General features: G+C 52.4%; 4 protein-coding genes across 5 annotated transcripts in view; 3 read left to right on the top strand and 1 right to left on the bottom strand.

Moving 5' to 3' along the window:
- Positions 1-269, top strand: part of LIPT2 (lipoyl(octanoyl) transferase 2) — a 2,349-nt gene extending 2,080 nt beyond the window's left edge. Inside the window, exon 2 of the mRNA XM_082278783.1 lies at positions 1-269. This exon is cut by the window's left edge and continues 529 nt beyond it. The gene's annotated coding sequence lies outside the window, so the exon portion shown is untranslated.
- Positions 270-2,282: 2,013 nt separating this feature from the next.
- KCNE3 (potassium voltage-gated channel subfamily E regulatory subunit 3) lies at positions 2,283-2,594 on the top strand (the record flags this gene model as incomplete). Its single annotated transcript, XM_082278219.1, has 1 exon — positions 2,283-2,594. The coding sequence occupies one exon, from the start codon at positions 2,283-2,285 to the stop codon at positions 2,592-2,594; it is 312 nt and encodes a 103-aa protein (XP_082134345.1).
- A 9,259-nt stretch (positions 2,595-11,853) lies between these two features.
- Positions 11,854-38,661, top strand: PGM2L1 (phosphoglucomutase 2 like 1). 2 transcript variants are annotated; one of them, XM_082278536.1, is made up of 14 exons: positions 11,854-12,145; positions 19,085-19,252; positions 23,506-23,612; positions 25,679-25,763; positions 26,431-26,514; positions 28,317-28,510; positions 29,165-29,354; positions 29,557-29,654; positions 30,473-30,650; positions 32,172-32,265; positions 32,648-32,777; positions 33,189-33,378; positions 33,662-33,795; positions 34,671-38,661. In XM_082278536.1, the coding sequence occupies exons 1-14, from the start codon at positions 12,035-12,037 to the stop codon at positions 34,771-34,773; spliced, it is 1,866 nt and encodes a 621-aa protein (XP_082134662.1). In that variant the 5' UTR covers positions 11,854-12,034; the 3' UTR covers positions 34,774-38,661. The 2 variants fall into 2 exon arrangements, with proteins under 2 accessions (XP_082134662.1, XP_082134661.1); XM_082278535.1 differs by lacking the exons at positions 11,854-12,145; positions 19,085-19,252 and adding an exon at positions 24,879-25,001 and having other exon boundaries at positions 23,532-23,612.
- A 5,498-nt stretch (positions 38,662-44,159) lies between these two features.
- Positions 44,160-45,295, bottom strand: TPBGL (trophoblast glycoprotein like; the record flags this gene model as incomplete). The annotated part of the gene is made up of 1 exon (XM_082277754.1): positions 44,160-45,295. One exon carries the CDS (start codon positions 45,293-45,295, stop codon positions 44,231-44,233), a length of 1,065 nt encoding a protein of 354 aa, XP_082133880.1. The 3' UTR covers positions 44,160-44,230.
- Between the last annotated feature and the right edge of the window lie 23,229 nt (positions 45,296-68,524).

Here is a 68,524-nt window from a genome sequence, read left to right as displayed (position 1 = left end):
CCGGTCGATACGCTGGAAGGGCTGCAGGCTGGGAACAGTTTGCTCAGCTTTTAATGGTTGGCACGGGTACCACATCCCCACGTCACTTGCTGGGGAAGTACCCAAACAGGTGCTTTTTTGGGTTTTTTTCTGCTTTTTGCCCCACAAAAATTAAAGATTTGTGTGAATGCTCATGAACACTTTGGACAAGAGGAAGAGGGACTGGTGGGTTGAGCCCCCTTCCCTTGCTGACTGGTAAAAAGAGGCAGATTTTATATATAAAGATAGTTGCTGGGAACTTTGGCTGCTGATCCTTTTCTCATTTATTTACCCCAGGCTTTATCAATGACAACCTTTTTCTCACCCTGAGCCCAGGGAAATCCTCACGTGGCAAAGATCCTCTCCCTGGTGTCAGGGAGGGTGGAAGATGGCTGTAAACGTTGGTTAAAACACTGGAGTGCTGTGGATGCAGTGGAAAAGCGGGAGGATGAGGGAAGGGGGTCGGGGTTCACAAGGAGAGAAGCCACGGCTGTCATGGATCCTCTGGGACCACGCAGCATCCCGGCTGGGTGATGCAGACCTGCTCTCACTGGGTCTGTGGTGCTGGAGGAGGTGTTGCTGTCAGAACTTCTGAGGTCGCTGTCCCAGCTGCAGCATCATAAGCTGATTTAATGGACAGGTTTATTCGGGGGTAAAAAGTCCCCACGTCCTGCTCAGAGCAAGAGCTGACCCCCACCCACAGCCTTTCACTGCTGTTCTGGGCCTTCTCCCTGCCCCACAAGCTTTGGGTTTCTCTGCTACTGCACAGCACTGAGCCACCCGTGGGTGCCCAATGGGGCTGGAAGCGGGGGGAAATCCCATTTCATGGAGCAGGCTGAGCTCCAGGAGGGAATGGTGAGCAGGGAGGAACATGCCCAGGCAGGCTCAGTGCCAGCGTGAGGGCTCGGGGACAGCGGGGACGGACGAGGAGGGACAGGAAAGCGTGACCGGCAGCGTGTGCCGGGGGAAGCGCAGAGCCCCGCTCTCCCGGCCCCATAAAGCCCCCGGAATCCGGCTGGGGCGAGGGGCCGTGGGGCTGGGGACAGGCTGGTGGTGGCCCGCGGCGGGGCTGGGTGGCTGCGGCAGGTGGCTCTGCCCCGGGAAGGGGAGGAGGCTGGCGGCACTCCCAGCCCGGCCGGCATCCCTCCCCGCCGGCAGCGATGCTCAGTCCCGGCTCAGCCTGGCAGCAGCGCAGGCAGGAAGGGCACACGAGGTGAGTGCGAGCCCCCTTCCGACGCCCTGAGCCCCACTCCTCTCCCCGTCCCTACACCCCTCCTAAGGTGGGCCCCCGCCAAGTCGTACCCCATCTGTGGATCCCCTGCTGGGATAAGCGCAGGTCTTGCCCCAAACCTCCCAAATTCAGCCTACTTCTCCTAAGTCAGGAAGGCAGCCAGATCCGACCTCATTGCCGTGGGCTCGTGGCTGCTCAGCCCCTTCCTCCTCGTCCTCCTCGTCCTCCTCCTCGTCCTCCTCGCAGCTGGGGTCACATCCTGGGAGGTGCACCCCGAGTTTAGGGTGACCAGTTTGGGAGGGAGATGAGCTGCCTCTGCGCAGGTACAGCTGCTGGGGCAGCAGGCAAGGGGTGCTCGGGAGCCGGTGGGGGACAGGGTGGACACCTGGGGGGACTACGGCGGTTTGTGGGGCCGGCGTGCCCCAAAGGATGGCACACGTGGGCGACTGTGTCCCCGTGTCCCTTCCTGGCCGTGCCTGCTCTGGGGCCCCAGCAAGGTGCGAAGGGGCACAGGGGAGCCCGGCAGGGCTGGCAGAAGGGCACCATGTCCAGTGGGGGATGGCAGGTCAGAAGGGGTCTGGCACCCAGTGGGAAGGGAAATGCCCAGGGGTTTTAGGGCAGCAACCTCTCAAGATGGGTTCACAGTGATTTGTGGGGGGCTGTGCCAGCTCTGCACCTTGCAGGGGTGCAGGACATGTGCCCACCATCCCCACACAACCCTGGCAAAAGCAAACTTTGAACCCAGCCATCCTGGTCCCTTGGGACAGCTGTGTCCCTGCATTGTCCCCAGCCCTGGGGAGGAGAGAGGGGCAGGCAGCTGCCCCGGAGCCCTGGGAGGTTTATCCCCTCAGTGGAAGGACTGAAATTTAGGGAGAGGGCCGTTGGGAATGCAAAGGGCTTGGCCACCCTGCTTTGTAGCAGAGGAGGTGCATCGAGGACCATTTTGGGGTAATTGTTCGGTCCCGGGAACACCTCCACTGTGAGGGCAGCCTCTTGCGAGTCTCCCTGTCCTTCCCTGCAGCCTGAGGAGGACATGGATGAGAACAACCGGACGGAGACTTGGCACCAAAGCCTGCAGGCAGTGCTGAATGCCTTAAACCAGACACTGCACGGGGCCATCCCCTGTGCTGGTGAGCCCCCGGCCAGCACGGCGGGGGCCGCACGCGGCGGCCACACCGGCCACGCCGGCCGCAACGACAACGCCTACATGTACATCCTGTTCGTCATGACGCTCTTCGCCGCCACCGTGGGCAGCCTCATCCTGGGGTACACCCGCTCCCGCAAGGTGGACAAGCGCAGCGACCCCTACCACGTCTACATCAAGAACAGGGTCTCCATGATCTGAGCCTGGCCCACGCCTTGTCCCGGGGAGCCACTTGGGGTCACCTTGCAGTGCACACCCCGCTCGCTTGTGGGATGTGACCGTGCTGCTGGCCCCAAAGCTGCTGGGAACTCCCTAAAGCTGCTGAGAACCCCCCAAAGCTGCTGGGAACCCTCACCATGGAGGAGCTCAGCCCTGGTGTGAGCAACACCGGGATGTCCTGGCTGGCAGGAGCTGGCAGAATGTGACCTGCAAGCAGGTCCTGGTCCTGCAGACCCACCTCGGCTCCACCGTGGACATGGGGATGGCAGGGGCAGCTCCTTTCCCACTGTGGCCTGCATGGGCTGGCAGGAGTCTTCAAGGAGAATATTTCCCCATTTCCCTACTCCGATCAGCCAACGTTGACCTCCCTGGGCTCCCAGCAGGTGTGACAGGGGTTAGCGGGTTTTTCTGGTGCTGAAACCCTGTAATGTTTGAGCTGGGCTGGCCCCTGCTTTTCTGGCAGGGAATTAAAGGAAGTGGTGGGTTCCAGGGGACTTGTGTTTGCTTCTTCTCCGAGCACAGCTGGCGTTTGGGGCAATCCGTGGGGCACCGCTCTGTGCCAGAGCCCAGGGCATGCTGAAAGGGCTGAACCTGCTCCCTGTGCGCTGCCCAGGTGGATTCAAGGGCAGCCCCTCGGTGGCATCACGGCCCCTACAACAGGACAAATCCCCCAGGCTGGAGCGAGCTCCGCACTCCCGGTTGGATGCTTTGTCCCTGCTGCTGTCCGGGCAGTGCTGCTGGAGCCATGGGCATGCTGTGAGTGTGGCCGGAGCCCGGCCGGAGGTGTGTGGCTCCAAGCATCTCCCAAAGTCTCTCCAGGCTCCGGATGGTGATGCCGGAGTCTTTCCTGCTTCCTTCCTGCTGTCAGCTGTAGCTTTGGCCTTTTGTACTGCAGGTCCCAAATGTGTTTTCCATGGGGTGAGGGCGCAGCGATGGACGGGAAGGGGATGTTCTTGGGTCCTGCTGGGCTCCTTGGCTTTGACTCTGCTATTAAGCTGGCCGGGTTTGGACCTGGCCTGTGGAGTGGCCGGTGTCCAGGACAGTAAACGTCCCTGTCCTTCAAAATGGGCTGAGGGGCAGCGCCAGTGACCCAGTGTCTCGGACGTCTTAGCCTGTTCATAATGGCATAATGAATGTCTTTAATTGCAGCTAGATTAGGTGGCCCATAGGGGCCTTTCCGCCTGCATTCCGAGGTTAAACACAGTTGCAATCCTGAGCCCAAGCAGTGACGCCAAACCCTAATCCAAAATATAATAGTGGATGTGAGCGTGTTTGGGGTAGGGCTGGAAACCTTGGCACCGGCGGCACCGGGATGGCAGCAGCTCAGCGACCAGTTCCTGATTTGCCATGCCCTTGGCTTGGGCACAAAACCTGGAGCAGGGAGCCTGTTTTGGGGCTGATCCCACTGGGATTCCTGAGCCAGGCAGGGCTTTCTGGGGTGCAGGTGTCCTCCGGCACCTGGCCCGAGCGGGAAGTAGCTCAAGAGGCTTCGCTCTGTTTATCTTGCAGCTGCAGTGCTGGGAAAGGAAAATAAACCCTTTATCTGCAAATAAATCAGGGGAATCGGGCCAGGTAGGGGCAGAGACACACACCGGGCTGATCCTTTTTCCTCCACCTCCCCGGGGCTTGTCCTCCTCTAACAGCAGTCCCTCCAGTGGGATGGGCCATGGAGCAGCCAGGGCCGGGATGTGGGACCCTGCAATGGGATGGGGGCTGGATGGTGAGTGTGGTACCCCAAATCCCCCCCAGTGATGTGGAATTCTTGCTTTTCCCACTTTTGGGAGAGAGGGATGAATCTGGTGACCCCAGAATCTCTTCTGATGCTGTGACCCAAGGGGGGAAAACCCCGTTAAAGGATAACATGTCATAAAAACTTGGGGAAAAAAATGCTGCTCTTCCCTAATGCGTAAGAATCTGAGGGGGAAAATCCCTCCTGCAAGGCACAGCTCCTGCAGCAATGGTTGCCCACCCGATCTGCGATCCATTGGCAGCTCCACTGTCCGTCCCTGCCGGTCAATTCGGACCAGAGCCTGTGGCAGGGCAGGGCAGGGCTGGGGGGACGCCCCGGGTGCCCTCACCCTGGAGTCGCCGGCCGGATGCCACCAGGCTGGGTGACAAGATGCCAGTGCCACCTTGTGGCAGCTGCCTCAGGGTCCCGGTGTCACATGCCCGGGACACCCCGGCGGCAACCCTGGGGCAAGAGCAGGGACTTTTATCCGCGGCACCTCTGGTTCCTGTCTGGCTGTCCTTGTCCCCAAGGCTCCCACGGCTCCAGCCTGGCTGGTGTCCTCATGGGATCCATGGTCTGGGGCAGCTTGACGAACGTCCTCAGCAGTGGATTGAGCTGGGCTGCTCCGAGGGTACGGAAACAGGGATATGTGAGGGAAGGACGGATTTGGGACCCTCCTGAAATGGGTTTGCTTAAGGAGGCAGGGGAAGGATTTTGCAACTATTTAGGTGCTCTTCCCAGAGCTGATGGGGCTCTGGCTTCACTCCCTGGACTGCATCCCCAGGAGCAGACGATTCCTGGGTCACACTCACAGAGCTTTTGTTAACAGCAAGGAGATGCTCTCAGCAGACAGAGAGAAGAGTTTGGAGTGTGCCGGTCTTGGCTGAATCCCTAAATCCAACTGAGCCAATTGTAGCTGACTATATTTGGGTTTTAAGCAAGGCAACTAGGAAAAAAAACAAGGCTCATGGGAGGCCAATTTATTTAAGATTTTTTCCCTGGCACACAGCAATGGATCACGGGTGAGACGGTGTCTGGTACTTGGAAAAGGATGTTGGAATGTGTGGGAAGTTTGGGCTGACCTTGGCTTAGCAGATCAATGGCCAAATTGTTGGAGCAGCAGGAATTACAGGAGCCTGTTCCTGGGACTGCTTTGATGCCGGGCATTTCGATAAGGAATGTGTGAGGTGAAATGATAGCGGCTCAGGGTGAGAGAGCGACAGTATCAGTGAGTGCTGAGCTGCCAGCACGGGCTGCCTCGGGTCATCCTGGTTTGGAATGGGCGGCGCAGCCTGGCTGAGCCATGGGAAGCTGTGTTCGAGGGGAGCTGCTTCTCCAGGAGAGCTGTCAGTGCTCCACGGGAAGGCTGGGTTCTGGGGGGAGCGGGTGTTGGCCAGGGAAGAGCTGCTCTCCCCTCAGGAGTGCTGAGGCAGGCTCACATCACCAATGCTCCTTTGCAGCCTGAGGGACAGAGGGGTCACGATGGGGAAAGTTAATGTTGGGAATCCTGGGGCCAGTTCCGGGCCCCGCACGACAAGAAGGACACTGAGGGGCTGGAGCGTGTCCAGGGAAGGGAAAGGAGCTGGGGAAGGGTCTGGAGCCCCAGGAGCGGCTGAGGGAGCTGGGAAAGGGGCTCAGCCTGGAGAAAAGGAGGCTCAGGGCAGACCTTCTCACCCTCCAGAAAACATTATGGAAAAAAATGGAGGCCAAGGGAAAGGACTCGCAGTCCATGTCAGCCCAGAGAAGTGCTGCACCAGCATCCCTGCACTGCAGCAGGTGGATGCCAGACAAACACCTTCCACATTGCAGCGGGGACAAGAGAGACAAAAGTGCCTCCAGCCAAAGAACCTGACCCGTTTGGAAGCTCTGCAGGAATTCCCACTTAGGGTCAGTTGCTTGAAGTCCTCTGTGGCCCTTTTCCTCTGTTTTCTATCATCTGAGTCCCCTCTCTCACCCCAGGCTTCTACCAACTGCTTTAGATAAAGATGTGGGAAACCAAATTAATTATGTTCAGGTATGAAAAATATTTATTCTGCCCCTCTCGATTTCCTGTCTGTCAGCCCTCCAGCCCTTGTGGGAAGATGGATGCATCCCTGCAGTGGCAGAGGAAGCATCAGGTCCTGGCAGCTCTGCTCCAGAGGATACTCAGCACAAACCCCATCTCTGACACATCCCTCTTCCCTGAGGCAGGAATATTTGCTGCTGCAGCTTTTCCCACTTTGCTGAGCAGTGCTGGACACAGCCCCTGCTATTGCCTTACTCACAGAAGTCATTTTTCAAGGGTTTTGTTGGGTTTTTTTAATGGAAGAAATGCAGCATTCAGAAGACCTTTCCAGTACAATTTTTTTTCCATTTTCCACACAACTCGCCCCATACTTTGGGATTAATTGGGGTGAAAAGCCTGATCTGCACTCATTCCTTGTCCTCTCCCCAGAGGACATGGGCCCATCCTATCCCATCCCATCCCATCCCATCCCATCCCATCCCATCCCATCCCATCCCATCCCATCCCATCCCATCCCCTTTCTGCCGATGGATGTGTCTGCAGGGTACATGCAGGGGCTGCTTATGCTGAGAGGGGAGGATTAAAAATAACCAGGTCTGAGTCTGGGTTCTGCTTGGTAAAGGGCAGACACTGAGGGGGGAAAATGAGGGGGCTGGTGACCAAAGGCAGTTTCCCTGGGGTCCCGAGGGCAAGCAGGAGAAATGGAATTCCCGCCAGCAGCCCTGGAAGAAGCTCGTGCCCCAGAGGAAGGGAGGATGTGGGAAGCTGCATCAACGCCTACTCCAGAGGGGTTAGGGTGGGGAGGGGTGATAAACCCAACTCCCCTGTGCTGGCTGGCTTGGGGCAGCTGCCTCGGGTGTGTGCTCATGGGCAGAATTGGACTTCTGGTGCATTTTTGTCTCCAAGCTGCCCCTTAGGACAACTCCCGCCACCTGCATTTCTCAGCTACAGTGGGGCCAGTGACCCAGAGAGCTGAGACTGGGAATGGTGAGGGGAGCTGCTCCTGCCCTCCCTTTGGGACCAGCGCAGAGATTTTTCCAGTGGCTCTGAGCTGCTCGTTACAAACTGCTTTAAAAGCATGTTTGGAGTGTTATGCTCCTGAGGAAGCTCAGGAGTGTGTTGCTAGTGCCAGAGGGTGTGGGATCAGGCCTTCCCAAAGCTGACATCATGAAGCATTGAGCCAAGGACAGTTGCAGAACTTCAAAAGCCACTTCCTAATGCCAGTGGTCCCTGTTGCATCCTTACCACCTGCCAGCCTGTTCTCTGTGTCTGTGCTCTGCCTGCAGAGTGCCTGAGCTCCTTCAGGACAAAGCCCTTCTCCTGCAGTGACCCCAGATCTGCTTAAACCCTGGCATTCCAGCCCAAAAAGGCACTCACCCCTGCCCTGCGGTGACAGCTCGCAGGGATGTCCTTGCTGCCTGCCTGGAGCTCTCCACTGCCTTCCCCACGATCCCCCGGCTCTGGGAGAGAAGGGACAGCTGGGAGTTGCCGTGTCATTATCAGGTAACCCAAGAGAGCTGGGAGAACAAACAGGGTGTTCAGGAGACATAAATAATAAACCAAAAGCTGTGCCCCAGAGCCAGGGCGTGCACAGCGCTGAGAGGCTCAGCCACCAGCGGCAGGGGCACACTGGGTTCACCCCACACAGCCCCAGCTCTCTGCAGGAACAGGGAGCAGAAAAGCAGCCTGGAATATCATGGGAGCTGCGGGCTGTTTGTACACGACGTGGAATAAACTGTGCAAAATGCCATGGAAACGCTGCTCCAAGTGGGTTCCACCCCAGGCTCCCGGCAGCTGTGAGTGCACGGGACTGATCCCGTTTGCTGTGCGTGAGGATTTGGGCTGTGGAACCAGATCCCTGAGGATGCTAAGGGGATGGAACAGATATTTCTAATTCTGATGTGTGCCTTAGCCCTTCTTGTGGGCTGATCCCACAGCGTGGGCAGCAGGGAAGGGCGGATTCTGCCCCGCTCAGGTGAGACCCCACCTGCAGAGCTGCCCCAGCCCTGGGGCCAGCAGCACAAGGACGTGGAGCTGCTGGAGAGAGTCCAGAGGAGGCACTGGGATGATCAGAGGGATGGAACCCCTCTGCTGTGAGGAAAGGCTGAGGGAATTGGGATTGTTCAGCCAGGAGGAGAAGCTCTGGGGTGACCTCATTGTGGCCTTCCAGTACCTGAAGGGAAAGACAGAGAGACTTTTTACAGGGGCCTGGAGTGCCAGGACAAATCTGTCCCAAACTGACAGAGAATTGGTTTAGATTAGGGGTTAGGAGGAAGTTCTTTGCCCAGAGAAGCTGTCGGAGTCCCCGCCCCTGCCGTGCAGCCCCGGGCGAGGGGCCGTGAGGGCGGCACGGGGTTTCCCAGCCCCTGCTCAGCCCCGCTCCCATTGGCTGTTCTGTGCTCCCTGCGCGGGAAGGACCCTCGGGCCCGGGGCGGCCTCAGCTCCTCGGCACAGCCCGGCCGAGCGGCTGCGGGGAGAAACAGCTCTGAAACAGCTCTCACACAGCTCTCACACAGCTCTCACACAGCTCTCAAACAGCTCTCAAACACCTAGCAAGAATCGGTCCTTATCTATTTCTTTTCCACGGCCTCCTTGTTTGATACGCGTGTTGAAGCTGCCCCTGGATCCCTGGCAGTGCCCAAGACCAGGCTGCATGGGTCCCTGAGCATCCTGGGCTAGTGAGAGGTGTGCCGGGCTAGTGGGAGGTGTGCCTGCCTGTGGCAGGGGTGGCACTGGAGTTGGTGATCCAGCCAACGTGCCCTCTGCGTTTCCTCCTGGCAGGCAGAGCAGGGCCTGTCCCTGGCCTGTGAGGAGCGATGCCTGCCCAGCGCCACAGTCCCGCGCGGGTGCTCACGCTCCCTTTGGCTCGGGGGAAGCCATTCCTCCGGCTGAGCCTTGCCACGGCCCCGCTGGCCCTGGTGGCTCCCAGCACACGAGCTGGCGGCTGCCAGCAGCCTGGCAGCCCTTCTCCTCGCAGCCTGGCTGGTATCCATCGCTGGCAGCGTGGCCTGTCCTTGGCTTTTGCTCCCTGGGCTGTTTGCTGTCGCTCACTTCGCTCTGCGCGTGCCGTGCCTCAATCAGGCGAAACGATGCGTGAGGGTGACAACGTAGAAACCTTGGCTTTCCTTCACTCACGGATTAATTGCCTGTGTTCTGGCCCTTTTTTCCACGACCATGAGGACTGGAAATTTTGTTGCTAGCAGCGGGTGAAAAGAGATGTTTGTGCTGGGAGGCAGAGAGCGTGGGGAAGCCCTACAATCTCCCTGAGTGCCTGGGAGAGCCATGCTGTGCTGGGCCTCCACACACTCCGGTCATGCCAGCAGATGGGACTCGGTTTTGCTTTCCTGGAGCAAGATAATCAGCTTTAAACATTCGTCTGGAGGCTGATTAACCCTCAAATACACTGGACTTAGTTGTCGTCTCCCACGAGGTCAGTGTCTTCTCCAGACTGACGCAGCGCATCTCCATCAGTGCATTTTAAGGTGTATCGCCATAATCTTTTTCCGTGATTGCCCTGCTCTGGAGCTGCTCAGGCTGCCTGGCATCTGCCACGGGGTGCCTCGAAGCTAGAGATCCAAAGCCTTTTCACAGGGAAACATTTGGGAACTAATCATCACCTCCCAGTGTGGGGTTCACTGCTGACATCGTGGGAAATATCAAACCCCTCTGTGCTGCAGTTATTCCTGGTAAGGAAATAACTTTTATCCTCCATAAGACTATTTTGTTCTCCAGGGGAATAATTGTGGAGGAGCGCTGACATTGAAGAGAGGAATAGTTCTCCCATCTTTCACCTGGGTTTGGGGGAAACACAAAGTTTTTGGGCTGGACCTCCTGTTATCCTGGGCTCTGGCCTTCTCTCCTTGAAGACAAAACACAAAGGAGGAGATAAGAGCAGCAAAAGCATGCAAAGCACTGAGCTCTGGAGAAATGTGCCAGGGGCGGGGTTCTCATCAGACTTCTGGGCTCAGGATGGCATCAGCGCTGCTGCAGATGCTGCCAGATGTACAACAAGGAAGGATTACATCCCATTTCCTCACTTTATCAGTGTCCAGGCTCATCTCCTTCTCTGTACCAGGAACGGGGACAGAAGAGGACTTAGGAGCATCCTTGCTTCTGGTGACCTACTTTCTCCTTATCTTCATCTTCTGTTGACTTCAGTCACTAATTTACTGTAACAGACCAGTCAAAAGGTTTATCTCCCCACATCCAGCCCCACATCTGGACCAGAGGGTTTTTTTGTGTGTGAGCCAAACTTTCTTAGGATGGATCACTCCCTTCTCTACGTAGTTTCCAACACTTTGCTGTCCTGTTGGGTGCCCCTGAACTCCTCCTGGGTAGCCTCTGCCCATCTTCCCAAAGCCTCCTATCCCCTCCTGCAGAGCTTCCCCAGCCCTGGGGTGCCAGGAAGGGACACGGAGCTGCTGGAGCCACAGAGCTGCTCCAGGGCTGGAGCCCCTCTGCTCTGGAGCCAGCCTGGGAGAGCTGGGGGTGCTCACCTGGAGAGGAGAAGGCTCCAGGGAGAGCTCAGAGCCCCTTGCAGGGCCTGAAGGGGCTCCAGGAGAGCTGCAGAGGGACTGGGGACAAGGCATGGAGGGACAGGACACAGGGAATGGCTTCCCACTGCCAGAGGGAATAAATGGGATATTGGGAAGGAATTGTTCCCTGTGAGGAACAGGGAACAAGTTGCCCAGAGGAGCTGTGGCTGCCCCTGGATCCCTGGAAGTGTCCCAGGCCAGGTTGAATGGGGCTTGGAGCAGCCTGGGATAGTGGAAGGTGTCCCTGCCCATGGCAGAGGATGGGACTGGATGAGTTTTCAGGTCATTTTCAACCAAAACCATCTGTGATTCCATTATTCTATCCCTCTGCAGTGCCTGCCGTCACTATGGCAACCTCTGCGAGGATGTGTTGTGGGATTGAGATGCTGTATGGGATTGGGATGCTCTGTGGGGTGAGGCTGCTCAGCAGGACGTGGTGACTCTGAGCCTGCTGCTCAGGGCCGGGCAATCCAATTAGAGCTGATGCAGTCAGGGGAGGGTTATGATTCTCCTCCTAATGGCCATGGAATTGCCATCTGGAAGTGCTTCTAAGCAAGGAGCTCATCCCCCAGAGCAGCACCTAACCCCTTACTCTCTCGGAGGGAACAGATGCTGCTGTGGGCAGCCCGAGGGGCACAGCCGGGGAGGGTTTTAGCGTTCCCTCGGCTCCGTCACGCCGTGCCCGCTGGCGGGGCAGTAGGGGACACAGGGGACATTGTTTTTCCCCTCGGGGACGGGGCGGGACGCGAACCCGCGGGCCCTGAGCCCTGTCCCGCTCCCTAAGGCGGCAGCGCGCCGCGACGGCTGCTGGGAGTTGTAGTTTCTCCCCACCTGCCACCTCCTCCCTTCCGCGCCTCGGGGACTACATTTCCCGTCATGCCTCCGGGAGGGGCGCGGGCGGGGCGGTGGCTCGGGGCGGGCCCGGGGAGGAGGAGGAGGCGGCGGGGGCGGCCGCTCCCCGTTAATCGCTGTTGGGCGCGCCGGGCGGGGATAAAAGCCGGCCCTGGGGGGGTTCTCGGGCACCCTTCGCCCTCTTCCGCCTCCTCTCCCTGCCACCATCCTCCCCCGAGCGATGCGCGGTGCCGCGGCGGGCGTGGCGAAGTGAAGAAGCGGCACCTTCTCCGTCTTCATCCCCTTCCTCCTCCCCGCGACCATGGGTGACTGCGGAGCCCCCGGGGACGTGAACTCCAACGTGCTGGTGGCCCGCAGCACCGGCGACGCGCAGCTGGACAAGGCGGTGTGGCAGTGGCTGAGCTGGGACAAGGTGGGCGAGCGTCGGCAGTTCCCCCGGCACAGCCCCTGCCCTTCCCGGCGCGGTGCGACAGCGCCTGCGACACCTCGGGGCCATCGCCCCATCGCCCTCGCCGCCGCTCGGAACGCAGCCCCTGGGCCGGCCGGTGCTCCCGAGGGTGCTCCCGAGGAGCCGCCAGCTGCGCGGGCAAGGTGCGGCCGCCCGGCGCTCACCTGCGCGGGGCTGGGCATGGATGATGCCATCCCGGCGCATGGAGCACCGCGCCTGCCCCGCCGGCTCCCTCCTCGGCTGGCGCAGGCAGGTGGCGGGAGGGATGGAGCAGTGGCTCATTAAAATGCGGCATGAGTCTGTTTTCCTAAGATGCCTGAATTTAACCCCTCCCCAGAAAAGAAAAGCCGGGTTCCAGCATTCCCCTTTTCTTTTGGGCTTCAACATGGTGTCAGGAGCACTGCGGGCTTGATTAATTCGGGTTAAGCCACCCAAAGCTGTGGTAACAGTGTGGTACTGGAGGGTGTTTTGCTTATCCTGTCGCTGAAAGGGTTACTTTGGGGTTTTTGGGGTTTTTTTTGGCAGCTGGTTTGTCCAGCCATCATGGCCTGTGCTTTAAAAAAATACCTTGATGATGGGGGAGGGTAAACTACCAGTACACCGGTGGTTTAGGCTTCTGAATGCTTTTTCCTTTATCTTTTTTAGGTTTTTATCTCCTGAACTTATTTGGCCATTAGTTTTATTAATTAGGGCTGCCAGCGTGTTGGTACTGTTTCCTCTTTGGTTTCATCCTGTCAGGATCAAAGCAGGAGGGCTGCAGGCAAATGCCACCTGATGGCTCTTAGAGGAGCTTTCTCCTACTTGGAAATATGGTCTCTCCTCGCAGCTTTGCAGAAATTAACAGGTGCCATCTGCACATTCTGCACTCAGAGCTGCTGCTGTGAAAATATCCGGGAATAGTGGCACGGGGGAGGGAAGGAGTGGAAAAAGGAAATAGCATTCCTGATAACACATTTGAGAACCCAGGCTGAACTCCAGTAAATGCTTTTTTTTTTATAACAAGAGCCTTTCAATACACTAACAAGACGTTGTTTTTAACAGGTTGTTTTGTCTTTCCGAAAAATGTGTAAGGTCAGAGAACTTCCACCAGGGGAAGAATATTCAGATTAAAACTGGCAACAGTGCAATATCCCCATTTCTAGAGCTGCTTCTCAGGCTGTAATTAATCAATAAAATACCAAGTGCAGGGTCACTGTGAGTGTACCTGTTTGCCCTTGCTTCCCTAGGTGACAAACATGACCTTTCCTATAAAGCTGCCTGAACTTGGAGAATTCAGAACTACCTGGGGAGGTTTCCAAGAGAGCTCCTGGGACATTTGACAACTCAAAATCACCTGGAGGAGGAGGCGGACTGGGGGCTGCTTGCTGGGGCCGGGGGTCGTTCAGGAGAGGTGTTAACAAACCAGGTGAAGGCAAGGGGAAACCAGGAAATACGGCATGCATGGGCAGGGATTGTTGGGCCAATGCTCTTGTATTTCACCACAAACCGAGGCAATGGGGCCTTTGCTGCTTATCAAACTGGACCCCCCTTCCCACCCCCAGCTTCTTGAGCTGCAGGGATTTTTGTTGCCTCTGATCAAGGAAAAATCTATGCACTCCATTCCCAGCTGTGGGAGGCTTTTGTCCTCTAGCTTAATTGAAATTTGCCTGCTGTAATTAATTACCAGAGTTGTGCTCTCTGTCCTTTGTGGTTTGGGTGTTCGTGCTCACCTCACCTAAAACCCTGCGTGGGTGGAGGAAACCTGGCTGTGGGGTGAGCATCCTGCTTTCCTCCCCTTCTCACCAGCATCCTCATCAATGCTCCTGGCATTCCCTCCCTTCCTGTTCTGTCCCCTTAGCTGCTGCTTTGGTGTTTGAGTCAGGCTCGGAGGCACAAGGCAGCGCCCTTTGTTCGATCCTCCCTGGTAAAGTGTGTGACCAATTACTCATTGTTCTCCACTGTCGCCCTTTAATTCCCTTTCATCCACTTCCCAATTTTCCTATTGTACTTCCACATTTGCCTCGGGTCTCCTGAAGGAGTCTGGCTTGTGTGGCAAGTGGCTCAGAGCAGCCTTTGTACACGCACTGCTCCTGGCTGGGGGTACCTGGGGGAAGCTTTGGCTCTTAAAGGCACTGGTTCCACTTCACGAGGCGGCGGGGGGGAGAGCTGGAATTAATTATCCAGGAGCTGTTTGTGCAGGCCCCATTCACTGCGTTCTCACTTGATTTTACTAATTCATGGACTCGGTATCCTTGTCTCAGCTGTAGTGTGGAGAGTTCTTCCATGCTGATAAGGTGGTTTTGGGGTGCTTTTGGAGTGTCCTTTGGTGGTGTTCTCAATTTTGGGGCTTTTGAGATCCTTTTCAAGAGGAAGCGGACTTGATAGTTTGGGACCAGTAGTTTGCTCCAGTCATTTGACTTGCAAAGTTTTTGCTTATTGATACTTTTTAAGTGAATATTTAAGAATAATGTTGTGTAAATCAAGGCCACAGAAAAATTCATTGAAACTCAAGGCACTTGAGACTTTTCCTCCTTCTTCCAGCTACACATGCAAAGAGTGTGGGGAAAACAAAAAAAAGATGGATGTGAGAGTAGTCAATTGCCAGTGATTTTGACAGGGTATTAGCTTTGAAACTTAACTCTGGTGGTAAGTACACACGATTAACATGGTTGGGTGTGAAAGAACCATAAGAAGTACTCAGTTAATGCCCTTGTCTTTAATTCTCCACTTGATCCAAAGGTTGAATCCTGATGAGCCACAAACAAGTGTGGTTGTGCCTCAGCAGGCAACTGTGCAGTACATGGAAAACTGAAAATTTGGCGGAGAATATATTTATTTTTTGTTTAACAAAACTTCAAGCCTTTCTGAAAGGTGTTGCAGAGTCTCCTGCAGGTTGTGACCCCAGAGTTCTGATTCTGGCAGTGGCTTCTTATAAATGGTTGTTATATTTAAGTATATACGTAGAGTAATAATTTTAGAGGAAAAAATATTACAGAACTTTTTTTCCTGGTGTTTATGTGAGCACAGAACAATGTTCAGTCTGTCACCCACGCAGCAGCCTGTCTGTCTGTGTCCCAAATCCTTCTGATTTCCATTTCTTTATGGCAGGGAATGCGAAGTACTGATGGGGGGAAGGTTCTGACCGTATCCTCTCTCCTCCCAGCTTGCCAATAGTGCCAAGCCCTGCTCTCCAAGAGTGAGAGCCCTGTCTGGGTGTACAGGGGACAATAGTCGGCTTGAGATGGGGTGGGAAGGCACTGCCTGGGCTCTGGTTGCTCTCCACTTCCCATGTTTCCATGGCAAGCCTCAAAGCTACTGAGAAATTAGGGGTGCCTCACAAATTTACATGTTGAAGTGGCAGGTGAAGGTGCCTGGGGGCACTTGCATGCTGTTGGTTGGTGCTCCAGGATTGGCCATTAGGTGAGGGCAGAGCTGCTACTCGGGGACAATCCGGGCCAGGGGACTGGACCAGCAGGGACATGCAGGGAAGATGTGCTGTGCTGGAGGAGCCGGAATTCCCTGTGGCAATGCCAGCTCACCCATCCCTAGCCCAAACACCAGCCAGAGTCCTGTCCTTCCATCCCTTTTCTGCCCCAGCAGGGTGTCTTTAGGTAGCAAGAGCCTCGCCCAGGGCCACTGTCACCTTATCTGCCACCTCCTCGTGCAGTTGGCTGTGGGCAGGACCCTTTTGCAGCGGGAGCGGTGGCTGTTGCCTCTTGATTGTGGCCTTGGCCTTCCCCTGGCCTTTACAGACTGTGCTGTGTGTGCTAAGCACTTGGGGATGTGTGGTGTGGCACCACAGGGAACACAGATAGATCAGGGAGGTGTCACCTGTGTTGGGTCAGTATCATAGATTTATTATATACACATATATACTGGGTATCATAGACTCTTTGTATACATGTGTCTATTAGAGAGGTGTCATGTGTTTATTTATACATGTATTAGCAAGTTGAAGTATTCCTGGTGTTTTAGGAGGGTGATCAAATAAATGTATGGAGTTTTCTATAGAAATTCTGGTGCTGATGGCAAGGTTGGAAGGTGTGAATTTTTGAAAAGTGATGGAATTTTTTGGTTGAAAGTTTCTGGTGTTGTTAAGCAAGTTAGAGGAAAGGTAGTAATGAATACTTGCATCCAGCAGACATTCATCAAATAACACTAGAGTTAGGAGTCAGTGGATATTTGGTAACCAAATGCAGGGCCTTTTCCACCAGTAAATAACCCTTGGAAAACCAGTAGCAGTGTGGGGCTTTGAGGGGTCTCTCTTCCCTGTTTGGGAAGAGTTGGTGCTGCTTCTGCTGGATGTCATGCAAGCTGCTGGGATATTCCCTGCTCAGCTTTAAGCTCCTGCCAACCCAAAGCATTCCGCCATCCCGGGGAGGTTGGTTGGCCAGCAGTGCAGAGATTTGGCACGTTTGGGTGTCAAAATAAATGCTGTTTTCATATCATCATCATCCACGTGCTGCTTGACTTCAGATGAAACACTACAACCTCTGAGCTCTTCACTCATGAGAATTTGAACTGCTTTGTTAGATCCGTCGAGGTGCAGGGATGTCTTAAAGCATTGCCTTTTTAAGGACTGACTATTTTTGTATCAAACAGCCTAGTTTATATCTGCTGAAGATAGGAAGCGTTAGGCAGTTTTGTATCTGGGTTTTTTTTTAAGGATGTTAAAAATCTTTCAAATACTGTAGTCTTAAAATCTCTAAGGAACTTTTCTATTTTGTACTTGGAAAGATGAACCATCACAAAAGCCCTTGTGAGACCTTCAGATGCATGACTTGATTTCATAACTGCAGAGCAAGCCAGCAAAACCCCCTGTTTTTCTCAGGGTTTGCAATGGGGTTAAGTGTCAGCAGTGGAAGCTGCTCTGGAATTCCGAGGTCAGGGTGGCAGATGGTGCTCAGACCCAGGCTGTGTTGCAAGAAGCTAAGCTGGGCCATAGGGTGGGAAGCTCCAGCTGGGAGGGAAAGGACAAGCTGGAAGGATGGTGTCAGGCTGGGATAAGGGCTGTCTGAGGGTCAGGCTTATACATTCAGTAGCATTAGAACCCAGACTGAGATAGAGATCATCAGCACTTCTGAATTTATGCCCCTCTTTCTGTTGGCCTGGGGGTTTCAGGTTGTTTGTAGAAAGCTTGGAGATTTTCACTTGTAACTTCTTTCTCCTCCTTTATTTTCTGCAACTTCAGCTTAACTGAGTGTGACCTGAGCAAATTAAAATGTTATTTGGGTGCTATTTTGGCCAACTCATTTTTATTCCTTAGGAAACAAATTACGTAGCTTCAGTGAAAAATGCTTTTTAATGTATTTGTAAAATAAATGTTTGTGCTATTGCTTGGGTCTTGCCTCAGTTTTGCAAAGCCCCATAAACTATGGAATGTGCAATTTCTATTCTATTTTTGCAGGGAAGCAATGCAGTGTGTCCTGAAAAGCTATCAAGGATGCTGTGTAATTTAATAACCTTATTTTAAAGCAAACCCGTGCACTATGGTAGTGTGAAATGAGGTTTTCAGTACTCTTGCCTTAGACTCTTTTCATGTCAGTCATTTGTTTCCTGGTTGGCTGCCCATGAATAGCTGAGAAAGAACTTCCACTTTTGCAGTTTAATATTTGTTGTGCCCCGTTGTTTTGGTTTTCTTTTTAGGCCTGCGTTTAGCTGTGTAGTGAGCAATGTCTTGCTGTGGTTGCCAGGCCATCCAGGAGCCTGGACAATAATGGCTTGCCTTTTATTTTAGAGCATACAGAAATAAAAAGTTATTTTAAATTCACATGTCTAGTGTTCAGGGTGTGTTATCAAGCTGCAGGAGTAATTTCAGATTTTTCAATGAGTTTTATTGATTACTTTTTCTCCCAGTGAAGGTGCACAGCTCATATCTTTGTGCTTTTCCCAGCATTTTTCTAATCCTCCTGAAGAACCTCCCCCTCTCTGTGTGGAGCATGTTTCCCAGTGCTGCTGGAGCTGGCTGACCTCTATTTTAAATGTCAGGGGTGCTTCACCCCTGCCCTGCAGATTCCATTTGCCTTTTTTAACCCTTCCTTGTGACCCTGCTTGGAGCAGCACCACTTGAGAAGCACTTGTGCCACCAGACCTGTGTTTTACACATCTGGAGTCAGTTTTTTTCCAGCTGTGTAACCACTGCCTCTTCCTCCTTCTCTGCTGTGTTTGTAGGATCTGGGAGGTGCCTTGTCCAAACTGGGTGTCAGCAGACAGGCTGAGTTTCTTGGTGCCCAAGTTAATTCAGTATTTGTTGGATAACTATGAGCAACAAATAGTGGAGGTGTGCAGTGTGCAGCTTGTGCACTTACAGGTTCTCAGCCGTGATGGTGGTGCAGATCTAGGGAAACTGACTGAAGAGAGGGATCACTCTGGGTAAGAATCCAGCTGGCTGCAAAGCACCCTGGCCACTGCTGGGGGGGCTTGGGGCAACCTGCTCCTCCTGTGCAGGGTGTCCCTGTCCATGGCAGGGCTGGGATGATCTCCAAGGTCCCTTCCAACCCAAACCATCCTGCAAGTCCCACGATTTTGCTGTGCCTGTTTCCTGTGGGTGGGGAGGAAGGAAGCACTGCTTTGAAGTTCGGATTTTGTCTGTCTTCCAGCGGCACAGATCGGGAATTCAGTTGTGTTACTTGCCTTGGAAAAACGTGTTCCAAAGTCTGTGCTCCTCACACAGAGGAGCTGGAAGGTGTCTCAATGACCAGACAAACACATCAGTGTATCAGTAGCAGCAAGAGCTCTTGAATCTTTTGTTAATAAGGATGATGTGGGAAGAATGTGATAGAAATGAGTTACAGTGAAGGCTGGTGCACAGGCATTTTAAAGGATAGCAGGAATTTGCTCTAGGAGTAACTTAGAACTAATGAGCATGTACAGTTCAGCTCCACATTTCAAGCACTGAATGAAGAGCTTCATGGTCTTTTGCAGAACCAGAAAACCAAGGAGCAGATTGAGAGCTTGCTGCAGAACGGGCGGCACGAGGAGCTGCGGGACCGCCTGTGCTGCCGGCTGACCTTCGGCACGGCCGGGCTGCGCTCGGCCATGGGAGCAGGCTTCTGCTACATCAACGACCTCACGGTCATCCAGTCCACTCAGGTGAGCTGGGCATGGCTGTGGGAGAGGCTCTGCCCCGCGGGGAGCGTGCAGGATCAGCGTCCTGCTGAAATCCCGGGGCTGGGATGCAGCAGCCGCTCAGCAGCGGCGGGGAAGCAGGAAAGGTTCGGTGCTCAGAGGAAATGAAGTGGCTTGGAGAGGTGGGAGTGGGCTGGAATTTGGCCAGTGGTTCGTCTGTATCACAGCCCTGTAGCTGGAGATCATGAGCTTCTGTGAGAACTTGTAGTATTTGTCAAAAACAAAACAACAAAAACCCCAAACCAAAATAGGAAAGCCCCAACCAACCAAGGCTTTTCTTTCTTTTTTAGCACAAGTTGTGGACGTATATGGACTGAGTATTTTAAATATACTGAAGCAGTTTATCTGTTCCCACCTTTAGCCTTGACTATTGAAAATAGAATGAGCTGATATATTTGGAACCCTTGAACTTGGAAAACCAAGAAAATGTTTGTTATGACAAAACTACTGAATCTTACCTGCTTTGACAGGTACTTTTTGTAGAAATGGAACTTCAGCCATATGATCAAAGGTGTTTTATTGCATGGTTTACAAAGGGTTGGTAAAATCTCTCATTTAATACTGTGCACTTTTTAGGTGGTTTCTCTTGGCAGGCTGGTGCTCTGACCTCCTTATGGAGATGTGATTGAAATGCTTTCTGTTGGCCAAGGATGGAGTGATGTGCTTACAACTTGGAACAGCTGGGACTCTCCTAAGCTGTTTGACATTGTTGTCTGAATTGTACAACTGGAGCCCACACTCTTGTGGGAAGCCAGATTCCAGTACTGTTTAGAGAGGTTTTGTGTCCAAGTGTTGGTTTGAAACCCAGCCTTCTCTCTGACAGTTTTTCTTTTCAGGATCTTCTTGGATCTAACAAAAAGCTTTCTTTAGGTGTCTGATCTGTAAACTGGACACATCTCAGAATGATGCTTCCTGTGATTCTGCCCTTCCTGAATTGGGTGTGCCAACCTCCTCTGCCAGGAATGCTGTAATGGCGTGAACAGGTCTAGGTGGACTCCATGGATGCAGTGAGAGCAGAGTGAGGAGACTGAGAAAAGAGGGGTTTAAAAGTCAGTATTTAGTTGCCAGTGGTGGCATGGTGAAAAGCAGCTGAGCTACTTTGAACAAGCCCTCTTTTCCTGGAAGCAGAGGAGGTTTCTGCGCATCATTTCCCTGCTGTTGGGTTTGGAGGTGCCGGCGCTCTGAGCGTCGCCTGCTCCCTTTGTGCCTCAGGCTGGCGGAGCAGGAGCGAGCGTGGGTCTGCTGGCTCAGCCACATTCCTGGCAGAAAGGGAAAGCTTCCCTTCTGCTTGGCAGGGAATGTGTTGGCAAGCTCAGTTTCATGGGCATTGCTGGTTTTTGAGAGTAACAAACTGGGGGTGTGTGCGTCTGCTCCCTCTGCGCAGCTGCTATTTTTAGTTGTTTATTAAAGCTGTGTATTGAGCTGAGAAAAGCAGCCTCTGGGAAGTGGATTAGAACTTGTTTCTGAAGTAAACTGCAGCAGATTTCATTGTTGTTTGAGCACTGTTGTTTCAGAAGCTGAGGGCAGGAACAGTTCTGCTGAACCTGGTCTGAGCATGGGCAGCCCTGGCTCTCTGGATTTGTCCTTACCTGGAACAGGAATAAACAGCTGGTCAGATAGCAGACTTGAGTGTAATTAACACTTCCTTCAATTAAAATAAGCCATAGTGAAGTTGCATGTGTGTTCTGTCCTTCACTTGATCAGGTCTTTTTCATTTGATTTGATTATACTGGTATTATGTGAAGTCAGATCCAGGAAGGTGCGGAATATTCAGCAGTTGCTTTGGACTCTGCTGAAAATTGCAGGTATATAAACTCCTTGTAGAGCTCTGATTCCTTGGCTTTTGTCCTATTTGTGCATGTCCAGGTGCTTTTATCAGTGGGACAGAAACCTGTCACTCATCTCCGCAGTGACAAAACCAGTCACTTTTGCATCAAGGAGTTTCCTGCTGCTTAAAAAGCAAAGCTAGAGGTAATAGTTGAAAAATTTAGATGCTGGAATTCATAAAGCTGTTCCTACCTCTCTGGATTTCATCAACCAAAAATCTTTCCATCTTACTTTTGATGCCATTGCTTTTCCCTCCCTTCTCTTTTGAACTTGAGCTTAAGGGACTGGACATGCTGCAGATATGTACACTTGTTCTCTTCCATGGATTCTGCATCAGGAAATCACCTGAACCACGCGGTGGGAGAGGTAATCGTGATACCTCAGTCACCTGAAGAGCATTTTGGCTTAGATCTGAGGGGGTTATGCAGTTGTGCTGACACCTGCTGATGAGCCATTAATTATCACCACGAGGTGCACCTGGGCCTTATTTAGAAGTGGTGGGAATGTAATAGCTGTAGCAATTAGGGACACTATCAAAACCTGAGTCTTGTTAAAGGGCAATAGAAATTCTTTAAACTGAGGAACTTCAAGAGAGGACTTAACCCTAGAGGTGCTGGAGTTCCTAACTGCCCTGGGATGAGCTAATGAGCCATTAATTATCACCACAAGGTGCACCTGGGCCTTGTTTAGATGTGGTGGGAGTGTAATAGCTGTAGCAATTAGGGACACTATCAAAACCTGAGTCTTGTTAAAGGGAAGTAGAAATTCTTTCAACTGAGGAACTTCTTCAAGGGAGGACTTAACCCCGGAGGTGCTGGAGTTTTAACTACCCTTGGAGGGTTCAGACAGTGAAAAGGCTCTGCATTCACTTCCTCACTGACATTTATAGATGTACCTTTATTTCCTGCAGCTTTCACAAAGATGTTTGGATAGCAAGCAAGTCTGGTAGGACTGAGTTAACTTCAGCTGTGGGGTCTGTGGCTGAGCTTAAGGGATTAATTTTAAACAACCTGCTCCACAGCAGACAGTAAAGACATTGCTGTTTTTCTTCATACAAAATCTTAGCCTGAATAAGGGATCTATTCTAAGGAATCTGCAGTTCATGTCTTCAGATGTTATTCAGGTTATTCAAGTCAACTTGGATGTGTTTTTCCCCTTCCTCTCTCCTCTTTGCAGCTGTGAGTGAAAGCTCTTGGCAGGTTGTCAGGGCAGGGTAAACATTTTGTGTATTTTGGGCTCAGTGTGAAGGTGACTTCAGCAGGTGATTCTGCTGTGGCACAGCCTCCAGACCTGCCACTATTCAAAGAGTTATCTTTATTTTAAGGATTTCTTTCCTCCCTCTCTGTAAATCCCTCCACATTTGCAGCTGAGAGAGCTCTCCAAAGAGAAGCCAGTATCCACTAGGTCATGCTTTGGAATACATCCTTGGAGTGCCTGCTTGAACTTGATTTCAGAGGCCTTTCCCAACCTTCACAATGCTGTGATTCTAAAGGGCCAAAGCCATTTAAAATAATGGATCTTGGCTCAATTCCAGGGTAGGAGTCAGGCTGGCTTTCCAGATACCCAGTCAGATCCAGATGAAAACATCCTGAAGAATTGCACTAAATACTGGTGGGGGAAAAAATCTGTTTAATGCTGGTACAAAACACCCCCATTGCCATCAAGAGGCAACTTGTACCTCTGTAGGAGGCAGTGTTGATGGGATCAGCGTGGCTCTGTTAAGTTCACTGTGCTGTGTTGTCTGCCTGTGGGGAACTGCAGCCTCTGGAAACTTCCATTGACAATAGTGCTTCCATCTTTTTATCTAAAACTGCTGATCCACCGTGGGCTGTTTCCGTGATGGATCTCCAGAGAGATTCTGGCTGGGAAATGAATGGATGTGAAGGCTGCAGGGCAGGTGAAACTGGAGTAAAAGCTGATCTTCCCACCCAAGCCATTCCCTGATTTTTAAGGCAGATTTATGACTAACACTTTGGAAACAATGGTGAAAATGTCTGACTTGCACTGTGGGCAGAGAGATAAAGACTAGGCTGGCACATCTTGTGTTGCTTGAGTGGATGGAGTTGAAAACATGGATTTTTCTCAATTCAGTCTTTAAGAAGATGATTTGAATAAATGAAAGCACAGTGTGGATTGAAAATGAGTGTTTGCTGCTGAGGGTTTATTGTTGTTCCACTCCCTTTTATTTCCCACAGCTGTTTCTCTGGTTACTTGCTTTCCTTCGGTGAACACTGGGGGAAGACCACTGCAGCTTTTGTGAATATCACTATTGATGTGTTTGAGCTGTATTTTGCCTACTGATATGATCCATCCTTTGTGGGAGACCACCTTTAACGTTTGTGTGTGCTGCACTGCAGCTAATTATTTTTTCCTTTTTTTTTTTTTTCCAGGGGATCTACAAGTATCTTGAGAGGAACTTTTCAGACTTTAAGCAGAGAGGCTTTGTTGTTGGATATGACACACGAGGTCAGGTCACCAGCAACTGCAGCAGTAAGAAGTATGAGTATTGATTACATCTGCAAGACTAGAAATGAAATTGTGCCTGTAAATGCATTCTGTTCTATCAGCACTTTTTCTGTTTGTGATGAACTGGGCCCCCTCTTTCCTCTCCCTTAGTCCATTTAAATAGTAATGAAGAGGGGCTGAGACTAAATCCTTTGTGGTGCCAGTTGGCCAGCAAATGAGGAGTGTAAGGCTGTTTATTCCACCAGAGAATTTACAGATTAAATGCTCAAGAACACTAAGCTTGATATGCCTGGGGACAAATTTAAATATGAAGGTAAATTCAGAGTATTAACATCCAGCTGGAAACCCCTAAATATTAATGCACTTCTAACTCTGTCACTCTCTGGTATTTCACACCTGATTTAAGCTTGCCTAGGGGAGAAGAATTCCACCTGCAGCCTGCTGTAACCCAGTGTGTTTTCACTGGGGGTTTTACTTGGATTTTACCCGGAGTGCTTAAAATGCAGACTTCCAACAATGGCAAATAGTGCTCTTTGCAAGGAAAAGGGAGAAAACTGCTTCCTGAATTCTCTAAGAAATCTTAATCCCTTGTCATTTGGGGAGCAAAACGCATGTGGTAATGGCATGCCTTGCAAAAAAGCCAACCCAGCAGCTAATTGGCATTTAGGTAATGAGAAGTTAATTACTGTAGTTATGGTTGTAACTAACACAGTTCCTTTAAAAAGAATTTTTGTAGTACTTGATGTTTTAGGGATGAAGATGTCCTTGGTATACCAGAGCACAGAATGCAGTGACTGTCTGCCAGGAGTTTCTCCTTTCTCCTGCGTGCCTCTCCCCTGGGCCTCGGGGTACATGTGGCCCATCATCCCCCAGGCTTTGGCATGAGGGGTTTAAACTCACCTGTGACACTGGATTTGCCAGTTGTGTGCAAACCCAGATTGTGTGGGCTAGGCACGGGCTAAAAATGGGCAAGTGTAAGAGCAATGTTCCTTTTGAGCCACACAAGGCTTGGAATTTAGGCCTGGTGTTGTTTCACATGTCCCAGAAGCACCTCAGTTCTCAACCATGTGCTCCTCCTGTCTCCTGGGATAATGCACCCTTCCAGCAGTGCTAAAATCGAACTGAACTCCCCCAAGAGAGTGTTTGCAGTGGGAGCAGTGTGCTTTTCCAGCACTGTGTGGGCAGCAGGGCCCAGGGGGATGGCAGACCATCCAGCTGTGTCTTGTGATGAAGCTGGTGTAAACCAAGCAGAATTTTAGTAGCTTCAACTCCAAGCTGAGCTCTCAAACTCTTCCAGGTGGTTTCAGGTGGCATTTGACAGGTGCTGTAGTGAAATTCTGAGTCAGTGGAACTTGGACTGCTGGTGATGGGAGAGAAGGAAGTCAGTATTAATGCTTGTCTGTGAGAACAAGGGAGCAAGGTGAGCTTATGCCATTTAATCTCTCATCTGTTTTGACTCTGAGACTTCCCACTGCCTCCTGAGCTGTGGGTACCTGAGTGCCAATCAAGTTTCATACCAGTTACCTGGAAGAGAATGAGCTCCCCTGTTGCTTGAAAGGGCAAGTTTATTATAAAAGCAAGATTTAGAACTATGGGCACTGTTCCTGTTTCTGGAATAAGGGGTGCTGCTTTGCAGAAATACATTTTAGGAATAGATCTGCTTCCTGGACATTGTCTGAAGCTGTTGGGCAGGGCTGGCAAATGAGCTTTGTGTGGGGTAGCAAATCCCTTTCCAAACCTGCTGTTACAGACATCTGGTGCTTTGAACTTTCTGGGAAGTTGGTTCTGTCCTTGAGCAAAGGGTGGGTGTTCTGCCAGTGGGTTCTGTATCTTTGCGTGGGATATCTGCTTTGTTTGGGTGAGGGACTGCAGTGCCTTGCACTGTCCAGGCAGCAGCTGAAAGTGCTGTCTCAGATTCTACAGCCTGAAAACTGTTACCCTGACTGTGCAGTTTGTAGGATAGCCCTCTTAGCATAAGCCCAAAAGCAGCACAGTGCTTTAAGAAACAAGTGCCTGAAGGTGACAGGAATTCCATCTGGCTGCTGGGCTGTCCTGGGGAGCTGCAGTGACTGAATATTTTCTTTTTCCTCTTGGTAGGCTTGCAAAGCTCACTGCAGCAGTCCTGCTGGCGAAAGATGTACTTGTGTACTTCTTCTCCACTTATGTCCCTACCCCCTTTGTGGTGAGTCACCTTCTTGTCTGTATTGTTGCACCACACAGTTAAGGGAGTATTTGAATTTGCTGAAAAAGAACCAGCAATTGTCTTAAAGTGTTACTTCACAGAAAAATAGAGGCTGCTTGGTGCACTTGGCTCTTCAAGGAGGCTGTAACAAGGATGTCACTGAATTCCTCAGTGCCTCTGCTTTTAATATCTCAAAAATACTCTTCTAGGCACAGCAGCTTTTCCTTGCATGGTTTTAAATCCTTGCTTGTGTTCCATAAGCTCTTCCAGCATGCTGTGTATTCTGTGGATCTTGGTTTGAGGGGAGGACTGAAATGCCTGGAGCACCTGTACTTTGTTTTTCAACAAGCCTTTCTGTGAATTCCTTTGTTCTGTCTCAGCCTGTTCCTAAGTGCTCCTGTAACCTGAGTGTAGGCTTTCTTTAGTTGGCCAGTTAATGATTGCTTTTTTGTATTTGATAAGAGGAATATTTTTATGGAGATGAATTAGAACCAGCTTTCTACTACTGGCTGCAGGAGGCAGTGCAGAGTGTTCATGCGTGGGGTTTTCAGACAAACTGGTGCCGGGATAAAAGCCACCTCTGTAGGGTCCCATGGCCTACCTGTGCCCCTAACACGAGTTTAGTGGCAGACCCCTTGGGTAATGCTGTCTCGGGGTTCCCTTGCAGCCCTACGCCGTGCAGCAGCTCGGAGCTGTGGCTGGGGTGATGATCACGGCCTCCCACAACCGCAAGGAGGACAATGGCTACAAGGTAAGGCCTTGGTCACAGTGTCACAGCCTTTCCGGCTGCTTTCCTGCATTCCCTGCATGTGCTTGGCCCGTTGTGGGAGCCACGGAGTGGTTTGGCTTGGAAAAGACTGTAAAACTCATCTAGCCCATGCGCTGCCATGGGCAGGGACACCTTCCACTAGCCCAGGTGGCTCCAAGCTCTGTCTAACCTGGCCTGGGCACCTCCCAGGGATCCAGGGGCAGCCACAGCTGCTCTGGGCACCCTGTGCCAGGGCCTGCCCACCCTCATGATGAAAAAATTTTTTCTGTATGTGTCCATTAGAAGGATGAGTTATTTAAAGTAATTCGCTTGTATGACTTGACACACTCCTCTGTGATGAGAACATAAGACCACACAGTTTGTGTATCTCGAGCATAAATCTGTAGTGACATTCCATAGAGTCTAATCAGCAGCTGAAGAAATGCTCCAGCAATTTGTGTGTTTTTAGGCTTAAAAATCAGTTTAAAACAAAGTCAGAACTGAGGTGAATTAATGCACACAGTTGGGACTGTGCTGAAGATGGAAAAGATTTCAGAGTGGATTAATAAAACTCAGTAGCAGTGTGGTGTTCCCTGGTTTTCTGGGCATTGAAGAGGGGTGGGTGGCTTCACTTTGAAAGCCTGGGACAATAAAACCATCCACAGTAGCAAATGCGATGTTTTAACTGAGTATTTCCTTCCTCAACTTTGTAAGAACCTGAACTAAACTCTCAACTTGAACTGAGCAGAGCATTCTAGAAGCCCTGTGTCAGGGCAGTGAGTGATGGCAATGTGAGGAAAGGCAGTCCTGCTGTGCCCAGAGAGAACTCTTGGGGGTGATTGAACTGCTCTTGTCTTCCCTGGAACAAGCTGTGAAGTTCTTCACCAGCTTTTGCTTCTGCTTAGCTGCAGCAATGAGAAAGGAAAGAAGCCATGTGAATTTCCCAGGTGCTTCATTTGTCAAGAAGCAATTTTGTTTGTGTCTTCTGATGCACAGCAGTGTACTTCTCTCAGGGTACTGGTTTGTTTCCTGGTTTACTTTTCTCAGGATACACGTCTGTTTCCTAGTCTTTCCCAAGAGCTGTTTCATCTTTCACCATTTCCCATGTGAATTTCAGCAGCTTCTGAAGGTTTTGGACAATTTTAACTGAAGGTGACAAACCCAGAGGACACTGACAGGAAAAGAGGCAGATTATCTGGGCAGAGTCTGCACTGTGAGCTCAGCCATGCTATTTGCAACAGACTGTGGGAAAATTGGCCTCTAAATAATTCTTTAACAAAGACTTTTTTTTGTAGCTGAGGGTTAGATATGGTGTTTCCACTCTGGATAGTGTTAGCAGCTGAGAGATTACAGTTGTTCAGCTGTGGAAAAACATGGACCTTGGCACACTGCTTATCTGTTTTGCTTTGGGTTCAAAAACAAGTCGTGCTCCTTTTTCAAGAGGAATGCCAGCCTTGGAGAAGGTGATGTTTTTCTGCTGCTACAGCTTGCACAGCACTCCCAGATAAAAGTGCCCGGTTTTGGTTTCTCACATCCTGATATTTCAGCTGTAGTAGTTAAATACCAGCTTTTATGGAAACAGGTTGTGTTGCTGTGTAAGCTCCACTTAGCACAACTGCAATCATGAACTCAGAGGCTCATGTTGAATGACTCCAGATGTCTTGAGAATCAAGCCAGTCAGATGCTGACTTCTCTGTATGACCTAAGCACAAAGTAGGTGGAATCCTATAGCTAAAAGAATTTCTCAGGTTAATAATCCTTCTAAATAAACTGTGTCTTGTTTTCCTTCAACTTACTTCCTTCAGGTTTATTGGGAAAATGGAGCACAGATAACCTCTCCTCATGATAAGGAAATTATAAAATGTATAGAAGAGTGTGTTGAACCATGGAATGGCTCTTGGAATGAAAATCTGGTAGACACCAGTCCCCTCAGACAGGATCCTCTGAAAAAAATCTGTGACAGCTACATGGAGGATCTGACAAAGATCTGCTATCATAGGTATTGTATCAAGTTTTTAAGTAAGCTGTGGGTTGCAGGTGGAAAAACTGACAGCAGGCAGACTTCACTGTGTTCTCTGATGTGTCATTACATTCAAGGGTCCACCACCCTTAGGGTTAAACCATTTGGTTGAGAATAAACAGCTGCCTTGGGGAATTAAGCTACAGTGAAGCACCCCAATAGAAACCATTTGATGCAGGTGAATATTCTCCAAGAGTTCTGAATAAAATGCAGGAATTCAGAGTAAAAGTGAGGTGCACGTGCATAGAATAGAGGTGAGAAGATTCAGTCTGAAGGCTAGGTGTGGCAGAAGATGAGAATAAAAGGAGGAGGATGAATGATGTGAAACAGAGCTAGAATGACATCTCAAAGGTGGTGGGAGAGCTTGAGTTTGATGTAGAAATCAATAGTTTATTCTTGGGAGACTTCGATCTATTTCAGCAGAAGGTAAATATTTCATTTTCCAGGAGCAGAAGCTTTAACCTAGCAATTTCTAGTGAAAGTCCAAACAAGCACTTTCACTGGTTCCTTTGACATTAATGCAGAAATCAGCAGAAAAGTACACGGAAGAATTACAGCTTATTTTGCTTTCCCTCAGGAAAATAGTCTTGTTAAATAGCTGAAATCTTACTGAAGTTCTGCTTTCCCCCTCAGGGAGCTAAATGTGCAGAGCAGTTTGAAGTTTGTTCACACCTCTTTCCATGGAGTTGGCCATGACTATGTGCAGTTGGCTTTCAAAGCCTTCGGATTTCAGCCCCCCATTCCGGTACCGGAGCAAAAAGATCCAGACCCAGACTTCTCTACTGTCAAATGCCCAAATCCTGAAGAAGGAGAATCTGTGCTGGTATTTTTGTTTCTTCATCAGATTTCTATGGGGGAAAACCAGCTGAGGAAGCGAACAGGGAGAACCTGCTTTCAGCTGTATTAATGCAGTGGGCAGTCTGTGGGGGATTTTCTCTTGCTGTGTGTTAGATGTAAGTAGCAAGGCTGTGGGTTTATTTTCTCTCATGTTTTGGTTTTCTGTCCCCCCCTTCTTCTCCCACCAGGAGTTGTCACTGAGACTTGCAGAGAAAGAAAATGCAAAAGTAGTAGTGGCCACTGATCCAGACGCAGACAGACTGGCAGTGGCAGAACAGCAGGACAAGTAAGTGATGGGATCCTTTTTTGTGTCTTTCTGCAGAAAAGAGGGAGAGTCACAATGTCCCTAAATGGTTGCCAGCACAGGTCTTCAATCCGCTCTTCTCCTTAGCTATTGGGATATTTTTTCCTCCTAGTTTTATCCTTTAGTATAGCTCCAAATGCATTTTAAATCAGTTCACTCAGCAAAGAGTAGATTAAATACTTACTGGTGTGATAGTAAACAAAGCTCAGCTGAAAACTGAGTGGTTACTAAAGACAGTAAAATCTTGTTGTTCACTGTGTTTTCATTTACATTTTCATCACAAGGGCAAACCTTCCTTGGTAGTTGTCATGGGCTTCTTTTGGTGGGGTGGCTTTTTTTTGTTTGGTTTTAAAAGTATTTTTAATTTTAATCCCTTGTTTTCCCCTGCTTGTTCATATTGAACAGAAATTATTTTTCTCCCACTAACAGGCCCCAGTTCTGATGGTTGTGTAAGTAGAAGTTGTGCAGGCCCTGCCTGACTGCAATTTACAGATTGCGTAGACTGCTCTGTATGGATCAATTCTAGACTGCTCTCCTGCTGCTGGGTAATCAAAGGCCTGAGCTGTGTTAGAGCTGCCAGAGAGGAGACCCTGGGGGTGTCTTTTCTGGCTGGCACAATGCTCTGGGCTTGTCAGTCCTTGAGGTGTGAGAGTTGTGGAGTCCTGTGGGTACGGTGGCTTTGTGTAGAGCAGCTTGTCGGTGCTGTGCTCACATCCCGGTGTTCAGTGGCTGCTGAAGGCCTCTCCCTGGGCGCTGCTCCTGGGCGAGCTGGAGAGCCTCAGCTTGCCTCTCCCCCGCAGTGGCTGCTGGAAGGTGTTCACGGGCAATGAGCTGGCAGCCTTGTTCGGCTGGTGGATGTTTTCCCGCTGGAAGAACTGCTCCCAGGATGCTGATGTGAGCAATGTTTACATGTTGGCAACTACGGTCTCCTCCAAGATTCTGAGGGCAATTGCACTTCAAGAGGGGTTTCATTTCGAGGTGAGTGTGGCTTATGTGTTGTCATCTCCATCCGAAGCCCTGCTGGTGACCTCATGGAATGAAAAGCAGACAGGGGACTTCCAGGCTTTTGGCTGGGAGGTTTGAGGGATTCCAATTCACAGAGCATGTTCTGTCACCCAGACAAGCCCGATTTCAATCTCCTCAGTGTTCTCAGACTGGGAGATCAGCTTGGGCAAAGCTCAGTAACAGGCACACAAATTAATACCTGACTTCCAGGTAACAGGAATACCTTAGGTGTGGTTATCTCCCTAGAGAGAAACTCTTCTGTGTGAGAGCAGGGAGGTTTGTGCAGCATGCTGTATTCACTGCAAGGGTTGATGGGTTTGTGATGAGCATTTGGAGGTTACACAATGGCCCTTCAGGTGCCTGGTGCCAGCAGGTTTTAAATTTGGATTTACTTGAGGCTGGGACAGGCAGAGGAACTCCTGTGTTCAGATCTTTAATGCAGCTTCGTTAAAAACTTGCTAAAAAAGAAACTGGGCTTGCCCTCTGCAGACTGACAGTTATTATCATTCCTGCCTCCAGATTAAATCAGATTTCTGTTGGATGTTAGTCAGAAGAGAGGCAAGTGCCCAAAATCATAGCACAAACATCCAAAGGGCCAGGCCTTGTTTATCCATGTCCTAATTAAATCCATGTGCAACAGGAATAAGTGTTTTGCCAAACAATGAGGAATTTAAAATTGAAAGCAACTCTGAAAACTGTTTTGAGTGACTGGCCAGATAAGCCTAATCAGGGTGAATGTCAGTTCCTTGCAGTGGATTTGGTTCTCTCTCTAAATACTGATTTGTTTTCCTTTTAATAGGAAAGGGACATATTTGACTGAAAGAAAGAGAAGCTGGGAATTTACAGAACCTCTTGGCCTCCCCTAAAAGCTCCCCCTCTTTTTTTATTTGTTACTTCCTTCTCTCTAAGAAACTGTTTCATCTTTTGACTGCTTTTGCATGATTTATGTAAAAAACCCCTCACAGCAGTGCTCTCGCCTCCCAGCACCTAAAAGTGTTGCTTTTATATTTCTGTAGTTTTTCCTCCTGAATAACTTAGTCTCATCTGATGAGCACCACAGATGATCTGATGTGATCTCAGAGCACCACAGTCCCTGACGCACTTTTTCCTTGGTTTGGTACTCGTGTCCTAGTTGAGTATCCCCTAGGAAAATGCTATCCAGTGGCTGTTTCCCTTGGATTCATCATCCAAACTGAAGATGTGACTTGGCTGGTGGTGCTTTACTGTCCCTATTCTGCTTGTCAATTAATTAGATTTAAATTTAAGGAAATCACTTCAAAAAAAATGAGAAAACTGTCCTTAAGCTTTAGCGTTTTGACTCTGCAGCAGTCTTCCCATTGACCCTAAAATTCAGAATACATCATTATATTTTCTCTTTGGTTGAGTGTTTTTGTTTTTCTTAGTTTGAAGTGAACAGTGGCTATACTTTTTTCTTTGAATTGAAACTAAATTGAAGATGTGTATTTTAAGTATTCTTTTTCTCCCCTGTTATAGGAAACACTCCCTGGTTTTAAATGGATTGGAAGCAGAGTAAAAAATCTCCTAGATAATGGAAAAGAAGTTCTCTTTGCATTTGAGGAGTCTATTGGTATGAGTGCTAATATCCCTTTAAATTGCTGAGAACTGAGGCGGGGGAATGTGAATAGGAAGGACTGATCTTAGTTTTGGAATAAAACACACAAAAAGTACTTTTCGTCCTAGTAGTTGGTAGCATCATTGGTATTTTGCTCTCATCAAGTTGACTTGCCAACTCCCAGAACAATAAATTGTATCTGACTTGCTGATTCTGGTATTGTCTTTCCAGCCCTGTAACCCCCAAGTTAATGAGATTTCTCCTGCATATGCAGCAATAAAGCAGCTTCCATGTACTGGCCAATTTCCCTTTACAGGATCAGAGGTTAAAACTTCAGTTGAGTAAATCAGAGTGATAATGTCAGGTTATTTTTCCACCATCACTTTTTTCTGCCTAGGCTTCATGTGTGGCACGTCAGTGCTGGATAAGGATGGAGTGAGTGCAGCTGTGGTCATTGCTGAAATGGCAACTTACCTGCAGGGCCAGAGCCTGACCCTGGCACAGAAACTCGTTGACATTTATGAAACGTGAGTGGTGTTGTTCATTAGAATGTTCTACTCCAGTATTTTAGATCTGGGAATAATCTAAGCAATATTTATTTAAATATAAATTTATGTAATTAAGTGTTTGTGTCCCTCAGATGTTTTCTCATTGTAAGTTGTTGTGGGGTTTTTTGATGCATGATGAGTTACAGCCCATCACTAGTGCAGATACCACTGTGTCTAAAGGGGCTCCAGGAGGGCTGGAGAGGGATTTGGGACAGGGCACAGGGAATGGCTTCCCACTGCCAGAAGGGATCTGTAACAGAGCAGAGGTGGAAGGAATGGCTATGGACATGATCCCAGCAATAAAACAAGGATTGTGGTTGTCAGAATCAAGACACCAAATGTGCCAAAACCTCCCGAATTTTACAACTGAAAGCATTAATCTGCTTGTAGGTATGGGTACCACATATCCAAGACCTCCTATTTCCTGTGCTATGACCCTCCCACAATCAAAAGGATATTTGAGCGGCTCCGGAACTTCGATGGCCCTCAGTCTTACCCCAGCTGCTGTGGGATTTACAACATCTTACACGTCCGAGACATCACCACTGGCTATGACAGCAGCCAGCTGAACAAGAAGTCGGTGAGTTACACAGTGTTTTTGCAGAGGAGAGCCTGCAGAAAGTGCAAGGGAAATACACTGGCCAAGAGGCAGATGTACCTGTGAGCTGAGGGGGCAGAAAGCTCTGTCAGAGCACTCAGCATCCTTTCCTGGGGAGAACACTGCCTGCGTGGGGAATGCGGTGGTTCCTCTGATACAACACCCCATGGACTTTACTGACTCGCTGAGCCTGGTGCTCCTGCAGCCCCTCAGCTTCCAGGGGCCGGGCCTGCAGTGCCAGTAAGGGGCTGCTGTTGTTTTGTAGGTGCTGCCAGTGAGCAAGAGCAGCCAGATGATCACGTTCACCTTCCAGAACGGCTGCGTGGCCACGCTGCGCACGAGCGGCACCGAGCCCAAGATCAAGTACTACGCCGAGATGTGTGCGCTGCCCGGGCGCAGGTCAGTGCCCTGAGCCCCCCTGGCTGCCCACAGCAGGGAGAGACACAGAATGGGCTTCTCAGCACCTGCTACACGAGGCTTCTTTAACTAACCCCATTCTCCATTTACTTAGAATTAAGAAGTGATCAGGTGACAAAATCACAGAATTACTTAGTCTAGAAAAGCTCTCTGAGATCAGAGTCCAGCTTGTGGCCAACCAGCCGGGGCACTGAGTGCCACATCCAGGCTTTCCTTTTGCTGCTGCTGGTGAGTGTGTTTGCAGCCAGGTGGGTTCCCACTGCCTTGGGAATCTGCTGTGGTACTCTGAGCTGCTGGGTAGGAACTAGAGGTTGTTCACCTGCGTTGAGCTTCTTCCAGTTTAAATGCGTGGGGGGAAATCCAGGGTGTGTTTGCACCACAGAAACCTCTTCTATTATGGAATCATGGAATGGTTTGGGTTGGAGGGGACCTTAAAGACTGTCTCATTCCACCCCCATGCCATGGGCAGGGACACCTTCTGCTATCCCAGGTTGCTTCAACCTGGCCTTGGATACTCCCAGGGATGGGGCAGCCACAGCTTCTTTGGGCTACCTGTGCCAGGGCCTCCCCACCTGATTATTGCACTGTTAATTGAAATTAATTCAGTTGAAGAAGAAAAGGGCCACTAGAGGGCTCTGGGCACCATCTTTAAAAGTCCCTTCCAGCCCAAACCATTCTGTGATTCCATGATAATCCCTGCTGAAAAGGAGCTTGTTGAAGCAGGCAGCTTGGAGTCTCTACACATGACTGGGTAGGAACCACAACAGAGCAAGTCCATCCCCATCAGGTCTTGCTGTTTCTTTATTGATGTTTGGGTGTGTCCCAAACCTCTGACCTGGCCCTGTTCTTTCCTGCAGTGACAGAAGTGTGCTGGAAGAAGAGCTCCAGAAGCTGATTGAGGCTTTGATTGAGAATTTCCTGGAGCCTGACAAGAACGCGCTGACCTGGCGCTCTGCGTAGAGCCCGGTGCTCAGGGAGGCACCGCGTGGAACAAAGGACCCAGGAGCAGAACCAGTCTCATGTTTGTGTGTGTGTGTGTGTGTGTTTTTGAAACAGCTGCATTCTTGTTCTGTCAAGAAGAAGCATTCTTTTGTCAGGATTTTCACCAAATTGGGATAAGGAGAGGCAGTCAGAGGAAAGGGTGGAATTTGTTATGGTTGTCAGTCCTTTTGACCAAAAGTTTAATTAACCCATGCCAATGCAAGTGAACTGCCCTAGTACCTTTGAGGCAGATGAGCTTAGCTGCCACATCGTGTCTTACACTCAGTTCAGGTACCTAAAACACCTCTTTTTTGTGTGTGAAAAGGTTTTAAAGGAGTGATCACTCCAAACTGACAACAAAGGCTGCTTCTTCCCTGCAGCTCTGAGACCTTCCCTACAGGTCTGCATTTCCAGAAGCATCGAAGCAGAGCTCAGCATTTCTTGTTTAGGCAAATTGTTGACATTTTTCAGCTACTTAAGAATTCTTATGTTGGTAAAGGTGTTCTTGGTGCATTGTAGCTTTTCTGTGTGTGTCTTAAGATAATTGGCAGTGAAAAAATAGTGGTAACAGCTGCAGCTTGGGGTTGGAATTGCCTTGTGCCTTTCCAAGGCTTCCAAAGGAGCAGGAACTTGGTCATTCCTTGGTAAAATTGCCCCTTCCGACTATCATAGGCTCTGTAGCTACTTCTTGTCCTACAGCTCTGAAGGCTCTTAAGCTTTCTTGGTTTTCTGTATGCAGTTACTTTGAGTGACAATGCCAGTCAGTGACTTCTTGGGTTTTGCTGGCCTGAATTTATATTGTCTGTGTATTAAAAAAAAACTAAGGAAGAAAGTGGAGATGAGAGGCTGACACAGTTATTAAATTGTCGTTTTTTTTCTTTTTAATTTTTTTTTGGTCCTGTCAGGTAATTTCTGTTAGAATAGCACTTTGCAAACACTATTATTCTTTATCTTTAAGGACAAATTTTTAACAGCTTCTCTCATTTGTTTTCTCCCTTTGCTCAAGTAGCAACTGCTAATCACATTTTCCAAAAAAACCCACCCAAACAAAGCAATACCCAAGTTCTCCTTGTGGTTATCCAATGGTTTTGGGAAATAAAGGCTGTGTTTTGGTACAGGACAGCTTGTTCTGGCCAGCTCCCTGCTGTCACTGACAGCAAGTAAAAAGAAGTAGCAGCAATTCAGTGCTGGGTTTGATCTGTGTTGGAGATGACGGGAGAAGACCCCAAGGTGCCCTGGAGTTCAAGCTGTTGTTTTACCACTGCTGTTGCCTCTCCAAATTCCCTCTGGTTATGCCCTCGCAGCTGGATGCTGTAGCATGGCACAGGGTAGGCTTGTGTGTGTAGCCTCTCCATGGCTTCGGAGAGCCCTGAGTTCTGGGTGTTTCCTGCTGCCAGCAGCTTTGCACTATATCCATGGAGAAGTATTTCAGTGTCTGTGAATGTACTTGTAGAGAAGGTCTGTGTTGCACAAATTCTGACCTGTCACTGCTATTTATTTATTTTTTTATTTTGAGAGAAACTATCTCCAAATTGTTCTGCCATTGAGTGAAATGTATCTAATGCCAAAAGCTGTTCTTTTTTTTTTTTCTTTTTTACTTTGACTGTACATTTGACTGACATGGTGGGGAAAACAGGTAAAATCAGTTACACTCAAAGGATGCTTTTGTTGCTGTCCATGCTCGGTAGGGCTGGGAGGGCATTTCTGACTGCTGCTTTGCCTTGCTTTCCCAAAAAGGGTGCAAATCTGGATCCCCACTGCACTGAACTTGAAGGAGCTCTTGCCATTCCTTCCACTGGCAGCAATTGAACCCGAAGGCATTGAGGATTTTGTTCTCCACATAGTGGAGAGGAGAACAAGTGACTTGGCCATAGTTGTGAACAAACGCTGTAAAAAGCATAGTGTGTGTGATGAGACCAGGTGTGTTACTGTAGCAGTCATGTCTTGTGAGTGATGGTTGTGTTCCTGCAGAGAGCAGGAATCTGCAGCTTCCCAGAGATCTGCTTTGTGTCAGTAGGCAAGTGCTAGAAATGGACAAGATGTTTTCAAATAAGCATTGTTAGGAGCTGGTAACTGTTCATAGTCCAAATATCTTTAATTGAAGAAGAAAACCCAGATGTGGGGTGTTGTGTATCTGGGATTTCCCCCATGGGTAGGTTTGACAGCGAGCTGTAGCTGTAGTGATGCTTTTGGGATGACAGCAGCAGGCACAATGTGTTGAATGTACTTTGAGGGTATGATAACTATTTGCTTTTTTGAAACTGCTGCTACTGTTATTTTCCTACTGTATTGGAGCTGGTTGATATATTTATACTGTTCCATTTGTGGAACTCCTTTATCTCCTCCCTCTGATCTCGCATCCCTTACTTCTGTTACTGTGAAGGACTGGAATTGTCATTTCCTTGCCCTGTAACTTTGTTATGCATTGTGTTACAGTTTACTTGGTTTGTGCACAACCTGCCTTGAGTTGTCAGCTGTCCTTTCACACTTCTCAGATAAGAACAAAAGCTTTTCTGACTTGAGTAGAAAGCAGGTCACAGATCAAAGGATGCTGTGGGTGTTGTTTCTGAGGTGCTTCCAGGTGGAACACACCTTTTCAAAGGTTGGACAGTGGCTAAAACTGCAGTCATACAGCCAGTGAGTTGGGTTTAGTGTTCGTTAAAATCCAGAGGGCTTGGGTGTGTCCCTTTGCTATGACCCATTTCATCTCTGATGAAGACATGTTTCTGTGGGCCTGGGACAGGAGCTTTCCAAGTTCAGGGCTTAGCCAGGCAAGGCTGAGTGTCTGTGAGGCAGAGCTTGTAGCTGAATTTCTTATTCTGGTTGTGATAGAGCAGCCAGGGTGTGGATTAAATAGTTTCAAGTGCTGTCCACGTCTCTCCTCCTGTCCCTGTGAGGGTGTGTGAGGGAACAGTGAACTCTGGTGTGGCAGAGAGGGAGGGATGTGTGCAACAGGGAGAGCTGGGCTGCAGCTGTGGCCCTGAGCTTTGTGTTGGGCTGCTGAGCCAGCTCTGCTTCCCTTGTGACTGCAAGGAGCTGGGGTTCCCTTGGGCTGCGGCTGCCCTGGGACCGGACCTGAGGAGCTCTGCTCATTTCCCTCATTTCAAACACACAGCCCTTCCTTCTGAGGGGAGCACACACTGGTGCTGCCCAGGGGTAGATGAAGAGGGCAGACCCTGTGTGGTGGCTCAGCTGTCCAGGTGAGTTGCCCGGTGCTGCCTGGGGCTCCCTTCCCTGCCTTGCCTGCTCCCAGGCTCTGGGGGTTGGTTACCTGCGTGTTGGCATTCCTGGAGTTACTCCCTGCTTCAGCCCTGCTCGGGTAGTGCTTTGTGTGTCCTCTCTGCCAGGCTCCTGATCTCACCAGGGGTTCCAGCTCCCATTTCCTCACAGGAGTGTTTGTGTGACACTATGGTAGAAGCCAGGAGAGGAGCGATGGGTTCTGGCCCCTGGGCAGGGTGCGATGTGTGTCCAGCCCTAGGAAGCACCTGGATGGTCTCTAATTTTAAAACTGATACTCTTTATCACTTTGTTTTGTCTTCCCTCCCCCTTTTTGTCCTCTTCTCTTCCCAACTAAGAGAGAGGGGGCTCCTTGCATGGTGACATCTGGGTGGTTGCAGTCCAGCTTGATTCCCTTTGCTTTGTACAAGGTGATTGAAGTATCTCAAGTTGCATCGTTCTCCTTGCCTGGAATCTTGGGGAGTTCTGGATCTGTACTCCTGTTTACCCGATGTCTGTTCTGTAAAACTAGGGCATATTACAAGTACAGAGTGAGAATTTGCACTTTTCTGAAGAGTTTCTGTGTACTGCTATGTGGATTTAGCTGAATGAAGTGTTATAAGTAATAAAATATTCCCTTCATAGTCTCAATCCAGGTTTCTTCTGTCTTCTTTAGCCAAACACTTCTGCCCCAAAAGCTGAGCTGGGCTTGGAGGGATCTCCATGTCACACTTGGATGATAAGGCCTGGGAACAAGAGGCTGTTCAGAGCCTCCTCCTTTTGCTGGTACTGAGATCTCTCCTGATTGTGGAGGGTGGCCCTGGGGCTGATGGGGGGGCTGGGGCCTGGAGGTTGTGGGGGTGAAGCTGCTTCAGGAAAAGCAGCAGCTTGGGAGGGAGAGGGTGTTTGAGGGGGAGAGGAACAGCCACTGCTGCAGCTGAGCTGGGGTGGGCATTGCAGAGGGGGAGGGGGGCTGGTGTGAAGGGATTTTGGCTCCTTATAGAATGTCCTTCCAGGGCAGGTGGCAGTGGAGAGGGACTGTCCTCAGGAGCCCTCTGCGCCTGGGCATCTTCTGGCCTTCTCATGCAGCACTGAAACCGAGACAAGAGCTGATTTCATGGAATCCTAGCAGATCCAGGAGGGTTCCTGTGTCCTGTCAGTGGTGGCTGCAGGCTTCATCCCGTGGCATCCTGTGTACCAGTTGTTTTATCTGCCAAAGCTGCCCCTCTCCTCCTCCCAGCTCATCAGAATTACCTCTGAATTCCAGGGCATTGCAACAGAGTGCTTTCCAGGGAGAGACTCAACCCTACCCTTTCCCAGTGAGAAAAGATGCTAAGGATGGGGAGAGGGACAAGTTTGTTTGGGCTGGGTGTGAGGGGAGCAGGGCAGGGACTGGAGTGGGCGACACAGCACCTGGCTGGGCCCCCACTGGGCTGTCTGTAGTTGCAGGATCCAGCACTGGATGTCACCACCAGTCTGTGCAGAGGGATGGAGCCCCGGGGGTGCCAGTGTGTCCCCCTCAGTGTGGGGGACAGTCAAGGGCCAGGCAGGACCCCTGGGAGTTCAGGTTTGGGCTGCACTGCAGCAGGGAGAGGGGGGACTGCAGGACTGACGTCTGCTGTCCTTGTCCCTGCTGAACACAGGCATTTCTTCCAGGAACAGCACAACCGGGCTGGTGCAGCCTCCTCGGGGTGCCTAAGAGCAGTGTGGGGGAACAGAGCATCTCCTGGAGGCTCCAGGGCCCCTCTGTGCTGCTGCCAGGGCACCAGGACCTGGGGACATGCAGCTGGGAGCAGCCAGGGTCGCTGAAAGCTGATGGGTCCTGGCAAGCAGCAGTGCCTGGCTTCGCATTCAGGTCTTGTCAATTTAAATGTTAATTTAGTTACTAAATTAATTACCAATGTGCCAAGCCCAGCCCGCGTGGGCTGTCCCTTGGGCTCGGCTCTCTGCAGGCTTCCGAGCCATCTCTGGAGACGGCCCCTCCTGGATTGATCCTGCTTGGCTGCTTCTTGCTGTGGCAGGATGTGGATGGTGTTGGTGTCAGGGCAGCCACAAGGGATGAGGGCTGGGTGCTTCCTGCTGTCCCGTTCTGTGGGAAAGCTGAGGAGGTGTGTCTGGGTGTATGGAGCATGCTGGAGCACTCAAAATCCCATCTGGGCTAGGAGTGGGACACACAGCCCCCAGCACCTGGTCCTGGGAGTTAAGGGGAGGTCCTCAATTGAACTGTTTCCCAAAAGGGAAACTGAGGCACAGGGGAAGGGAGAAATGGACTTGGGGCCCCATCCTGCCTGAGCAGCGCAGCATCTCTGTGGCTGAGGAGCCTGAACAATTAGAAGTGATGAAGATCATCTAAAAATAGGGATTTGTAAATGTCAGGTTGGTGAGTGGCTGGGGAACGTGCTGGAGGATGGAGCAGCTCTGCGGGCTTGTCTGTGCCTGTGTGTCCTTATGCAGGACGAGGGACGTGCACTGATCTGCCCCGGGCTGATCCTGGCTCCCCAAAGCCCCTAAACTGCCTGATGTGCATCATCCTGGACAGCCAGCACCAGAGGCATTTTCTGGGCTGTTTTATCCTGACAGGAGCTGCAGAAGGTCCCAGCTCTGCTTTGGATGGGAGATGGGGTGGGGGACACCAGCCCCTCAACCTAAGTTATTTTCCACTGGCTTTTGATAGGAGGAAACTCCAGCAACGACCTGAGGCCCCATGGGATGATCCCAGCCTCAGGATTTTGGGTGATGTGCTGCCAAAACCATGTCTCTGTGTGGAAAATGGGAGCTTGGTGGCACAGGGACAGCCTGCGGGTGTTATCCCCTCCATCACTTCCAGCCCTGCCAGCTTCTCTGTCATCCACAGAATTCCACCTGTCCCCCATATGCCAAGAACTTGCTTAAAACAGCTGGCAACAGAGGTTTATTTGGAAAAATAATCCAGATTGGGGCAGATTACTGGAACCACGTTGTTCCCCATCTGCCTGGGCGGTGCTGTGCCAGCTCCCTGAGGGGCTGCCTGGAGCCAGCCTTGGCAAAAACACACAGCTCTGCTCATTCCTGTGGCTTTGACCTGCTCCCTGAGCCCTCTGGCCAAGCTGTGTGTCCCCAGCTCCTGTCTCTCAGGAAAAGTCTCCCAATCCCTGGTGCTGGCACCTCCAGCACTGCCTTGCTGCTGGGGACAGGTCCGTGCTCAGCAAGGAACCCCTGTCTCCCAGAAATATCCCAACCTGGCTAATTAGGAACAGCCATAGGTAAAGAGGAGAAATCCTTATTACTAATCCCAGTTTCTTTGGCAGGGCACAGGAACCACCTCTGAACCAGAGGAAGGACACACAGAGCACTGTCCTGGGTGTGGAGGTCCTGAACCTGCCCAGTGTTTCAAGTGCACCCTGCTGAGGACCGAAATCCATTTCTGTGGATTTTTCCCCTGTGAGAACCCTTCCCTGATCCCTGCCATGAGCATGGGACGCTGGGAGGTCCACATTGCTTCATGGAGAAGGGACTGTATGCAAATGTGCTGGCAGCTGGGGTTCTCCAAACACAGGGCCGTTTCTGGGAACCCAAAATGCGCATTTTGAGTCTCAGTTTGGTGACAGTGCCCTAATCCAGAGGCTCCCTAATCCTGCTCCTTCGTCATGTGTGGGGTATGCGCTGTACAGAATAATATTGATGCTAACAAGCCACAGGAATTATGCTCCCACAGCTGCTTCTCCACCCCCATCCTACCCTTTGCATGTTGCCTGGGGTGGGCTTGGCCTCCCTGGAGGGATCTCACTGCACCCAGTTTGGAGGGCCAGGAGGCTCCCAACCTTTGGCACTAAAAGAAGTGCCCTCATCCCTGGCAACCAAAAGCCACCACCTCCCTCCCTCCGGCCTCAGGAGAAGCTGGAGCACCCCACTGCCCACACCAGCCCCTTCAGAGAAAGGGTTTTGGGGACAGGGAGTGTTTGGTCACTTCTCCCCCCCTGAAGGCGATTTCCTTCCTCTTCTCGAGGGCCGGGCTCTGGTGGCTGCTGTCAGAATGGTGCTCTGTTCCCTGCTCCACCACCCCCGTGTGCCCGCAGAGCCCTCCAGCCTTCTCCCTGCTCCATGGTCACTCTCACCAAGGCTCCCCAGCTCTGTCCCCGTGCTGCACTCCCGGAGTCACAGCTGGGACATGCTCTGCCAGCTGTGCAAATCCACCCCTTGTTTTGCTCAGGGGCTGTGGTTTGTTTGGCTGCACTGGGGTGGGAAAGGGAGGGAGGAGGTGGGGAAGTGGATGAAGGTGATGGCAGGCTGCGATTTCTCCCCTTGTAACTCAGTGCCTGGGGTGACAAGGTGGCACCAGAGCCCGCACGCTCCTATGATGGGGGGGAAAACCTCAGGAAAAGGTCTTCAAACTGCAACAAGTTTTGCAATGAGCTGAGCTATGGCGATCTCAGGATTCCCCAGGAACCAGGATCGAGTGGGGAGCCAGCTCCCTGCTCAGTAGGACCAGCTCAGAGCATCCAGCAGAATAATTTTGACTCTGGTGTTGTATCCCCACCCGAACACAGCCCAGCTGCAGGCTCTGCTCCCACTCTCCCTTCCCAACTGACCCACCTCGATATCGGGATTTCAAGGGGAGGAAGTTCAAAGGCTGCATCCCTCCCGGAGCCTCCAGGCCTGCCCGGGATGGAAATAACTGTGCTTTCCACCCGGCATCTGAGTCCGCAGGCACCGCGGCTCAGGGAACACAACTCCCACAGAACTCTCGCTCCCAACCCCAGCACAGCAGGCACCGGCTGCTCCTGAGCGTCCCCAAACACCCGGCAAACCCTGGCGCTGGCCCCGGCACGGCTGCCTGCAGCCGCGCTCCTCACCCTGCCCGCCTTGCCTGCGCCAGCCTCCCGCCGTGGAGAAAGGCAAACGCAGATGGATCAAAATGCAACGCTTCAGTTTTCATCCCAGCACCGAAACTCAGCATTTTAAGATGCCACATTGCAAAAGCTGCAGCTTCCTTTGGGGAAGCCCCGCAGCCGGAGACGCTCCGTGCTCTGGCACCTCATGAATTACACACCGAGCCACCCGAGAGAGAAAAACTGCTTTAGAAAACTGTTACCTGGATAATTTTCCTGAGCCCCTGCACTGCTGCCAGGGAAGGATGAGGAGTGTCAGAGCCTGAGACAAGCCACACGCAACCCCTCTGCATCCCTGGCCACCAAGCCGGCTCAGGAAGAGAAGTTTCTAAGCACCGATGAAAACACAGGAGCCCAAAGCTCCCTTGCTCTGGCAAAGCAACCACAGTAACTTCGCCTCAGTCACGGGGATATTCGGAAATCGTTTGCAAGGAGCTTTATAGAAAATAGACGATGGAGTGGGTGCAGCTTTCAATATATTTGCTCTAGGATATAGTAACAGGCACTAAAGCAAACACGGGCAGGGGAACTAGGGCGGGAGCTTCTGCTTCGCTCGTTTTAAATTACAAAGTGCCGAGACAGCCAGGTCTACGCTACATTCTAGAGTCAAAGGGCTGCCCCCGCGTGCCCCGGGGAACATGCACGCAGCCGGCGGAGGCGTTTCCTACAGCTGCATCGCCTTGTGCCTGGAACGAGCTGGAAATGTCACTGAACAAACTAAACGGATAAACGGGCTCGGAAAAGCACGTCGCTTCTCGGGGGGAGCAGCTGGATGGTGTGTTTTCCTCTTTGCAGCGAAACGAAAAGGGCAGAAAAAGAAATCAAGTTCAACTTTGCACCTGTCAAATAGAAATCTAATAGGAAAGAGAGCTGTACACGGTCAAAGTCAAGTCCGGGCTCCAGGAACGTCCAGGAGGGCAGTTTCAGGTATGGCCCGCGGCTTCCTGGGCTGCGCCAAGCGAGCGCTGGGGCGCGAGTGCCGCCGGAGGGCCCAGGCGCGGGAGCGCTGCCCGATGCTCGGGGGCGGCGGGGCCGAGCACGCCAGCACCCCGCGGGCCGAGCCGGGCGTGCTCCGCCTGCGGGCACCGGGACGAGGGAGCGGTCCGGCCTGGTGCCCTGCGGGAGCCCGTCGGGTCGGAGAGGGCAGGGGGAGCCGGTCCGGAGCCCTGCAGGGAGGGTCACCCCGCTCTGGTGCACCCCAGCGCCCACCCCCGAGGCCGGCTCGCCCTCAGAGACCGGTTTTCGGCGGCGCCGTGGCAAGGCGATGGATGGGCCGGGGCGAGGCGGGTGCCGGGCGCGGAGGCGTCGAGGGGCGGACGCCGCAGGGGCGAGGGCGGGTGCCGGGGGTACCGTCAGAGGCCGGCGGTGCCGGCGCAGCGCGGGTCGGCGTCCTGCTCGTAGCGGTAGTGGTAGCCCTCCATCTGGTCGCGGCACGCCTCGCGCAGGTTGTGCAGCCAGCGCTTGATGCCGCGGCGGTTCAGGTAGAGCACCATGAGGAAGACGATGCCGATGAGCGCCAGGACGATGCCGAAGAAGACGTAGGAGGCGGTCTCCAGCCGGCCGGGCTCGCCGCCGTCGCTGTGGGCGCAGGCCAGCGCCTCGGGGCGCAGGCGCAGCAGGGCCGTGCCGCGCAGCCCGGGCGGCCCCGCGCAGCGCAGGCTCCGCGCGTCGAGCACGCGGGCGGCGGCCGCGCGCAGCCAGGCCAGGAAGGGGCGCAGGCCGCAGTCGCAGCTCAGCGGGTTCGCGCCCAGGCTGAGGCGCAGCCCCCGCAGCTCCGGCGCGTCCAGGCTGCGCAGCTCGGCGGCCGCCAGCCGCTGCAGGGAGTTGTTCCGCAGGTCCAGCTCCTCCAGGCCGGGCGGCAGCAGGGCGGCCGGCAGCGCCTGCAGCGCGTTGCCCGCCAGCTCCAGGCGCCGCAGGCTGAGGTTGCGCATGGCCAGGGCGAGCTGCTCCTCGAGCGGGGCCGCCAGCAGCGCCTGGTTCAGCTGCAGCGTGCGCAGCAGCGGGACCCCGGCGAAGGCGCCGGCGGCCACCGAGAGCAGCGGGTTGTGGCTCAGGTCGAGGGTGCGCAGGGCGGGCAGGCCTTGCAGGGCCATGTCCTCGATGGTGTGGATGTTGTCGTGGCGCAGGCGGAGCAGGCGGAGGTCGCGCAGCGGACGGGCGGCGAAGGCGGCGCGGGACAGGACGCTCAGGTTGCTGCCGGCGATGCTGAGGTTGTGGACGGCGGCGGGCAGCTCCCTCGGGGGCTCTTCCAGCCGCTCGTAGCGGCACTGGACCAGCTCCGGGGTGGCCACGCAGTAGCAGGCGGAGGGGCAGGCGGCGGGGGCGGCGGCGGGGGGCACGGCCAGCGGCAGCAGGGCGAGCCCCAGCCAGGGCAGCCAGCGCCCGCCGCCCGCCGCCCGCGCCTGCCTGCGGGCCATGCTGCCGGCGCGGGCATGCAGGGCGGGGGCCGGGCGGGGGCCGGGCGGGCCGGGATGCGGCGGGGTCGCTCCTGCCTCGCCGCAGCCCCCCCGGGGCCGAGCTGCCTCCGGCGCCGCGCCCGCACACGGCGGCTCTGCCGGCAGCGCCGGGCGCGCCACTGCCCAACTCGGGCCGGGGGTGGGGGGGTGTGGAAGGGGAGGAGAGCGAGGAGGAGAAGGAGGAGGAGGAAGAAGAGAAGGGGACGGGTTGGGGCTGCCCGGCGCTGCGGGCTGGGCTGGGGAGCGCCGCGGGCGGCGGCCGTCGGGGGGAGCTGAGCCGGGCTCCGCTGAGCCGGGCTCGGCACCGACCCCACCGAGCCCCCGCCGCTGCGGGGTCCTGGGGGCTGGACAGGGCTGGTGCGGTCCCCTTGCTGCCCGAGGAGGGATTAGGGGATGTCGCGGACCCCATCGAGCCCGGGGAGGATTTGGAGGCTGTTCCGGTCCTCTCCCAGCAAGGTGGGAGTTGGGGGGCTGCTGCGGTGTGCCCCCCCAGCCCTGGGGGGGGGGGGGGGGTGTGGAATGGGGGCTGTCACAGTGTCTTTCCACCCCACGGAGGATTTAGGGAATTACCTCAGACCCCCTCCATTCCAGGGAGGATCTGGGGGGTTGTCTCAGCTCGCCTCCAGCTGGGGAGGATTTAGGGGCTGTCCCGCTCCCCTTCCAGCCCTGGTCCCCATTCCCTGAGCTGCCCCACAAGCCAGACACCCCGCAGCATCCCTGAGCATTACAGGGTTCCCTCCCTGTGCTTCCAAGCCTGCTTGGTTCACATCAGCATCCCGGGGGCTGCCCAGGGTTGGGAGGGCAGGGGGGATCACAAGCCCCTGGTCATGGAGGATGGTGTTGGGGTGGGCATGGGATTTTTGGATGTTGGAGCAATGCACAGCCAGGGAGTGGGAGTGCTATGTTCAGAGCCAGATGCAGCAGCAGCTGGATCCCCTTCGGTGCCTAAATACCTGGTCCGTGGACCTGAGCTGGGGCTCACATTAAATAAACCCCATCCTGGGCACACAGAGTCCCAGAATGTTTTGGGTTGGAAGGGACCTTAAAGTGCATCCAGTTCCACCCCCTGCCATGGGCAGGGACACCTTCCACTATCCCAGGTTGCTCCGACCCCTGTTCAACTGCCCTGGAACACTTCCAGGGATGGGGTCTCACGGATCTTGATTTTTCTTCTCCTCCCTGCCTTTATCTCTCACCCTGACTTTTCCCCCAAAAGACTTCCCCTCTTATTGGGGTTCCTGTCCCCAGAAGCTCTCCTGAATTTTACAGGGACCAGGAAAATTGAGGATGCTGCTGTGACTGGGTGGCTTGAGCTGCTCCTGACCACCCTTTGCTGCACTCCCAGACACTGGGCAAACCCTGTATTTAAAGTGACGGTGTCTAACAGCAGCCAGAGAAATCAGGGAAGCTTGTGGAAGGGGTGGGGAGAAAAATGGACTTGGGAACGTGCCCGATAACTGTGTGCCATCACATATTTAAGTGTGGGGCAGCAACCACGGCGGGTTAGTGGGGTGAGCCAGGTGTGCAGTGGGTCGTGCTGAGCCAGCACTGCAGCACTCCCAGATGGAGCCTCCTCTCTCCCAAAATAGCACTTTGCAGCCCATTTATCACATTTAATTGCTATATTTAAAGAATTGATAGCACTCTGGAAGGCAAGGCAGCAGGTGGGCAAGGTCAGGCCAGGTGAGCCAGGTCCTGGCAACTCTCACCAGCCAGGCTGCGAAGATCCTGGCACCTCTCTGTCCTTCTCCGGGCTCCTCGGAGAAGGAGCTGCCATAAAAGAAAGCAGGCACCTTCCCTCCTGAGCCAAAAGCCATAAAACACAGCCGGTGAGTGGCGTTAGAGGTTATGGGAGAGCAGGAGGCTCTCTGCAGCTGACCCCTGTGACTTTGAGGGTGGAGATACTCCAAGCTTTGGAGGGGACGTGTCCAGTGCCGTACCACGGCAGGGTGACTTTGGGGATGTGGGGGCTCTTGCCTGGTGGCACCATGGTGACTTCCTTGCCTGCTGCAAACACCCTGGACTCCCCAGGGATGGCTGAGGCGTGGTGAAGTGGCAGCATCCAGCTCAGCAGAGCTGTGAGCCTTTGGGGAGCCAGGGCTGTGCCAGTGTGTGCACTGGTTCCTGAGGCTCCAGCATCGACCACCAGGTTGATGTTCTTCATTCCCAGCTGTCAGTGGTCATGCTGGAACCTGGAGCCCCTCAAACACACTGTGAACAGACGTTCAGACCCCTGAAGGACTTGGATCGATTTGGGAGCCTATTCCACCATCCCTCCCCCGAGCATAATTCTGCATTTGAAGCAGCATTGAAGACTTCCTGTGGTTAAAGGCCAGGAGATTGCATCTGCCATTGCCATGTCTCAGGATGAGATTAGGTCAGGCTGATGTGATTTGTTCCTGCAATTCCATACAGACCGTTACTCATCGCCTCGTTATCTTCTGGAGGCTTCCACGGAGAATTGATTGCTTGTGCCATGTCTTTGGTAACCGCTGTCAGGCCACCTGCTCTGTGACATTGCTTCTCTTTCCCCTTTGGCACTGGTGGCCTGGGTTGTTTGGTTCTGCAGCCTGGGGGTGTGCAAGCACAGCTCGGGTTCCTCTCCCACCGTGTCCCACACTGTTCTTTTTGCTGCTGGTGCTGCTCTGGTTGGCTGTTTGCAGATGGCTTTTTAGTGAAGGCTGGAACAAAAAGACAGTGAATGCTTTGGCTGGTTCCTTCTAGAGGTAGAGGGCATTGTTCCTTCCCTCTCCATCCCTCTGTGTTTCCTGCTGCTGCAAACTGAGGCTGGAGGCTCTCCTCATCCTCCTCTGGGCAGAGATGGATGGAGAGCAGCCCTGGGGAGAAGGACCTGGGAGATGCTGATGGGTGAAAAACTGGACATGAACCAGCCCAGAAACCTGTTGTGCCCTGGGCTGATCCCACAGCGTGGGCAGCAGGGGAGGGGGGATTCTCCCCCTCTGCCCTGCTCAGGTGAGACCCCACCTGCAGAGCTGCCCCAGCCCTGGGGCCAGCAGCACAAGCACGTGGAGCTGCTGGAGAGAGTCCAGAGGAGGCCCCGGAGCTGCTCCCAGGGCTGGAGCCCCTCTGCTCTGGAGCCAGACTGGGAGAGCTGGGGGTGCTCACCTGGAGAGGAGAAGGCTCCAGGGAGAGCTCAGAGCCCCTTGCAGGGCCTAAAGGGGCTCCAGGAGAGCTGCAGAGGGACTGGGGACAAGGCATGGAGGGACAGGACACAGGGAATGGCTCTCCACTGCCAGAGGGCAGAATTAGATGGGATATTGGAGAGGAATTGTTCCCTGTGAGGGTGGTGAGGCCCTGGTACAGGGTGCCCAGAGAAGCTGTGGCTGTCCCTGGATCCCTGGAAGTGTCCCAGGCCAGGTTGGATTGGGCTTGGAGCAGCCTGGGACAGTGGAAGGTGTCCCTGCCAACACTGCAGCATTTGAACCCAGCCATTAACCTTTGCTCAGCAAACACTGGCACCAGCATCCCTTTAAAATTCACACCTGTGACACTGGAATTGCTCATTTCCCTGCAGGAGCACACTTGGAAAAGTGCTGGAAAATAAGAACTAATTTTTTCAACATTACCCATGTGAAACTGTTAGAAATGACATTTCTTTCATTTATTAAAAAAAAAAAAAATCTTACACCTGTATTTGCGAAAGTTTGGCACTGAAGTCCTGTTTCAGGTTTTGCCTTGTCCCAGGTGATTTCTTTCCCTCTGTTGCTCACACCCTCTTGGGATTGCAAAAGGTTTTGTAAAAATCAGCTTTTAAACCAAGGTGGGAGAGTCCCCAGGTGCAGGAAAAGGGAGGCCAACTCCCAGATTTTGTGTCTGGCTCCAGGGATGGTGCTGGGGCTGGAAGTCAGGCTGGGACTCCCTGGTCCCATGGCCAGCCTGTTTCTCTGTGACCTGGCAGAAGTTGCCTTCCCCAGCAGCACTAGATAAGCATGAAATAAAAGCCAGGCCAGGATGAGCTGACAAAACAGGATGGGGACAGCACATCCCTGTGGGTTGTGGCTGGCCATGGTTATCCCTGCAGGAAGAGCTCATCCCTGGGATTGGCAGCGACCCACTGCTGGCTGGATGCTATACACCACCTCCTTTTCCCGCTCCACAGCCCCCGTGTCCGTATGTCCCTGCTGGCACCACCCAGGTCCCATATGCCGCTTGCGTAGGGAAGGGGGTGGCTCCTTTTGGGAGCCCAGCCACCATGAATCCCACTGTGCTCCAGCCCCACTAATGGATCCAGGGGGAACTGGACACGCCTGAGCTAACTGGTGCATATTTTAAGATGGTATTGAGGCTTTTGCCTTTAAACACGACAGACTTGCAAACATAGCTGCAGGGGGGCAGGGCTGGGGGCTGCTCCTCGTGGTCACAGCCCTACAGAGCCGGGAGCTGCTTCCTGGAGAGTGCTGGAGAGAGAGGAGGGGGCAAGGCAGTGAGCCAGGACCCCCTGGGTGACCTGGAGTCATAAGGGCGGATTTGCACCCGAAATAAGCAGAACCCTGCGGTGCTGGGCTGTGCTGGCCTCCCTGGGCACAAGGGAGCTGTGCTTTGGCTGCCCACAGCCGGGCTTGGCTTTGCTGTGTCCAGGGCCCAAGGGAGAAAACACCACCCCAGCCCAGCAGGAAAACAACAAATCCCTCATGGAAAACCACAAGATCCAGGAGGGGAGATACGGCCCCTCCGGAGTGTCAGGGCTGGGACACAGAGCCCAGGGGTGTTTAACTGCTCTGTTTAAACCACGACATCCGAAGGAGAGAGCACCTTCTCCCCAGCCGCCCGCAGAGCCCGTGCGCGGGTAATGCTCTATAAATACTTGAGCAATAAATAATGGATAACCTGGATGGGCATTAAAGTGTAAACAGGAGGTGAAGGGCCCTCTCCCATTACCGGTCCCCCGAGAGCCATGCGCATCCCTCTCTCCAGGTCCGGCTTGATGTTGCTCCAACTGCAGAGCCCTTAGTCACAGCAGTGACAATATCATAGATCAGTGGCTCCAGAGTTGGGAAAAACAAGCCAAAAATAGTCCGGAGGGCAGAGTCTTCCTCCCGATGGCATGCTGGATTTGCCTGCATCAGCGTTTTTGCCTTTGATGCTCCTCTGCCTGCGTGGGCTGACCCTCCCAAGGAGTCAGAGTCCTCTTCATGGCACTCTCCATCCCAGAGAGCTTGGGAGTGCCCCTGATTTGGGAGGTTTTATCCCCCTTGGATGTAGCTGAAGTGTTGAGCTGTGCCAGCTGGATGTGGTCCCTAAAAGTCACTGCCCTGTGACTGAAGGTGGCCCCATTCCCAAGCTGGGGGGGATTGTCCTCATCAGCATGGTGATCATGCCCATGGATGGTCCCAGGGGGTGGCACGGACACTCACCTGATGTGCAGAGAGAAAGGAGATAAAATGAATTTATGATGTGACATGGGATCGTCTGGGGAGGAGACTTGTGCTGCTTCCACAGGGTTCTCACAATCCCGAATAAGAGCAAACCTTCCTGGTACCAGCTGTTAAGGATCCATCCCAGGGTCCACCGTCCTCCTGGAGAGGAGAACAGGGCTCGGAAAACAAGCTGGCTCCGAGCCCTTCTCCTCCTGCAGCCTTGCTCTGCCAGAGTTGGGCATTAATTCATCACCTGGCTGCAAACAGTTCAGGAGTAGCTCTGCTTCAGGAGGGAGGAAAGGGATGAGCTCTTCATCTACCCAGCTTTCCTGGGAGCCTCCCTGAGCCACGGCGCTGGGATTGGGGAGCTGTGCCAGCCCGGCTCAGGGTCAGGTACCGGCAAACGCGGTGTGTCACGGCCTGGGTGGGCTCCGTGCTCTGCGAGGGGCTCTGGCAGTGGGCCCGGACAGCCAGCGTGTCCCAGGGCAGGCCCAAAGCCGGGCCGGGCTCGGGAGGGACTCATGGATGAGCCGGCAGCATCGGCTGGGAATGGGGCAGTCCCCAGGTTCTCCCCTTTGCAAGGGCTGATGCTCACGGTCTGGCTGAGGCTGGGCGCTGTTGACCCGGACCGTGTCGTGATTCCTCTGCATTGTCCCCCTCTACGCCGTCGGGATCCCCCCCGCTCCCGCCATGATGTGGTCCTGCGAGAGGGGCCCCGGGGCACGCACGGGGTCTCCCAGCCCCTGGCCGGGCTCCCTGCGCGGGAAGGGCGCGGCCCTTGTGAGGGCCCGCCGGGGCCTGTGCGCCGCTCGGGTGCCCCGGCACGAGAGTGAGGGCTTGGAAGGGTTGGGGCAAGTCCAGAAGAGGCCACAGAGTTAATGAGGGGAGTGGAGCACCCCCCCTGTGGAGGCAGGATGGGAGAATTGGGGCTGTTCACCCCAGAGAAGAGAAGGTTGTGTGGAGAGCTCACAGCACCTTCCAGGATCTAAAGGGAAGCTGCAGAGGGACTCTCCACCAGGAACTGGCGTGACAGCACAAAGAGGGATGCCAGAGAGAAGGTTTGGAATAAGTTTTAGGGAGGAATTCCTGGCTGTGAGGGTGGGGAGGCCCTGGCACAGGGTGCCCAGAGCAGCTGTGGCTGCCCCTGGATCCCTGGAAGTGTCCAAGGCCAGGTTGGACGGGGCTTGAGCCTGGGCTAGTGGAAGGTGTCCCTGCCCATGGCAGGGGGTGGCACTGGATGATTTTAAGCTCCCTCCCAACCCAAACCCTTCCAGGATTCTGTGATTTGTGTGCTTGAGCTGCTAAAAGCAGAAGAAAAACGTCCCCATAAAATTTTATGTTTTTTATTTCTGGGATCTCCCCCAGCCATCTCCAAAAGCAGGACCAGTCTGCAATGGCAGGAGTGTATCTGTTCAATAAGACCATCAAGATACATTCCCAAAGGATAATAAACGGGATTGCTGGAGTGCAGGGAACAGGCACCTCTGTCCGTCACTGATTCCCCCTCTCCTACCCTCATCCCTGAGCCCCTCGGGCCTCTTTATCTTCCCGCCTTTCTTCGGAGAGCTGTTATTTCCTGCTTTTCCGGGTGTCAAATCCATTTGCAGAGTATAAGGGGTGGCATGGAAGCCATGTCGGTGATGTAAAGAGGGTGAGCAGGATGGTGGTGGAGCTGATGGGGGGAGCCGACCTTCCCCCAGACCCTGCTCGGGGCTGAGCTTTATTCCCAGGTGGTGGCTGATGCAAAGCTGCTTGAGCATCCCAAATTGTCCAGTCAAGTGGAAGCCAAGGGGGTGATGCAATCAGAGAGCAGGCAGCTGACGGGCTGCTGCGCTCGCTCCACAGCTCCAACACGTGCTTCCCTGCGTATTTTTCATTGCCAGCCAGCTGAGCTCTCATTACTACACTGAGCAAACGCAAAAGTATAAATTTCCCTGAGCTTGGAACTGGGGGAGGGTCACAATTACTCACACTGGAGCTGACAATTAATAATGGAGATCTGACAAATTGCATGGTCACCTGGGCTAGTGCACAGCACCTGTAGAATATTAAGTGAACGCTCACAGACACCCTGAGCTTGGAGCTGTGAAGTCCTGCTGTTGGTGCCTGATGGCAGAGCTGAACCCAGAGCTCCTCCTGTGGGCATGGTGAAGGCAGGACAGAGAATTCCTCCGGGAATTTCTGCCCTCCAGCTGCTGAAACACTGTGATAGGACCTGGTTTTGCATTGTTCAGGTGACATAAATCATCTCCTGAGTCTAGAGGTGAAAAAAAAGGGGAATCATGGCCTTGCCGAGGCTCATTTTTGCAGAAGGTGACTGAGGGTGACCCTCACCAGTCCCAGTCCTGCTCTGGATGGGGACTGGGCAGACGTGGCCTCCTGGGAGACAAGGAGAACCCAGTGTAAGACCTCTGCGAAGGCGAGCACAAGACCTGGGTGTCCCACAGTCCGCAGAAACCCTACATTATAGCTCAGCCTTTTTTTCCTCATCTCCCTTGGGCAACAGGGCTTTCATGGTTTTTGGGTCTCTCTTGGATCTGGTGGGAGGATGTGTGTGCAGCACCCAGCCGCTCCTCGGCAGGGAACCTGGCCCCAGCAGGGGACGTTTATGGTGAATTCTTCCTGAAGCCCTGAAAAACGGAACCCCCCCCCCATTGGTGACGATTTCTGAGTCACTGCAGAGCTCTTTGCAATGCCTCAAAGTGCTGCCTGCAGAAGGGATGCTCGGGGGGAGAAGCAGAGGCCAGTGCTCAGCAGGATTATAAATAACTTGCTGTGGGGACCTTCCACCTTCCCTTCTGTGGCACGGCCGTAAATACTGTGCTTTGGGAAGCTCCAGTGCATTAGCGAGGGCTGTAAAGCACCGGGGCCTTGGCTGGGCACTGCTGACTGAAACAGCAGCAAGAACCCAGGCAGAAAAATGCATCCCATTTTCTTCTACGAATGACAGCAATCTGCTGGCTCGATGTGCACTTAAGGAGATTCACAAACTAAAGCCCAGAACAGGCAAAAGACCTCCAAAGCTTTGTGAGGCTGAGCTGGGGCAGAGCCTTGGATCCTCTGCCTGTGCTGCTCTTCACGCCGTGCATCCAAGCAGGGTGGGCTCTCCTCTGCCACCACGGGCAGGGCGGCACAGGTGGCACCTGAGCAAAATGCTGCAGCCAGAAGTCTTGCAGAAGAAAATGCAGACAAGGGAGGTGATAACATCTGGTAAATGATCCTTCTCTAATTGCTGTTTTATGGTTGTTTAATGGCTGGTGTATAAAACCCCAGCAAGCTTCATCAAGGTTGCAGCGAAACCTTCTGAGAAGCAGAGGGCTGCTCTGAGACTGCTGTGTGGCAGGGGGCCATGGAGAGCCCCCAGCTTTTGACTTCTCAAAGGCTTTTTCTGAGTCACCTTCCCGGGGAGCCTCTGTGCCGCTGCCCTGGCAGCTGAGGGAGACGTCACCTGTGCAGGGTCCCTGCACCAGGGAGGGCAGGCACCTCTCGGCAGCCCCAAAGAGCTCGTGCTGGGCTTAGAATAGGGGTTTTTTTAAAAAACTGCTACATGGAGAAGGCTTTAGGGGTGAACCAGCCCGATGTGGTCCTGTCCAGAGTTATTATTAAGTTCAGAGCTGCTGGAATTGCTTGACTCTGGTGATGCCCCAAGGGTGTGGGACCAGCTGGCCCGGGAGCAGAGCCAGCTCCATTGCCAGTCCATCCTCAGCCGGAGGCTGGTGCACGCAGGGAATGGCAGCAGGGAAAGCCACGTCCCTGTGCTGGCTGTTGGGGACACGTGGCTGTCCCTGGTGTCTCATACTGGGCAGGGAATTGTTCGGCCTGGGGCAGCCCTGCTCCTCTCCCAGCCCCAGTCACCTCTCCAGGCTGGCAGATGCTCCTTGGCACCTCCTCCTCGGGCTGCTGTATGGATGGGGGTGGGAAGCAGCTATCTCTGCACGAGGAATCTGCCCGTCCTCTGTTGTCCAGGGTTGTCCCACCCATCTGCCCTGGAGAAAAGGTTTTTTCCAGGCACCAGGCTGTCAGGTCCGGCTCAAAGCAATGGTCTCTGTCCTCTCTGTTGAGGAAGCATCTCCCTCCTCTCCAGCACTGCCACATGCTGGTCCTTGACCCTCTCTCCAGGGCACCCCAATCCCACCTTGCCCTGCTCACCACTATTCCCAGGGCTGGAAGGAGTCGCTCATCCATGGGGACCCCAGGACACGGTGCCCAGAGGCAGCTCTGGTGGGTTGTTTCCAGCTGGCACCAGTGATGGTCCAGCTGTGGTGGCTCTTGTTTGCTGGTCTGAGGCCTGCAAAAGATTAGGGGAAAACAGATGGCTCCTAATAGGCAGTGCCAGCTTACTTCCTGCTCTCCAGAGAAACCATTAAATTAAGGCTTAAATCAAACTTCATACAAGTTAGGAGGCGACTTGTAATTATTTCAAAATCTAGACAGATTTAAGGGCCTGGATTAAGGCTCTGTTTACTGTAATGAATGAAAAATGCTTGCTCTGTCCTGTAAGGCTGAGCAGCAAAGGGTTGAAGTGCTGGACCAGCAAAATCCTCAGGCTCTGATGTTTTGGGGAAAAGCAAGAGGTCATGGACTTTGGCCAGGCTTTTCTGTGAGAGTAGACCTGTGATAGGGCTACTGAGGAGCACGGAGCTCGCTCTGGGATGCAGTGACGCCATCGGGGGCTCGGGACATCCCTGGGCAGTCACAACGTGGTTCAGGGCTGAGCAAAGTCTTGGGATAATTTTAATTGAAGCTGAACACAGCTCAGTTAAGATAAACAAAATTTAATAAGCTGACCAGCTAAGGCTGATTAAAAGGGAGCGATGCCTCTGGATCTCCCGTGAGCATCTCCCACTGGAGCAGCATGGATTGGCAGCTGCTCCAAGGATGTGCAAAAGCATAGGCCCGTGAGTTTGTGACATGCCAGTGTCACCTGGGATCCCTTAAAAAATTCTCCAGGAAGTGAGAGGTTTTTGTTGTCTGTCCTAAAAAAGCCAGCATGCCTGCAGCTCTGACCAGGAAATGACTGAAACTTCTCCAGTTCTCAACCCATCCAAGCAGGGCAAAGGGCCTCAATTGCACCCTAAATCCACTGAGAAATTGCCATCTTCTACTAAAACTTTGTTTGGATGACAACATTTAACCTCTGCAGGACTCAGTTCCTCAGCTGAGTGTCCCGGCACTGAGGGGATCAGGGACATTTGGAGTGCAGTTGCAGGCAGACAGTTCCCAGGAGGCTGGGAGGGAAAAGAAAACATCTATCATGGCACTTGAGGTGAAAAAGAAATTGGCTGGATGTGGGAAAAATGGAAATAATGGAAGTGTTCACCTGAGAGAGAGAGTCTGGGCCGTGGGCATGGCCTGTGGAGAGGGAAGGGCACCCCATATCCTGAAGGTCCTGTGTCCTGCGGGAGCCGGCACCCTGTCATGGAACACAGGCTTAGCCTGGCTGGACAAAGTGCCCTGCAGCCCCTGCCACCCCGCAAATCCCTGTTTCCAGCCTCTCCAGCCATCAGGAGTCTTGGCTCAGGCTAGGATGAGAAAAACCCAGAAGGTTTTGATGGCAGCTGCTCTCAGCCCCTCCTGAATAAGCCACGCAGGGATGTATTCCCCTCTCAGCAGGAACAGTGCCTGTTGCTAATCACTGCGCTTTTAGAGCTCCCGACGGGACAAGTGCCACACCGTGTGTCCTGCCTCCTCCAAGCCGCAATCCAAGCCTCCCGGGGCATGGAGAGATGGCCGAGCATCCTTCCAGGGAGCTGGGAGGGACAGATACCACAATCCCTGTGCAGCAAGCTGTTAGCAAGGTGTGGCACCTCTGGGGACAGCGGCTGGCTGGGTGTCACATGCTGAGGGTCTCCCTGATGGCCTCAGCCCAGGCTGGCTCCCATGGAATTGATCCAATGGTGAAGGAAAGATTCTGCAGGAGATCCTGGAATACCTGCTTGGAAGGGACCTCAGGGATCATCTGGTCCAACCTTTCTGGGACAAGACAGCCCAGCACCCTGTTGGGATGAATCTTACAAGTGTCCAGAGTTGAGGAATCCTCTGCTTCCCTGGGGAGATTATTCCAACAGCTGATTTTTCTCACTGTGAAAAATTATCCTCTTGTGTCTAGCTGGAATCTCCGCAGGAGTCACCTGCAGCCATTACCCCTCATCTTTTCTGTCTGTCGGTGATGCCCTGGCTGATGGGGTCCCATTTTGTGCCCAGCCTGTTTCCAAGGCTGATCCACAGAAGCTCCACTGCAGGGAAGGAGTGGATGCATTTCTGTGCATTGCCAGGGAAGGTGGTAATACCCCACGCGTGGGCACCGAGTCCCTGATTATTTCCTAGCAACCTAGAAAAATATTGATTGTGCCAAGCAGCGCATTCATGCTGCTTCATCTCAGAGTGAAAAATTCGGTGCTGCCATGCAGTAAATTCAGCAAAGCATTCACAATTAATGCACAGTTCCTGGCCATGCCTTTTGGATAGGCTGCCAGGACTGATTGATGACTGGAATTCTGCTAACTGCTTTAAGGAGCAAATTAAGGAGCAAGTTAAAATATCTGTGCTTTGGGCATGGAAAACCAGCCTCTGTGCGTAAGCTGGAAGATCACATTAGTCTAGACAGGCCTTTCAGCTGCCTCTAAAGGAGCTCCATCTTCATCCATCCCTGCTCAGCCCCGCAGACAAGGAACAGCATCCGTGGCCACGTGCAAAGGGTCAATTCTTGCTCCCATAGGAGGATTTTTAGGGAGTGGAAGTGAAAGCTGGAGGTGCACCAAGCCTCACAGCAACAGCTAAATGCCTTGGAAAGCAAATGGCTTGGGGAAAGATTGCCTGTTAAATGGAACAGCAAATACCAGTATCAGTATCCACGGGAGGGTTTGTAATCCCTTCTTCCTTCCATCCGGGAGAGGAAGTCAGGTGGAACAACTGCTGGAAAGGAGGAGGGAAATGTGGAGGCTTAAGGAGCAACATCCCTTCAGGAAACACATCTGGGAGAGGGAAGATGATCAGGGCTTTGTACAGAGCAGACATGCAAAAGGCTGGGCAGGGGTAGAGGTGCCTTGGCTGCAACTGGATCAGGCACAGAGGACTCTGCCAGCCCCATCTCCTGGGAGCCAGCTCTCCTTAAGAAACTCTCCTGACTCTGCAGGAGCTGCAGTCAATGGGTACTGGGAGGAATTTCACTGAGAGGGTGGAAATTGAGGCTGGATACTAGGAAGAAATTCTTTACTATGGGGGTGGTGAGATACTGGAACAGGTTGCTCGGGAGGGTTGTGGAGCTGGGTAAGACCTTGGTCAAGCTGGTGTGCTGGGAGGTGTCCCTGCTTTTGAGCAGAGACCAAGAGGGGCTCACTCAGCCTGTTTATGTATTCCAAAGGCTTTGCTGCTATTCCTGTTTCATTGTAACAGTGCCCGCGTTCAGCTGGATGGCAAATCCAAGGGGGGAAGCTGTGTAACCCCTCACAGTGAGGTGTCTCTGCAGGAAAAGCAGGCAAAGGTTGTTTAAGGAGCAAAGGAGCGCAGAAAGTCCTGGTAGCGTTGCAGAGCATGCACAGAAAGGGCTCTGAGAGCCCGCTGAAAATCGAGTGGCATTAAGGCGTGAATAAGCAACTGAGGGCAAAAAAAGGCCTGCATATTATGAAGAGGGATGAGGAGGAAGGGAGCAATTCACCGTGGGAATGAAAGTGCTGCATCAGCCTGGCGGCTCCAGCAGCAGCCGGAGGGATTGATCCGTGTGCTTGCTGGGAAACGTGCCACCACCCCAAACGATGGCTCCTCGGTGCTCCCCTGGGCACAGCCCTCTCCCCAGAGCTCTGGGCATGCAGAAATGCCGGGTGCAAAACACCTCTCTGGGCAGGATGGGGGGAACAGCCCCCTCAGCAGAGAGGACCCTCCACACAGGGTGGGAGGTGCTGCCTTGCACTCTTTGTAACTGCCTGGGCTTAGGTTGGAAGAGACCCTAAAAATCATCTTGTCCCACCCCCTGCCATGGGCAGGACACCTTCCACTGTCCCAGGCTGCTCCAAGCCCTATCCAGCCTGGCCTGGGACACTTCCAGGGATCCAGGGGCAGCCACAGCTGCTCTGGGCACCCTGTGCCAGGGCCTCTCCACCCTCCCAGGGAACAATTCCCTCCCAGTATCCCATCCATCCCTGCCCTCTGGCAGTGGGAAGCCATTCCCTGTGTCCTGTCCATCCATCCCTTGTCCCCAGTCCCTCTGCAGCTCTCCTGGAGCCCCTTCAGGCCCTGCAAGGGGCTTTGAGCTCTCCCTGGAGCCTTCTCCAGGAGAATACCCCCAGCTCTCCCAGATACCCAAGGCAGACATAGTGAGGGGGAAGAAGGAGCAGGTAAGTGGATTGAAAGAATTTACAGCTCCTGCACAAGAATGGGTGGAAAACCCCTTTGGGTCAGGAGAGGAAATGCAGGGAAGATTGCACGTGGCTTTGCTGCTGGTATTGTGGGAAGGTGACCCTGCCAGCAGGCACTGCAGAGTTAAACAACTTTCCTGGCTTGTGACACAGAAATATGATCTATCTGGGGGAAAGCCGGACTTTTACAGCCTTCACATCGGCCGTGACATTCTGGAGCTTCAGTATTCCCCTGGCAGAGTGCTGGGTAAATGCCACTGCTGGTAAAGTCTGATGACCTCTGGAAACTCAGGGGCAGTTGTACGGTCTTGGAGGAGGACTTTGAGAGCCTCACCCCCTGCAGCAAAAGGCCCAAATTCTGACCACTACGTACTGAGCAGCAACTGTGTCCCAGGCAATATTCCAGTGCTTCCAGCTGAATGCTACAATTCCCTGAACACTGTGGATGTCAAGCAGCAGAGCATGATTGTGCTCTATTACTGTACACAATTCATAGCACACAAAGAGAGCTGGGAAAATGCTTCAGCATTCAAAAACAGGGAATAAACCTGCTCAGTGTCTGGTGTGCACGTAGACAGACACTGAGTGTGCTCCAGGTGCTGGGGAAGTTAAATTTGTTAGCAGCCATGACTTGTTAAATGAATTTCCCGGCATTATCTGTCAGGAGCTGACTGCAACTTCGTTATCTTTGCTCGTGACATAGGATTATTGCCAAGTTATTTCTTGCTCCGTTGCCGGCTGCAGAGCTGTCAGAGCTTTCCTTGCGAGGGATCACAAGCGTGAAGCTGCTCCCAGTGACCCCTGGCTCCTCCCTGGCTCAGTGACAGTCACACAGCAGAGAGGATTGCTTACTGTGGACCCCAGTGAGGGGGACAGCCACTGCTTCAGCACAGATTTCTTTCTGACAGATGCGTTAGGGATATTGTGGGGGATGCGAAGATTTAACTACTTACTGGCCGAAAAAGTGGAGAGAGGAACAAAGAAAAGGCATCTCTGGGTTGTCTTTTTACCTCCAGGGGTTTAGGCAGTAGAAATAAGAGTATCTGGGTGGGAATTCCCTCCCAGGGACATCCCATGGCGCTGTGGCTCAGGTGTACATCCCAGAGTATCCTCCTTTCCATAGAAAAAGGCTGTTGTGGTTCAGGGCTACCACAGCAGCCAGTCTGCCTTTTCAATGGCGTGAAAATCCTTGTGTGCCAGTTCCTGGGTAAGTTCATCCCCAGTGCCTAGGTCACCATTTCTGCTTGGAAACCCTAACCATGACCCTCACCCTTCACTGAAAACAGCCAGAGACAATGGATGTCCTTGCTGGTTGCATCCCTCACCACCAGCTGTCCAGGATTTTGGGAAGGAATGAGCTTTGTTTACCAGGGCAGAGTAACCCTGTGTGGGAGTATGGGAGTTCTTGTCCCCTCAGCTCAGTTCCTCTGGAGTCCACAGCAACATTAATCACACCCTGACCAGCTGCTGGAGGGTTTGTTTTAAATCTCCCCAGACAGCTCTGGCTCTGCAGAGAGTTCATTAAACATGAGCACTTTCTGTCCTGAGAGAGAATTAAATGAGTTAACACATCCTAACGAGGAACTTAAGTGCTGGGTAATGGCAATAACAGTGAGCAGTGTGGGGTTGGATGCACGGATGGGGTGCAGGGGACTCGTTGGGAAGTGCCCAGACATCTGGCTTGGGCTGGGAAGTGTCCCTGGAATGGGGATGATGTGCTGAAGAGCTGCACTGGGGTGGCCCTTCTGGGAGAGAAATCATGGAATCACAGCATAAGGGAAGTGTTGGAGGGGACTTTGAAGATCATTTAATTCCAAGCCCGTGCTTATGGGCAGGGACACCTCCCACTGTCCCAGGCGGCTCCAAGCCCCAATGTCCAGCCTGGCCTTGCACACTGCCAGGGATCCAGGGGCAGCCACAGCTGCTCTGGGCACCCTGTGCCAGGGCCTGCCCACCCTCCCAGGGAGCAATTTCTTCCCAGTATCCCATCTAGCCCTGCCCTCTGGCAGTTAAAAGCCCTGGGATCCCACATCCAAAGGCAATTTGCTGCACAACGTAGTGTGACAGGCACTCGGGTGCAGGAGTTAAACAGGTTTGTTGTGTGCTGCTGATGGAAAATGTGGGGAAGGAGGAAGGTGGGCAAAGGGAAAGACAAGGCAGGTGGCCAGAGACCAGAAATGCAGGCTGGAAAAGTCAAAGGACACGGTGAGATTATGGATGGCCATGGAAACAGGATTGTCCCCTCAGAAGGCAATGAACACTTGAGATACTTTGATGTTACTTTGCTCCTGTACTTAATCTAAAGTTAACAAAGCTTAGCAAGGAAGATGCTGGGCTTTGGAGGAGCTGCTGCTATAGCCCTGACAGCAACAGGGGAACTGGAGCTATGGCCCCCAAACTGGGGGCTGTGAGGGGAATGGGGCTGAGTGAGGGAGGGAATGGGGCTGAGAGGGTGAGGGAATAGGCCTGAGGGAGTGCAACTTTTGCCCCTTGGTCATATGGTCAGCCCCAAATGGCAACTCTCAATTAGTGAATTGGCTTTCCAAGTTGTAAAGTGGCCCCTTGAAGTTAAAATCCCCATCCAGGGAGGGTTTCCCCCTAGTTCCCCTCCCTCTTGATGGGATCCAGGGAATGAAGCTCAGGGTTTGGGTGTGATCAGTCCTTCCATCTGCTTTGCAGAACAGCAGAACAGCACAGTTGTGTGAGAGGGTTGTTACTCTTGGTTTAGCAGTAAAGTGGCACTGAAAAAAAAAATGCAGTGAAAAGAGGCCTTAGAATGGTGATTTCTTATTTTCTGATGTCTCTATATCCGGGGGCTGATAAATATTCACATTTCCCTTGGTAAATGGGAAGGAACTGTAAAGGGAAGTGGATCTGCTTTGAGGTGGAGTACAGATCTCAATAAATTCTAATCAGCTGCTCAGGAATGGACACAGGGGAGTGGGGAATTGGTAGATAAAGCATCAGCTGTTAAAGGAAGCACTGAGCAGCTCCTCCTGGCTGGATAAATCAGGGAGCCTTCTCTATTCACATGTGACCAAGGAAGGTGAATTCATGAGGCCTGGAGTTGTGCACTCATGTTGAATGAAACTTGGATTTATGGCCTGGAAGATTACATTGATATGTACCTGTGGTGGAAAAGTCTTGGTTTCATTTTGAGTCCTGCTCTTCCCTGCCAGCTAGGCACTTAGTCAAGGAAATAAAAAAGAAAAGAGGCTGCTGGGACAGAAATTCTCATTTTCCTTCAGGACAGCCCAAATAATAAATCCGCAACCAATTAAACCTCCCACTCATCCCCGCTCCACAAACCACAGCCTCCTGGAAAGCTCACGGCCCCAGCTGAGATGAAGCTCCTCATTCCTCTCACTGCACAGGTGAAGCTGTTGCTCCTAAGGGAGCCATTTTCCAGGGTTTTGGTGGTTTTATTCCGGGCATTTACCTGTTCCAGTTGTACCACCTCTTGTTTCTGGCCCGTGTCTGCTCTGGTTTGCCTTTACAAGGCTGCCAGCAAGCACTCGGGATTATTCACACATACATGCTTGCAAGCATCGATTAGTTTGATCACCCTTGCAATCATTATTCTTGCAAGGACCAGAAGATTTTAGCCTGGTTTGTTTAGTTTTTAAATGTCAGAAGCAGTGGAATTTGCAAACAGAGAGGGAAAGGGTGATAGAAATGACCCATTCTGATGTTAAAGCAGGAACTCGAAGTAAATTTAGAGACTTGCGGGTTCAGAGAAAGGGTTGTGGGTGAGAAAAGGACAAGAGAGAGGAGAAATGGGGGTAATATCTCAGAGAGACATGGAGAAACTTTCCTGCAATACAGAGCTGGGTCTGCCAGTAAATCCCCTGGCACATCCAGAAGGATCTTTATGCTCCTTGCACTTAATGAGGGATTTTCCTGTTAACAAGTCCTCACCAAGTTTGCACCCAGGGGACAGCAGTGCTCTGCCCCTGGGCAATGGCAAGGTGCCAAAAAGTGTCAGAAGGGCTCCAAAAGCATTGAGGGACTGAGCTGAAACCTCCGTGCCAGATGGGACTGTGGCTCCAAGGTCAGGGGTGAGGAATTCGTTGCACCCCAAAAGTCCCCAGGGCTTGTTTCCACAGGCGGGACCCAAAGGAAGGGATCCAGCCCTCAGAAAATTGAAATTAAGCTTGTAGACTGTTCCGTTCTCATTTTTTTGGAAAGCTTTTCTCTCCCAATCTTTAATCAAATGTTTCTTCAGCTTTTTATATAGTTCCTATCAGAAAGCCCATCTGTGAACAAAATTCCCCTCATTTCCAGCTTAATATTTTTTTCTGCGAGTGGCAGAATGTTCTTGTCTGAAAAATGTTTAATAAATTTCCCTCAGTCTCTTGCTTTTATTAGCTGTGCTCTCCTATTCCTGATGATGCTCTCTGCCATTCCCATGTTCCAGAGCCCACTGAATTATTCAACCCATTTATTTCTGACTTTGGGTATTGTTCTGATCTGCCAGCATGTGCCAGTTAGATGGGAATGGGGAAGTGTTCTTCCTCCAGGGGGGAATCGAAACCCTACAGTCAGAGAAATCTTATCCTGCACTTGGGGACTTGCCTGGCATGGGATGCTTGTGGGAACAGGCACATTTAATGGTCTTCTGTACGGGAAAAATCTCCTCCAGGACATCTTTTCCAGCCCTGGGGCCAGCAGCGGAAGGAGGTGGAGCTGCTGGAGCAACCTGGGATAGTGGAAGGTATCCCAGGGGCAGGGGGTGGGAATGAAATGAGCTTTAAGGTCTTTTTCAACCAAAACCCTTCTGTGACTCCACGAACTCTGACTTGTGCTGTGGAGAAATCCATCCTGGCCCAACTCTGCCTAAATGCTGTGTTGTACCTGCTCCGAAAGTGCACCAGACTGTCATCCAAGGACTGGGCTGGGAAGTGTGGGGGTGTTGCCTGGGAAGGGAGAGCTGCCCACATGCAGGAAAATTGTATTTTCACACACTGCCTTTCTGACATTCATTTGCCAGAAAAGAAATATTCCTCCAGGCATGAAACAAATCGGTCCTATTTCTGTCCCCACCACCTTTAAAGCTGCCTAAAGGCTATGCTTTATTGGAGAAAAGGGCTTTATTATTTTGCAAAGCAGGGCTTTGGGGGGCAGATCATTATCAGAATTTAAGAGCTGGATGGAGACTTAGCCACTGCTAAAAGTCTGGTGTTAAATGGGCTCCTGTTTACTGATATTTGTACTTTGCCCTTGCTGGAAAAAAAAGAAGAAAAGACCTTGATTTCACAAAGGATATCAGAGCGAAATAGGAAGCCATCAACAGGATTTTTAGCTGCGTGTTCCTTTTGATTACCCAGCCTTGCCCTGAACTGCCATTATTGCCAAAGCACCATGAGCTGTTCCTCCATGGTTTAAGCCCCTTTATTGTCTATCCCTGCTCTCCATTCCACTGCTTCTTCAGCATGGAAAGCCGGGCTCAGCTTGGCCTGGAAGGTGGCAGGCCTTTCCTGGGGGACATCCTTGGAGTTTTCTCCCAATTTTTCCCTCACTTTTCTGCATGAACCTCAGTGCAGCCACATCCTTGTTCTCTCCTCGCTCCTTTCTTGGGTGAGTCCAGAGCTGTGATGGATACTAAAGTCCTGAGAGCAGCTGGATTCCCAGGGATCTGTGGCCAACCACCAATAACCAAAACTTCCTCCTTGTAGCTCCACCAGGCTGAAGATGCTTCTCCATCCCCCTGTCCATTGAAACAGCCCTGATGTCCATCCAGCGTTTCCACAGGATGGGGTCGGGTCCCCTGGCTGCTCCTCAGCATTGCAACAGCAGAAATAACCAGAGACCAACTGGAAATCTGTGCACCAGCTCCTGCCAGGGCTGCAAGACTCAGTGCACTCATTAGGGATTCAGGTAGGTTATTTCTGAACCCGAGCAGCTTCTTGTGTTTGTGTGATGCAGCATTTGAGATAATAAATCCTCGGGGAACAGGGTTGTGCTGCAGAATGCACCAGTGAGTGCCCAGGCTGGGGCTGGAGCAGCAGAGCTTGAATTATCTGGGTTTTTCCTGTTATTTGCAGAATTCAGCCTCATGTTACCCTGGATGAGAGAGAAGCTCTTGCAGTCATAATTAAATGTCACATACATTTAACAGAGTATAAGTCTCTATTCCAAACTCCCTCTTCCATCTGGCTCCAGCACAGCTGAGATCAGGCTCTTCACAGCCTGGGAAATGATATTAGGGCAGTTTGTGTTTATCACAGCCATGACTGATGCCTGCAGTCAGCTTGTGATATAATGAAGGGAGTTCAGGCAGCACAATGGGGATGTATATTTAGAAGATGAAATAGGGCCTTGTGAGCCATTAAGTACCATAACATGACCACTGGGGAGTGTAAATAAGAAGTGGAACATAAGGGTGGCTGAGTCACCGTGGCAGAGAGTTACTCTCCACCCAAAAAAGCACCTGTCCCCTCCTGAGAGAGGAGAGCTGGGGTTGGATGACCCTGAACTGTGACCTCTCTCGGACCAGTGCCTCCCATCCTGCAAGCTCCCAAACAGCTGGAATGAGGGGGTCTTTCATTTCACAGAGTCACAGAATCACGGGTGGGTCAGGCTGAAGGGCCCACAGGGGCTCACCTCGTGCCACCTCCCTGCTCCAGCAGCACCATCCCAGGGCACAGGGCACAGGATTGTGTCCAGAGGGTTCTGGAATATCTCCAGTGAGGGAGACTCCACAGCCTCTCTGGACAGCCTGTTCAGTGCCTGGTCACCGCACAGGACAGAAGTTCTCCCTCATGTTCAGGTGGAACTCACTGGGCCCAGGCCCTGCCCGTGGCTCTGGTGCCGCTGCTGGGCCCCGGAGCAGAGCCCGGGCCCTGCCCTGAGCCCTCCCTGCAGCCAGGGACACCCAGGGCTGAGGGCCCCTCTCAGCTGGGGCTCCTCTCGAGCCTGAGCAGCCCCGGCTCCCTCAGCCTGTGCTGGGCACGGAGCTGCTCCAGGCCCTTCCTCAGCTGCGCAGCCTCCGCCGGCCCCGCTCCAGGAGCTCCCTGGCCCTGCTGTGCTCAGAGCCCAGAAGTGAGCACAACATCCTTGTTCAAAACGTGTGAGATCAGGTTTGCAATCAAGTTCAGCAGGGGCAGGTTTCTGACAGGAAATCACTGGGCTGTTGCTCACAGGTAGTGACAGAGCTCAGCTATCACAAAGAATTCTGCTGCCTACCTTCCCACATGCCAATTTGTGTCTTCATTTCAGCGGTGATTACCCTCTTCGAGCTGACAGCAGCTCTCACCATCTGGAGAGAGGTGTGCTTCTCCCTGGCTGAGCCTTCCAGCGTGGAGCTGCCGGAGGAGCACGAGGAAACATCACAAACTGGGAAACATCAGGTGTTTGTTTCTCCACAGGCTGTTCTGGGATGCCTATAAATGAAAAGTGTGCTCCAAAGTGACCTGAGAGCAAAGGGATACTAAATACTGGGATCAGTCCAGGTTGGGGGATGAGCAGATTGAGAGCAGCCTTGCCAAGAAGGATTTGGGGGTGTTGGTGGGAGAAAAACTGGACATGCTCTGTGGCCTGGGCTGATCCCCCAGCGTGGGCAGCAGGGGAGGGGGATTCTGCCCTTCTGCCCCTGTGCTCAGCTGAGACTCCACCTGCAGAGCTGCCCCAGCCCTGGGGCCAGCAGCACAAGGACCTGGAGCTGCTGGAGAGAGTCCAGAGGAGGCCCCGGAGCTGCCCCAGGGCTGGAGCCCCTCTGCTCTGGAGCCAGGCTGGGAGAGCTGGGGATGCTCAGCTGGAGAGGAGAAGGCTCCAGGGAGAGCTCAGAGCCCCTTGCAGGGCCTAAAGGGGCTCCAGGAGAGCTGGAGAGGGACTTGGGACAAGGGATGGAGGGACAGGACAAGGGGGATTGGCTTGGACATCAGAGCTCATTCAACATGTGATGTTGATGTGAAATGGGCCATGGGCTCATTCAACAAGTGACATTTCACAGATATGTTTAATTTTGAAAAGTCACTGAAAAATCCCCAGAGCAAAGTGTTCTTGTAAAGTTGAAATGGAGCAGGCTCATTTTCTCTTTTGGGACTTCTGCTGGGAGTTTTAATTCAAGTATGTAATAATAGTTTAAAAAGTCCCAAACCAGACCAGTCCTCTTTAAATCACAAACAGAACAAGATCATTTGGCTTCCGGACTGATTTTTGGAGATTATCTTGAACAGGAAAAAACACAGCTCTATAGAAATTCAGAGATGTTTTTGTCCTCATCTGGGGCTGGGTATGACCCATGGGGCTGGAGGGAGCTGAGTGATTTTCCAGCATCAGCCATGATTTCCATGGTGTGGATTGCTGCTCGATTCACTGCAGATGAGTGAATTATCAGTGAAATATCTGTGTTCTTCTGCCTTTATTAAAGGCATCAAACAAGCAACTGGCACTGCTGAACTACTTTGTCAGGGAGAAGAAAACCTCCTAGGGCAGGAATATCGACAGTTTGTAAACTCCGTCCTGACCTTTCTCCTTCGCATAAACTTGGGGGCTGAGTCAGGACAATAAATCTGCTGCATCTCCTACAGGAAGGAAAATGATTACTCATCTCTCCGTGATGAAAGGAACTTTATCCTGAAGCCTGGCTGGTTGGTGATTTGCAGACCTTCCACGGAATGGGAGGGGATTTATGCAGCAGTAACCTGGCCCTGCATGGGGATGCCGCTGTGGGGCACTTCTGTGTCTTCAGAAAGGCATCCAGAGGTCTCTGCATTACTGCTGGCCATGGAGGGGAGGAAAAGATGCAGGAAAAAAGATCTTGGCTAAGGTCTAGAAATCACAGATGGGCTATGGGTGAGGCATGGAAAGTGGAGAGCAAGGAATGGGAAGTGGAGAGCAAGGAAGGGATCAATCCAGAATAAGCAAACACAAGAGCAGACAAAGCGAAGAGAAGCAGGATCTCCATGGAGATTACCAATGCAGGTTAATGGAATAAAATATTTTTGCACTGTTTGGAAAGGTTCCTCCCAGGACCTTTGGAAGCAGCAGAAAATGGAAGATGTGCTCCCTCAGCCTGGCAGGGCTGGGGTTGGACATGAGGGCTCTTCCCAAGGACCTCTTCCCACGCCTTCCTGGAGCAGAGAGGCAGAAGTGGGGTTAATTCCCTCCTTGACAGCAAGAACCAAGAGCTTATTTATGATGGGCAGCAGCTTAGTGGAGCCATGTTTGAGCAGCTCTATAAAGAGCAGAGTGGTTTGAAAGCCCTGAGTGAAAGCCAGTCAGGTTTTTATATTTTTTTTAAAGCCTCATCAAGCTCTAAGCGGAGTTTGGCTTTGGTGCATGGCAGATGGCTCAGGAGATGTTTCTCTGCTCTATACATAGTAATTTTTGACCTAAATCTACTTTTGCCTCTTCTACAGGAAGCATACGTATTTTTGCTGGTGTGGGAGATTTCCAGAGCAATTCCAGGATAGGTTTTCTGGGAAGGGAGTGGGGAAAGCCCACTGCCGTCCCCT

Source organism: Coloeus monedula (assembly GCF_965178545.1).
Source record: "Coloeus monedula genome assembly, chromosome: 3".
Classification (NCBI taxonomy): domain Eukaryota; kingdom Metazoa; phylum Chordata; class Aves; order Passeriformes; family Corvidae; genus Coloeus; species Coloeus monedula.
The sequence above is the reverse complement of the archived record's forward strand: the minus strand, read 5'-3'. Positions and strand labels throughout refer to the sequence as shown.

What these genes read in the sequence shown, in the direction of transcription:
- PGM2L1 (XM_082278536.1), top strand. Translation starts at nt 12,035, where the DNA reads ATGGGTGACTGCGGAGCCCCCGGGGACGTGAACTCCAACGTGCTGGTG. An exon ending in AGGAGGACAATGGCTACAAG is followed by an intron (nt 26,515 to 28,316) that starts GTAAGGCCTTGG and finishes TACTTCCTTCAG; the next exon opens with GTTTATTGGGAAAATGGAGC. An exon ending in AAGAAGGAGAATCTGTGCTG is followed by an intron (nt 29,355 to 29,556) that starts GTATTTTTGTTT and finishes TTCTCCCACCAG; the next exon opens with GAGTTGTCACTGAGACTTGC.